Genomic DNA, 72,089 nt, shown 5'->3' with positions numbered 1-72,089 from the left:
GTCTATAAGGCAGCTGTTAACTCAAATATTATTATGCCCAATTTCTAATTGAACTGAGAATCTAAGAGGTTGTTTATGCTCAGATTAGTAGACTCCCAAATGGCAAAGGTGAGTCAGAATCCAGTCATCTAAGCTTGTTACGTACTAACAAAATGAGAAGCTTCAAAGGAAATAGGAAATTCTACTGTATGACTGGTGTTACCTAAACAGTACTTCTTAACTGAATGAAAAAGAATAGAGAGTGCCCGCTTCTGTGAGTGGTTTTAATGAAGGTCCTGTTAAAAGAAATTGGTTCATATTTTTCTGATTTCATTCATCATGACACAATTTGAAAAGTGCGCTGAATTTTTTTTTAAAGCTTCTCCTTGGTATGCAATGTATATTTTTCAATAAAAAATATTTTACAAAAGTCAGAAATTGCTTTCGATCCAGGTGTAAGCAAAACAAAACTACCAATGAGCAACTACAGAAATAACCTACAGTATTTTTAAATGAGGCTGTGTTATAGTTTGACACTTCTGTAGCAGAAAGGGCAAAGCAATTCAGGTTCAACAATTACTGTGTGTCCTTTGTTTCCTTCTCTGAGCTTTGCCATTTGAATTTGTCTGTGTTTTTATGTACCTTCAGCTCCAGACACCTGCTAAGCCATAACCTTTTGACACTATTTATTTGCCGGAGAGATGTAAATTGAAGACCTGAAATCTAATATGCAATTATTAGAAGAGAAACGTGTCAGGAGATTTAACACAAGCAGCACGTAAGGGACACCTTTTCTGAATCTGTAAAAGGCAAAGGTCACAGTGGATGCATCAACCAAACTGCAACGGAGAAAGTATTCACTGCAGATTTTGAGTCAAGCGCACCAGGACTGTGAGCAGAAGTGGAGGAGGGAGACGCCCCAACTTCAAACTCCATCTTGGGAAAGGAATAAAGGAAACTTTCTCAGGACTCACCCACAAAGGTGAGTGAAAACAGCTCTGGAAGATTTGAAAATAAAAGCTGAAATTCCCCAGAAAATGCTTCCCTGAGAGTTGCTAAAGGACATGCAAACTTAGAGGCCCGGAGCTCGACAGATGTGTTGCTTATACTGGAATTAAAACACAGGGACTTCCAAAGGAATAAGCAGACTAAAGTAGCGCTTCCCAGAGTGTGAGAAACTCCACTGGTGTAAAATTATTTTAAGTGGCATGCAGGAAGACTTTATTGCGTTTTTTTAAATTTGTTAAAAATTTGATTATGCGTTTAATGAGCTACATATTCAAATACAATAAGCACATTAAACGTTTCCATTTGGGGATTGCTAGGATAAAAGCTATAAAAATTGCAATAAGGTTTCAATGAGACTCTTTTATTTAAGAAAAATAGGAAAGAAATAATGGACAAGATGGCACGTGGATTTCAACGAAAATTCTAAAGATGGTACTTAGAGGGCCATGGTTGTGATGACGCTGGAACAGCTGGTACCACCATTCAGTGAAGCGAGCGGCCCTCCTTCCCTTTGTCTCCTTTCTCTAGAGACAGGGGTGGCGAAGGCCCTCCTTTAGCTTAACTCAGCTTTCAGAGTCATGCTATTCGCCTACTGACTGCCTCAGCTTGACTCCGGCCACATCCCCGGTTTCACGGCCTATTTTTATGTTTCACCCCTTCCTCACCTCCACGGGAATGGAAGTTCCCAGAAGGCAGATGTGGTCTCCCTGGCATTTTGTGCCTCGCACACAGCAGGCACCTCATGAACGTCGGAATGAATGAGCAACTGCTTGAGCCCCACCTGCCTCTGAACTTCAGCGTGACGCCTCGCACGTGTTTCTCCCGCACGTCACCTTCGGCTGCTTTCTGAGCACTTCAAGTGTGGGTTCCTTCAGACTTACAATCTGCTGCACAAAAGCCCCTGGGAGTAGAAACTGTCCAAAAGTCCAAATGATTTAGTTCCCTTTCTGTGGATTTATGCTTTCTGGCTTTTTCAGAGAAGTTTTCCAGATCAATGCCTTCAAATGATCCTTCAAATACCATGGAAACCCTACACCTTCCACCGGCGGAATACTTGGTAGCTGCTGGAGAACTTCTGAATAGAGTCACTCATCTAAGCCTGTAACACTTCCCTGAGACCAGAGACAGATACCGATTTACATGTGAGAAGAGAAAGGCCTGAGACACGAAATGATTTATTTCTTAGCACACACAGAGAGTCTTCGTTCAGCTGTCTAGGGAGGCCAGTTCCTACTCTGCTCTTATTTTTGGCAGCATCTCCAATTCCATTAGAGCTGAAAGGATATACTGTGGGGCAGATCTGAGACCACCTGCCCTGAGCAAATGTCGAGATGACATCTGAGAGCTGAACCTGAGCAGAGGTGGCCACTGCCACATAACTCCCCCTGGTTCACGTTCGCCTGTAACCTCAGACTCCTTGCTTTCACCTAAAATTCTCTTCTGAAAACAGTATTTGGAGCCATGGTAACAGGGGGAGGCGTCTGCCAGGACAATGAGGGGAGCTCACTCCCGTCCTTTCTCACCCTCAAATCACGACCCGGGTCAGTGTCACCTGCCATCTCCAGTCAACCAAAGGGTGAGGCCAACTCAGGAAATGCGTAAACGCTCCAACACACTGGAGTGTGATTCCTGCCAGCATGTTTTTTATTGATTTTTAGGTTGCTCTAGACTTACTTTTTCTTTTCCTTCCTTCCTCCCTCTCACCATTCCTTCCTTCCTTCCTCCCCTTTCTGTTTATTTTCTTTATTCTTTCCTTTTTTTTTCCATAATGAAGGTCACTGTTAGCGGAACAGAATTTTGAGATGTGCTAATTAACAGTTTATGAAATTACAGCTATTATATTCACTTTCAATCTCCTATTTATTTAAGACCCAGAAACATGCAAAAAAAACAAAAACAAAAAACCCACAAATGGCTTATATTAGAAGTTATTTTAGATTGAATTTTATCATAGAAAATGTAACATCAACTTACAAGCTAATTATTTACCTCATAAATTGCTACAAGCCTAAATAGAATAATCTCTCTAAATGGTATTTACATATCTCGTACAAAACTACAATATATAATCCCAATGGCAGAGAGTTTGTATTAAAAAGAGGTATTATACATGTTTCTTATTAAGTCTTTAACACATCAATTTAATGTTTGCTTCCAGTACAAATAAGTAGTTGGAGCTCTTCGGAAAGGGAAGTTAGGAAATTACTACCGAAGAATGTTCTCATTAACACTCTCAGCTCCTGCAAATTATATGGGAGTGAAAACTGAATAATGATATATACTCATGAGCATTCTTACAAAAATAGTAAACGTGCCAAAGAAGAAATAATAGCTTTGCTAGTTTTTGATTTTTTAAAAATGTATCAGAGAGATGTGTTATTCCCCCATCACCCAGCATCTGGCTGCACTCAAGGTGCTTACTGAGCAAGGTAAGTGTATGTGTTATATTAACAAAAGAACTTTGTACAAGCATGTACTGTGCAGGAGATACACAAACTACTTTCCAGGAGTGCCACGTCAGAGAGATTAATTCTGGTACAGATGTACATGTTTACATCAGTTATAACACAAGAATTACACATGTCCTTCAAAACTGCTAGTATTCGACAAAGTAAATGAATGCCATTTTAAAAAGGTAAAGTGTTTTGAGGAAATTAATAAATATCAGAAAGGATGCATATATTTATCTGATCATTTATTTTAAAACTCACCGAGTTAACATGCATTCATATATTAGGTGGTGTTGACTGTTTAACTGTTTTTATAGGTCAAAATGGGCAACTATCAGCAATTCATAAGGTTCAGCTTAATAGAATGTCTATTATCAGGCAATGCCATTCTTAATAAATTGTACAAGTAACCTAGATGACATAGGACAAGCTCAGTTATCCAAACTGCAAAGTAATAGGAGGCTTAAATTAAAATATTTAAATAGGTGAATTAAATCATATCCTCTAGTTACAAATTCCCTTACTGGCTATTTTCTGTCTCTGTTGGCTTCTTGCCCATATTGCCCTATCCAAATCAAGTTCACTTCTGGCTTAGGACACAGATAGGCATCCCTGTGATATTATGTAAACCACATTAACTCTGTTTCAGTCATGATGATACCAATTCCAGGCTGGTCATGTCTTCATTAAAACTTCTTTCTGTACATTACCTACATGGTGGTCTGAAAAAATTTTCCCTAGGGAGAATTACATTTTATGGATTTTACTTTTAATGAAATTTCCTTATTTAGTCACCTTATTTCCCTCATTTAGGGTTGTATGGAAAGAATCTCAGAAAAAAATTAAGGGTCATGCTGGAAGTGAGAGAACTAAATTATCACTGCTAGGCAATCTGGAAGAGACGGAACCACAGATATTTAAAAAGGGGGAGAGTTATAAGTTAGAAACCATCTTCATACCATATCATGGAACAAAGGGAGGTGTGCTGGGTATTATCTGAAGCTCCCTCCCCTACTCAAACTCTCTGTCCAGCAAAGTATTCTCTGCTCTTAGCTACCCTGCTCTCCCCCTTGTCCCCTGGTTTCATGTTGGGTGAGGCCAATGGCAGACATCAGCAAGAGACTGAAGGACAGGAACACGCAAGAAGATGAAAGAATTATCCCTCTGCACACCCTGTGCCCATCCCCTCAAGCCTTGCTGCATTTCAGCAGGATCTGTTTTCCTCTATGCCTCAGCTTCAGGAGAGAGGCCCCTGCTCCATGTGTACGACTCATACCAGGTTCCAGTAACACTGTCCCCTCCCTTGCCCTCCAATCCTAGGGATGATCATGGCTTCACTCTGTGGCTAGTCTCTGGGTATGTTTCTAGCAAAGCCTCTAGAGGCTATTCTGGAAGAAAATCACAAATCATTGGTGGATATTAGATGAGGAATGACATAAAAATGTGTGTTTGCAACAACTCTGGATGCTTATAGAAGAAAGTAAAAGGGGCAGGAGGTGGAGGGAGCAATAGTGGGTAAGAAGTATTATCATTATCACATGTGAAGGATGAGATTCAGTAACTAGCTCAAGGTCACATCATGAGCAAGTGGACGGTCCAACGTTCGTGCACAGGATGCCCGACTCCTGGGGTTGAGCTTTTATCGACAGCGTGAATATACATTTAACCTTTGGATTCATGTCGAAAACATCAGAAGTAAGCTTAAGAATGCAAAGCGTGCACTATTTTCCCTGGCCTAATTGTCATCTCAAGCTGTTCATGAGTTCAAGTCCAGAGGTGCCACACGTGGAATAAGTCAGAGCTGGGCACTCTGAAGACAGGTTCCGAGTCTGAGAAATCCACCTTTAAATAAACTCGACCAGTACATTTGTAAAGCAACACATAGAGGCATATAAAGAAGTTTCATGTGCCTAAAATAGAGACAAAGGCAATGAACTAGTTCAGACATCAGTCGTCATGGTTTCGACAATTTAACTTCATTAAAAACACATTTCATGTTCTCATTGTAATTAGGAAAAAGATCTTCACAACAGACGTCAACCTCAGCATCCTTTTCAGAGAAGTACTTACATTAGAAAAATAGACCATATTACAATTTTGCATAAATCACATTTCTTGGTTATTACTATTAAAAAAAAAAACAAAAAACAGTCACTATCCTATTACAAACCCAAGATTGTTTTTAAAAAACTCTTTGAACACACAGGAGGAAATTCAGGTTAGTGCTGAAGACTGCATAGTTTAAATGTAAGGACAAAGGTATTCCTCTCTGTGGAGACAGCAGAGGGTATCATATTGCTAATTAATTCCTCTCCGTTTTTTCAACCAAACACAGCATGAGTCTCATGTATATTTTAAGCAGCGTGCTTTGAATGTTCAGGCATGAGCTGGACAACTGTCTATTAGGCTGTTACATAGTGAATTTCTACATCACATAGGCGTACAGATTGATGACGACTAATAACCTTTGCAATTAGACTCTCTCCAAGTCTCTGCACTTCTAAACTGATGCAAACTTAAAATTTTCAAAATGTCATTTCCAATTCCATCCATAATTTAAACCCAGAATTAAGCTTTACTGGCATTTATGAACCAGGCTAGGGCATTCCACTGATTTCTACAGCAGCAAGTATTTCAAATGTGGAAAAAAACTTAGGAAATTTCTCAGGTGAGGAGCTGTTTTCCCCCCAGATAAAGCATAAATTTCCTTTTAAAGTAAGGCGAACCAAAAGGAGACAACATCTGTAAAAATTTTTAATCAGGCATTCATCATTACAATGTAAAAAGTGTAAAGGCAACTCAGATGAATGATTCATTGGGACAGCATCACTGAAGGCAACCTCATCTAATATTGAACGCACCTGTTGGAGGTGAACAGGGGAGGGAGGGCTTGGAAGAATTATGATAGCCCAATATTATCCAGAAATACCACAGCAAAAACAGTTGGCAACTTCTTTCTATAGAGCCCAGTTTGACTGAAGGTGGATGGTTGCTTCTATTTTATTTCTCTTTGTAGGTGGGTCTACATTGGACATACCCAAAAGGATCAACTCAATCAAATGGTATGATTCATGAAATAAAAGCAAACAAAGAGCTAAAATTGTTTTGAGGTAATCATTCAAAGATTAAACTCATCAATAAAAACGTATCTTTTTTTTTTTTTTTAATTCTTAAAGAGAATTGCGTTTACATAAGGAAAAAAGATAGGCAACCTTGAAAAATGCAACTTCTAAGATGAGCAGTGAGCCAAATCAGCAGGGGTGGGAGGCAGGGAGGGGGAGCGGAGGACCTGACTTCAACTTCCAGCTCTGGGCTGACTCTCCTTACCAACCATTTCCCATTTCTCATCCCCTGTCCCTTTTTCCAATATACGAAAATTAAAAGGAAAAACATGACAGGGTCAAAAGGAGGAAAGAGGACAGTGTTTGGAGAAAGAAGAAAGAAAAATAAACTTGGAACCTTGTCTGGAGCTGTCTCCAAACATGGGGAGTGGAGTGGCATCGTTTCCTTCAAGGAACTGGGACATTTTGTCAGCACGACGCTCTCTGTTTTTTACTGGCAGCATTTCAGCCACCACTGACCCCACTGGAAGTCCACCCAAAGCTTGCTTCCTCCCCAGAACCTGCTACGCTACCCTACGGGGCACAGCCTGGGTCACCTTCCTACCCCCTAAGGTCACCTTCGATGCAGAGGACTTGGAGTTTGAGGCAGCTGAGAGAACCGAATTCTCAGCTTTGCTCCTGATGATCGGTTAAGTCACAGTCCCCCTGCACTTTCAGATTCCTGCTGGAAGGCCCCTTCCCCTGCGTCAGATTGCTGCTGGAAGGCCACTCTCAGGGGGGTCTTCCTCGGCTGGCCATCTGAGACAGCTGCTCCCGCTGCTTCCTCCTCGGCTGTTTTCCTCTCACGCTGATCATCACTGAACATATCATGAAGTTTGTCTGTCTTATTTTACCCAGTTGTCTGTCTTATTTTACCCAGTTGCCTTACTCACCCTACACCGCCCATTTCCATTAAGCTCTGAGGCAGGCATTTTCAGCTGTCTTGTCCATTGCTGTGTTTGTGAGCCTGGCACACAGTAGGCACTCAGTATTTATTCCTTGAATTATTTGTTTCAGCCACTATATCTTGCTCATATCAGAAGTATCTTACTTCAGTTGCCTCTATTTCTTTGAGGGTGACATATAATGTAATGATCAATTCAGGGCCAATGTGTGGCAGTGAGATTATAGGGTAGATTTTGGAGGCTGGAGACCTGGTTTTGTATCATGACCTCACCCTTGTGAAATGAGAATTAAAATAATACCCTCTTTTCAGTGTCATTGTATCAAATAATTTATGTGAAAAAAAAGTATACATAGTAAAATGTTATAGAAATATTGGTTATTTCTGTTTAACAAAAATCTGGCTGATTTATCTTAAGTAGTAAAATGTAGTTTGGAGCCTGCAAACGTATTAAGATGTTTGCACTCCTTGGGTGTAATCTCTGGTACTAAATGGCTGCCCATCAGAAGGAATTTACTTATGCCCCAAGTAGTTCTGTGTTTCTCAAGTCTCTGAGTTTGGAGACTTAGTTGGTCGTTGTAGCTGAATTACATAATAACATCTATCTTTTCTACATAATGTTATGATGAACTGAAATAATTATAATTTTACTTTATAAGTAGCATGCATTTTTCATATCATATAACCTATTTTTTAGCAAATGCACTTAACTTTAAAATTTTGAGAAGGAAGTCATTCTTCGGCATGTTTATTGTCACTTGAGAAAAACTGGTGTGGTAAACTTATTGTCTGGAGAGAAAATTGTTATTTGACTCTATAAAATGACCCACTTTTCCTACCATCGGTATAGCACTTTATTTTAGAAATGTGGTACTTTAATATTGTAGGAGCATGAAAAGGAGGCGTTTTCAGTCACCATTTAAGAATCATGAGCTCAAAGGACATCTAAGAAGTCTTTAAGGAACAAAAGAGCTGGAAATGAGGGGGAATGGTTGGATTTTTTTTTTACATTTTATTTGAAGTCCTTTGGCTTCACGTCTCATTTGATTCGGTTTCACTGCACAGTATTAACTCTGAGGCTAAGCAGAAAGTTTAGGCTGCAGGAGAAGCTGCAACAAGCTTCGAAGCAGGTGGGGCTGTACATCCACACCCTTGACCCAAAGGAAAATTCCTCACACTTACACCCAAAGGGAAATCCAGTGCAGATTTTATCTGCTCATAAAACCCTATGGCACTCCAGTTTTTTTTATTCCTGATTCTTCATCCCAGTCCATGTAGGTCAGCCTGGGGATGAGCCGATCAAAGGTTTCTATCAAGCTAATCTACATGCCTGATTTAGGAGCTGTCAACTAGAACCCAACTAGAGTCAAGGAGCAGCAGTTCTGGAACTTCTGCTCTAGCAAATAGGAATAAGAAATTCTCTTTCTGCTGCAGGACTGAATTAAACCTGAAGCTTCTAGTGGCATCTTGCCACAGTGACTTAAGAGCCTCCATAACAACTAAACTAACACACAGAACAACACTGGCGAGAGATTATCTCTTTTCAGTGTTCTTTCCCCTTTGCAGGCTCACCAATTCCTTTTTCAGACTTGGGGACCTGATGGCTTTGCAATTCTATTTACTCTACAATGTAAGGCATTTCCTCTGCCATAGTTTTGAAAAGCAGGGTCGCTCTTCTCACTACTCATATTGCTCAAGAGGGAGGCTCAGTTAGGGACTCATCCCCTGCACCTTCCTATGGTGTCGCCTCCCCACTGGCTCTTACAGAGAGTGGCTGTCCTCTCCAAGCTCCCCTCCTTAGTTTTACCACTACCTCTTCAACCCCAGAAGACGGGTCTCCCTCCTCAATCAGATAAAACTAGGGAGAACTAGAAATGAATGCTCACAAATTCCTATTCCCCAAGTTGGGTATATTTATATCTAATCCACCTCTCTTCTTCCTACCTCAGTGAAAGAATCATCCCTTCTATTTCAAGTTAATTCCTCTGTATGAAATTTAGAGAGTAAACCTTCTTACTATTATTTCTAGAATCCATCTGATATTCATTACCTCTCTCTCTCCCTCCTCCCCTCCCTCTCTTGATCTCTACCTCTATTTATACATATTCACTCAGCTATCAGGTTGCCAAATTTAGCAAATAAAAATATAGGACACCCAACTAAATCTCAGATAAAGACAAACAATAAAAACATCTAACATAAGTGTGCCCCAAACATTGCATGATATATTCATACAATTTTTCTTGGTTTTAATATAAAATCCAAGTTTTACTGAACGTCCTGTACTTATTGTGGCAACTCTGCTCAGCTGCAGTGCACCAGGACCCGCAACAGCGAGGAGGGCAGAGCATTTCATTCCCGTCGTCCGCGCCAGTCATTCTGGGGGGACGGCCCCTGCCGCACTCGATATTCTCACACCCTCTGCCGACCTTCCTCACAAACGGCGACCTCTCAGGGCATCGCTCAGGTGTCATTATGTCCAAAGACTCTTTACTGCGTGGGAATGAAGACTGACAGGGAGGAACAGGAGGCCCCGGGGGCGGGAAACCTGCCCTGACGCGCACATGCAAAGGAGCGCTCCGTGCCTGTGGGCCCGCACACTCCCGCTCCCGCACACTCCCGCTCCCGCGCAATCTCACCCTCTCCGTCCCGCTCTGCCCCTCTCTTTTTCCTCTCATGGGGTTTCCTTACACACTCGGTTCTCACCCCCACGTCATCTGCCATCGTTCTCAGCACCTTAACGAGGCCGGCTGTGAAATCCAGCAGACTCGGCGAGTCTTCACACTGCTGGCTCTCGCCTCGTGCTCATGCGGGGCTCTCCTTTATTCCCGAAACACCGTCACTAACTGAACTGTGTCCCTTCAAGATACAGAAGGAAGTCCTTTTCCATGCCCGTGCCCATGATCTTATCTGAAAAAAGGGTCTTTGCACCTGTAATCAAGCCAAGAGGAGGCCATTAGGGCATGTGCCCACCCAACGCGACTGGTGTCCCCATGAGAGGGGAGATTTGGAAATACAGAGACACGCACAGAGAGGAGAGGCCACTGCAGACCCAGCTACAAAGGGCAGAGGGGCGCAGAGAGGCGGGTGGGGGCAGAGAGGGGAGTCATGCCCCGCAAGCCAAAGAGCGCCTGGGGCACAGGAGCCCGCAGGCCGGGAAGGCCGCTCGGGCGTGGGAGGGAGCGTAGAGCGTGGCTCTTCAGGCACCTCGGGTTTGCGCTTCCAGCCTCCGGCTTGGGGGAATGAACTCTCCTTCGAAGCCACCTGCTGGCCCCACGCACTTTGTTAGGGAAGCCCCGGGAGAGGGGCACACGCATCTACTTTAACGCTCGTGGCACTACATGACTTTCTGAGACCGCCTACTTCTTTACAGATGCTTTTCTCTTATTCCTTCATTTAATTTAAATGCTGCTATTCACCAAAATTTGACTTTCTGTCTTTTATACTTCCCATTTTACATGATTTATCTAAATGTCCGCCCCTACCATAAACTGCTACATACCATCTGTGTACTGCCTACCACGTGTAAACACAACCGTTTATGACAACTAATGTTAGTATTATTAGTCAGTGGAGAGTAGAAACAATGGTTCATTTTATCTCTGGGTCCTAAGCGCGGGTAACACTTACTACCTTGAAAACAGGTCACATTTAATCCACTGAACTAGCGGGGGATCCATGACCGAGGACACGCATGCGCCTGGCAAGGCTGCCCGTTTGTCTGTCCAGGAAGGGAGCCGGTCAGCTTCCCCACCTGACTTCCCCAGCAGTCACGAAAATGCTTAATTCTAAAGCAGTGTAACCATTTATCCCGACAGTTAGTGTGGGGCATAACAAGTCATGGAGTTAAAACTAGGGAAACAGACTGACTCTGAATATCTTCCCAGAAGGAAGGAGCAGCTGAACTAAGCACCGAAGCATCTGGGTCCAAACCATGATTATTTCATTACCACTGTGTGGACAATATATTTTTTAATATTCCCATTTCATTCTTTCAAAGTTTTCAGGTGATTTACAGAAAAGATATAAAATAAAATAATAAAAATTAATGACCTTATGAAATGCATTTAATCACTGATATTCTTAAGAGTGCTGTATAGCTTAAATGAGAGAACATGTGAAACTGGGATTTATATTATAAAGCAATAAAAACATGTAAGAATAAGAATTTATTTTGAGAAAAATAAATTTGCATTTTGAAAAAATAAAACCCTTTTTGACTGACATAGGGCTAAACAGGAATACTAATTCTAGTATAAATACCCAATTAGTGTGAAATTAGTATGAATTTTGCCAATGGCCTGGCCTCTCTGTTCTTGAAAGACAGAGTCAAACAAGGCAAGGTCAGCTGACTTCTGGAAAGAGCTGGAAGAGAGGGTGCAATGAGAACAAACAATAGCCAGAAAATGACTGTCTCTTAGGGAGACAGCATTTTTATATTATTGGAGTTCACGAAGATTATAGAGGCCTCCCCAATTCCTACTGGATCAACTTGTTTAGCCTTTTGAATTTTTTATAAAAATTAAGATGGCACTTATTAACCTGATTGGTATTTTTAAAATACCATCATAGTGAAGCCAATGCACATGAGTCTTCATGATAAATAAATTTTATCCCGGCACCTTCTCATACTACCAAGCACATAATTGCACTGTCTCAGGTGGAATGCACCTGTGACTTCCAGGCATTTGGCAAAGAGCTTGCCTATGAGAAGCCCACTTTCGAATGTCACGTTACCCCTGTGCTCCTTTCCTTTCAAAATGTCTCCTTTAGGAAAACAGAAAAACACACCTAGGTAAACAACAAAGCACGCTGCCACAAAGGACCTTCAGCAAAGCATGAGCCGGCCAAGATCCGTCCACATTTGATTACTGCCAGTCCCTTCATCCAGCAAACAGATGCAAATGGGAGTTGGAGGGACACAGAGCAATAAAGTTTACCATGTGCTGTGCTGCACAGCATGGCAATTACAGGCACATCTGCAGTAACTCATATTTTCCGGGATTCGTATCTTTTATTTCATTTTTCCACCTGCCCTGGAAGCCAGATATTGCTGTTTCAAACATTTCGGTATCCTGTCTTTAGGTGGCAGGGTAACTTCCTATTTTGCAGACTGCCCCCGGTCACTGCCCCACCCCTGCCACGGCCAGCAAACACCTAGATCATCAACCCCCTTTTCAGAGATTCTGAGATAATCTGCTGACTGGAGGATATTTCCTCTACGGTGGGCAAGATGAGCAGAACAAAATGGATGGAAATAATGAAATAAAGAATAAAGCAACTGGCAACCAGGAGTTTGGCCAGCAGAAAAGAATTTGCTAGTTAATAAATTTAAGGTTCAACACAAGAGTTGAAATGTAACCTTTGCAAGTAGAACCCACAATAACTCAAACTTGAAATGTTGGAAAATACAATGACAGAGCTGTCTTTGTTTAATGGTAACCTCAGTGATTTAAGGAGAATTGTAAATTCTAGTGAAAGCGAAAGAGAGAGGGAAAGAATAAAAAGAGATTCTTATCGACTGTTCTAGAATGAAGGGGATTAGGATAATATTTGTGAGAATGCTCAAAGTAATGAATCAGCTAAGATAGACATAGACATATGTCTACCTTGAATTTACTTCTATAAAATGACTTTCAAAATCTGTGCAATTCAAATATCTTTCAGAAGATCTGCCCACATTTCTAGATGAAAAAAAAATCTTACATATGAAGGCCAAGGTGTAGAGCATGACTTGGACTTATAAAAGCAACTCTTCAGCCTGCTTCTCTTAGATATGGGTTTCCTGTTGATTTTAAATTTGCAATTTTTGTAGACATTTTCCTAGCGACTTGAATAGGTTATAAGAAATAGAAGATGGGATCTTAAATAGCGGTCTTTCTACCAACGGAAAAGACTAAATTAACGTTAGCCCCGTTACTGCATTGTACCAAAATCATTGTACAACTTGGCTCAGTTCTAAAACCTGGTGTTGATATTAGAACTATGGGAAATGGAATATTTCATCAGAAAGAAACAATCTATAACCCAATACCTTCATTTCATAGAAGGGAACCTGAGGCCCAAGAGGGAGAATTGTTACACAAGATAGGAAAATTTCAAATGTGGATGCATTTAAACACAACTGTCCCATCACAGCTCCCTCAGAGGCCCTGTGCACTAATCCCGGGTGTTCGTTTTACTCACGAGCTGACAAAAATAAAGAGGTATCAGTATCTCAAAGATGGGAGGCCAATTAGAGACCAGCTTATCCCACTGATTAACAGATGGAGACACTGATAGTTTCGAACTCAAGGAACCAGTTTTTTAAGGCTATGTAGTTAACTAGTTAATAACAGGAGTTGATGACTTTTTACCCTTACTCTGTCATTCTGGATAGAGCAGGTAAAATCCAGTCTCATTCTAAGTCCAATGGACCTTGGGAAATGTGCTTAGCTTATATGGGACTTATCTACCTAAACTGAAAATCAAAATATTTTATTCTATGAATGTCAGACAATGGGCCTACTACAAATTTTGTAGATGACCAAAGAAAGGAACTTTGTGTGGTAAATCCTACACACAAGGGAGGCCTGAACTCGCTAGGAGGGCGATGGAGGCAGATGCTTCACTGAACGGGCCCCATTTCTCCTTCGTCCCGCACCCTCACCTTGCCCGTCACCAGCTTACAGCGCCTCCGTGCTGCTATCTCCCCACTAAGACTTCCTCTCGGGAAAGGAAAGGTTGCTATTATTCACATCTTAATCGACTTTGAAATCAAAGTTCAATTTTTTCCCCAAAGGAATTTGTATTTTAAGTCATATGTGTAATTGTAGAAAAAAAAGTTTGTTGTTTTTTTTTCTTTTTGTGTGTGTCCCCAAGTGAAGCCAGCAATAAGTAGGTAGGAAAGGCACTTGGGAGCGCATACAAAGTTTTTCCTGATGTCCTCAAACTAACACCACGTGGCCGGCTCCCTTTGCTGCCTTGGGTCAGCCAGAATCTGCTCCCCCACTGCCTGCTTGCTCCCCGAGGCCAAGTCACAGGGCCACACATGTGTGGAGCACCCTTCCTTGGGTGGGGTCTCAAATCTGAAGGGTAATTTGTTTCTAGTGACCCTCCCGAATATTCCCCTTGTCAACGTGTAACAGGTGACGCATTAGCACTGAAGTATCTGTAGACAGCACAATTTATTAAACTTTGTTCTTATGATATCCCCAAAGAGTCTAAGGCAAATGCTTCAAATTCCGATATAATTACTTCCCACACAATAATGTTCTGTAGTTTGTAAGTATCAGTGGAGTCCTCTACCCCCCATATGAATGGTTTATCACTGTATTAAACACTTAAAAGAGAATGTGGAAGATGCGTGTTCTGGAAATCCTGAGTGTCTCCATCCAGCCTGGCCGCTGATCTACGCATCCACGCAGCAGACCCGACTGAGCTCACGCAACGCACAACCTGTGGGGCTGACCTTCCAGTAGAGAAGACAGACAACAGGCAATAAATAAGGAAGACGTATCTTATGTTAGAAGGTTATAGGTGCTACAGAAAAATGAAGGAATAAAAATCTACATTAAGTTTACAGGAAAGGGGAAATTCCAGAGCTTGGGGCAGTTTAGAGTGAAGTTAAAACGCAATAACTAGGAAGGGAGGGGAATCGTGGAAGACATGACTTAAGAGTAAAACCTGAGCTTGAGCTACAAAGCTATTAGCTTTCTCATTTTTGAAAGGAGAACTTCTAATAAGATAAAACGAGCGCTGAAAGAGAGTAAGAATAATAACATCTATCCTCGTAAACCTCGCTATGGGAAAGGAAGGATGAAGGTTTCCAGTCTCACCGCCCTTACTTCTGACCCTGGAAATCCTTTAAAAAAAAAAAAAAAGACTGAAAAAACCACCTGCGCTTGAGGGGTCAGGTGTAAATTCACCTGAGTTCATGGCCGTGGTCAGCATTCCCGGGAAGGGCCTTCTGACGGCTGGCTCCAGGTGACCGGCAGGCTAAGGCTGCGCAGCTCGTCTACATCAAGCCCACAGGCCGCCGAGACGGTGCCCAGGCTGCCTCCACAGGCTGCAGTTGCTGCATTCAGTATTTCTACACAGTGTATTTGCTAGAAATTACTGGAAGACAGACATTTCTATTCATGCTTGTGAGAATCTAAAATATAAACAAATTTATTTTATTTCAACTCTCCCCCTCCACAAGTGACATAAAACTCTACCTACGCAGCAATAAAAGTTAGGCCTGCTACCTGCATCGGAAAATACGGAAAACCAGTAACGCAGCCCTCTGTCCAGGTAGCTGTCAGCCCCATGGTCTTAAGAACAAGTCCTAAATAAAGAGGAAAACCACGAACAGTAAGATTCACTTACCTTACTCACTCAAGTAGCCGGGTAGGGTCCTGTTTGAAGAGATAAAGCACAGGAATAGGGGTTTCCCTCTCTAAATAAATGTTTACTTGCCCCCTAATATGTGCATAGTATAAAATGTGTTGTGAGCGTATGTTACAGAGATTTACCCATAGTAAGCATTTATTTGCTTCCTGGCATTAAACCATTATTCATAGACTATAAAGAATTTTAATTTGTGAAGCCGGCAGTAACATGCTACAAAGCGTAACAACTTTTGGATGATTCCAAATCTGGAACTGCTAGATTTATAATACCTGGTTAAGGTAAAAGGAGGTCTTATTCATTCATGGGTTTATTGCACAGATATTTTTTGAGAATCTATATTTCTTAGGAAGCTTTGTAGGCACAAGAAATGCAACAGTAAGCAAAGTGGGCAAAAATTCCTGCCTTCATAAAGATTGCATTATACTAAGGGAAACAAACATCAATCAAAATGAATAAAAAATACATGTAATGTAATAAATGGCAAACAAATAAAAAATAGATATGAAATATAATAAACGGCAACAATTCTTATTGGAACAAAAAGAATAATGCAGGAAAAGAATAGGTTATGTCTGGCTTTGGGAGAGTGGAACAATTACATATTTAAATAGGTAGTCAGGGAAGAGCCCATTAGGAAAATTAGATCTAAAATAAAATGCCTAAAGGAGGTAAAAAAGTGAGCTGAGCAAATATCTGAAGGAAATAATTATTCAAGCCCAAGAATTGTAAGTGCAAAGGAAAATGCCTGGGTATCTCAAAGAACATATGGCTTCTCAATTTAGACTTTCTGGGGGAAACAGTATAGACAGAGAGTCAGGAATTATTCCTGATTATGTAAGACATCAAACAACATATAGAAAATCTTGCACCAGCATTTTTCTAAGCTCTCGTTGCCATCCAAGAGGCAACTGTTAGTGAATTTGCAGCATGAGAGCTCTGTAGGTGCTATCAGAAGTCCTCCAAGTAAGAAAGCAGATCACCTGACTTAAGGATCTCTTCTCAAGTTTTACAGAATGTTTTGTGTGTCTCACTTACCCCTGAAACATCTTCTTCTTAGCACTGTTACTGACTTAAGCACTTAATATGCGTACTATTTCATTTCCCACTGAGTAGAAAACTTCTGAGGACAAAGGATACATCTTTTACAGCAGCATGTCACCCAGGGGTGATTTTGCCCCTCAGAAAAGTCTGGAAAAAATTTTGGTTGTAAAAACTCAGGGTTACAAATTGCTGTTGGCATCTAGTGGGTAGTACCAGGAATGCTGATAAATATCCTTTAACGCACAGGGCAGCTCCCTTCACCACCAACAAAGTGGCTGGGGCATAAGATCAGTAGTGCTGAGGACTGAGAAACCCTCTTACAGTATCCTCAAAATTCATCATGTAATATTCTAGGCATCTGAACTGTGCCTATCCTTTTGTTGCTGTTGTTGTTGGACAGAGTCTGGGTCTTTATCGGATTAAGAGGGAGGGGCCTGTGGGTAGCTCGGCGCTGGGCTGTGACCAGGTGCTGCACTTGCTCACCTGAGTGTACGTGGCAGGTGCCCCTGGAGACAATGCCTGTGAGCACCTGCGGGCAGACAAGAGGGCCTCTCGAGTCACTGGAGTCATCCTGACATGAGGAGGCCCCGAGCCACCTGCACATATCATGAAGTCGGTGATATGTGAGCCCCCAAACTGCTATCATTGTCTCACAGTGGCCAGGGGCAGGGCCACCTGCTGCAGCGGTGCTGGGGTCACATTGCCTGTGCCACTGAGGCAGCCCCCGTCGGTGGTGATACACACGAGGCCTGTAGGCAGCACCTCGTTTGGAGAAGCCAGGCGAGCTGGCGAGATGTGTGTCATATACATGGCTGGGGAGGCGAGCTCGGTAGTGTCAGCTCATTGTGGCAGGTGGTGGGGACCCAGCACGGATGAGTGATGGCCTGTGGAGCCAGCAAAGGGGCATAGAGGATGGGGCGAGCATCGGCTCCCAGGGTGGATGGGTCTGTGCCAACTCTTACAACAAAGGATTTAGCTGTAAAAAGCCACCAAGGTCTCCTTTTAATACTCTGTTACTGCGACCTGTTCAGGCCGGACAGATTTCTGTATGTATGGAAGGAAATGTCAGGGCTCCCCACGAACATGGAGGCGCTCTGCGAAATTCAGTTCTCAGCCGACCGTAGATGTTCTGGAAATATTTGCTGAACAGAATTGAAACTAATTTAATGTTCAGACTAATAAAATAATGCTCGGGCCCTTGCAAATATCTCCACTAGTGGTTCAACCTTGTTGAAAGGGGCTGAACTGAATGCAAAATTATGTCGTGAAGTTCTAACGCGAGGGCTTTTAAAAACTGTTAGCTGATTGCAGATGACACATCTATTTCAGTTTCCGTGAGAACATCTGAGAGAGATAACACAGTGGTTTGAAGCAATTTCCACCAACAATTTGAGAAAATTAGAAATGATGCCAGCGAAACCATACAGCCGCGGAGGGAGATAAAATTCCCGACTTCCCTGAGGGACCGGGCCAGGGGAAGGAGGGGCAGGGGCGGCGAGGCCGCAAGTTCCACCGAAACGGTGTCTGGCCACGTGCAACCTGGCCTTTCTCAGCTTCCACTGGGCACATTCATAAGGGTGTGTGTTGTGGGAGAAGGCATTCTGTGTTACACTGTCTGGTAAGTCGCTTCGTTTGTTTGCAATTTTGTCCAATTGTGGGAAAAAAAAAAAAAGGAGGGGAGATACAAGCAGGGCTCCCTCCATTATGTTCAAGCGCTTGGCCAGACGCTCCCCTGAGATTCTGTGATAGCTCATTTATAATATGGTGCAATTGGATCATCACTATCCTTACATACCATCTGCTCACTTCTCTAATTCCGTGTTATCCGCTTGTTTCCATTTCGACCATTTTCATCTGAAGTGATACCCATTTGCTGAGAAGACTCCGAGCATATTTGGTGTAGGAGGACTTCCGGGCAAGTGGCCCTCGCAGTGCTGGGAGATGGAATTTCACTTAGCGCACGTTCGTCTATTTGATTTGGAGCTGATGTTTTGAGGCCCCGTATTTGGGAAGTTCCTGAAACTGCGCATTTCGCAGTTTTGCTGTTCTTTTCTCTCTAACGATACTATTCGGATGCAGGCACACACGCAGGGGGTTTGGAATGGAGCCAGTCTGTGCAGTGTGGTATCTGAATTTCTAATCATCGTCAATTATGAATTCTGCACCACCACACAGTCACCGCCCCCATACACATCTGCTTTCCTTGCCGAGCCCCCCGCCACAGACTAATCTTTCTCCACAACTTCCAAATACAAAGTTGAGACTAGGAAGTATGGCTACCTGGTCACACCTTCTGGGGTCAATCTTTTCCACCACCACCCTTCCCAAGAAAATCATTATTGCTGCTGCATTTGCCAGTTGCGATGAGAATTTCTTTCTATTGCACTCAGTGATGGCGAAGTTGAAAAACTCTCGTGTTAAACCCTAACTTCATTGTTATCTGACAGCTGATCAGGAGGCAAGCATGACAGCAACTGACATAAAGCATAGTATTCTACATGTTCGTTCTTAAGCACTTCGCATGTGTCCTCATAGTCATGCACGTATGAACTTAAGGAGGTAGTTTTTAGTATCTCACCTCTTTTAAAAATTACAAAAATGAAGGTTTAATGATAAAAAGGAAATTAGAAAGTTTTCACAGCCACTAAATCTTGGAGATAGGTAAAGCGAATTTTTCTAACCCCAAGACCATGATCCTAAGATGAAAAATCTAATTGGCCCATGTAAAACAAGGTTTCCTATCAGTAGCAATGAGACACTATCACCGTCTAAGGGCATCCACCCCACAAGATGAGACTGATTTGGTTTCTCTCTTTTCCATCACAAGAAGGACAAGCATGGTCACTCTCCTGAGGGTGAGAGCAAGATGGTAAAAGAGAAAATCCTTAAGTCAGTGACTGACTTGAATAAATCGGATGCTGAGTCACACACATGAGTGAAAGCACCCTGAAGTCAAAATGCTGAAATGCAGACTCCTCCTCAGGCAAACCAATAGGTCCCAAAATCGACCCTAAAATTCAATACTGCTTTTTTGAAGCTGTGAGTTAAATTATATATATAATTAAAAGTTATTGGACACAAAAATTAACATGTTTCTATATTTTTATACATTAACAATTAACAATCCAAAAGGAAATTAAGAAAACAATTCAATTTACAAGAGTACCAGAAAGAGCAAAATACTTAAGAATAGGCTTAACCAAGGGGAAATATATATATATCTATACCAAAAACTACAGAACCCTGCTGAAAGAAATGGGAGAAGACACAAATAGATGAAAAGACATTTCATGTTCATGAATCAGAAGACTTAATATTGTTAAGATATCAATTCTACCTAAAATGATCTATAGATTTAATGCAATATCTATCAAAATCCATCCTAATAGTGTGTTTTTTTGCAGAAATAGAAAAATCCATCCTAAAGCTCATATGGAAAATCAAGGGAACCTAAATAGCCGAAACAATCTTGAAAAAAAAAGCAATTTCAGAATTTATTGCAAAGCTACAGTTATCAAAATGGTACGGTTCTAGCATAAAGACAGACATATAGATCAAAGGGATAGAAAAAAGAGCCCAGAAATAAGCCCTCACATATACAGTCAAATGTTTTTTGACAAGGGTGCTGAAGCCTTTTAATGGGTAAAGGAAAGTCATTTTAACAAATGGTGTGTTGGAAAACTGGATGTTCACAAGCAAAAGAGTAAAGTTGGACCATTACCATAAACTATATACCATAATCCACTCAAAGAGCTAAATGTTAAAGCTAAAACTAGAAAACTCTTAGAAGAAAAGGTATGGTAAAAATTTCACAATATTGAACTGGATAACGACTTCTTGGTGTGATATCAAAACACGGACAACAAAAATAAAAATAGGTAAATTGAAGTACATCAAAATTTAGAACTATTGTGCATAAAAAGACACAATCAACACAATGAAAAGGTAACCTATGGAATGGGGGGGGGGGGGATTGTAAGTTAAACATCTGATAAGTAAATAATATCCAGAAGTTATAAAGAACATTTAGGAGTCAAAAATAACAAAAACAAATAACTTGATTTTTAAATGGGAAAAGGACTTGAACAGACATTTCTCCAAAAGAGATACACAAATGTCTCACAAGCGTATGTAAAAATTCTCAACATCATTCATCATTAGCAAAATGCAAATCAAAACTTCAGAGATATCATCTCAATCCCATTAATATGGCTCCTACCAAAACACAAAATAACCAAAGAACCAAGAAAACAACAACTTTGGCAAGGATGTGTAGAATTTGGGCCCCTTGTGTACTATTGATGGGAATGTAAAATGGTGTAACCACTATGAAAAACAGTATAGCAGTTCCTCAAAAATTTTTAAATAGAATTACCATATGATACAGCAATTCCATTTGTGGGCATGTATGGAAAATCACTGAAAACAAGGCCTTGAAGAAAAATTTGTACACTCCTGTTTAGGTCATCTTTGGGCATGTGTCAAAGCATCCTTGACTTTACAGGTAAGCTCTACATAAAGATAGCCACTCTGCTGTGTAAAGCCATGAAAATCAGCATGTTCAGCAGCCTTGTCACATGATTTCAGCTCACAAGAAAGTAATGCAAAAGTCGAATTTAAGCCTCATGGCTCAGAACAATCCATGCAGACCTCTGTGAGTTGGCCAATGCAGCTCATTTCCTCCACCCGGAAAACCTCTGCGACAACCCACAATACACCTGTCTCCAAGCTGTAAGGTGATGGGGTTTTATATCAGATGATCAACCACCTCTGCTATCCAGTTGTCAATCTTTGGCAACCCAAAGCAATGATGTCAAACACACTAACAACCCCCAAAACAATTTCAAGGTCAGCTAATGGTCTGCCAGCTTGCAACAGGCTTAAGGACCGTGTCACTGGGCCTTTCTCTTCTCCCCATCTCAAGAAACAGCTGCTTCCCCACTTGCCCGGCAGCTTGCCAAAGGAATAAGATGGGAGGAAACAGAGTTGTCGATAAGCCATAGTACCTGGACTTGATAATGCAATCAGGAGGGGACAGCATTCAGTCAAGGCCTTCAGAACAGGGAGAAGCTATCGGGACTGCTAATCAGGTAATTGCAGGGGAATTGCTCCGAAATAACTTGCATTGAGCTGATGGAAGAGCAAGTCCAGCTTACAACGAGGAGGGAGAATGCTCATGCTCATGTCATCCTTCCTACGACTGCTAATCTCTGTGCAGTGAGCAAATGAGACGGGAATTCAGCCTTCCATGGCCCTCGGCTCCCTAAGTGTGACACTGGTGGCTTGCGTAAGTCACAGATATTGACTAGACTGTCTCCAGAGAAAACAGACTTTCCTGAACCTTTGAAGGAAAGTATGGACACAACGGGCCATGTTCCAAGTCACCTACATATTGACCTGATTATGTCCAAATCTGTGATTATGAATACCATGAGCCTCTATTCCAACAGGGAACTTAACAGCCTGTGGATTTTTCTCAGAAATGCTGAGGAAGTGTCTGAAGTGGATTTCTCTTGAGTCACCTGATTCACAATACATCTTCAAGAAGGGTTCCAAGGAAATGTAAAAATTAGAAAGTATATAACAGTAAACATTCCTGAATTATGCTCTGTAAATTGACTCATGTGATTTGTCGAGACTGCATAATTTGTTATGACCCTTTCATCATTATGAAGATTATTTAAGGTAGCATCCAATGCTTTATAGCATATAGCAAGATAAAACTACACTCAAAATCAGCTAGAACATGAAACAAAATGAAAATATAAAATAGGCATACAGTACTAATGATTAAGGAAACTCGCCATTCCATGCATTGCTCTTTTCATTGAAAACCATTGAACACTTGCTCGGCAGTAGAAAGAGTACACACTTAATCTTCCCTGGACTTTCTGTGAATATTTTACAGTACTTGCTTTCCCTCTTCCAGTTCCCTAATTTAATGACATTCTGCCTATCTTGTTGTATATTACATTATAAATATGGAAGCAGAGACCATATAATGGAAGACTAATTCACCACTTGCTAGTTATGTGCTTTGCGACAAGTTGATTAAAGTTCTGATTATTTGTTTCTTCTTTGAAAAACTGGGTTAAGAACAAATACTGTCACAGAGTGTTGTTGTTTTAGGATGTAAAGTGCTTAGCCCACTGTGTAGAAGGTAGTAATCACTCAATAAGTGATATCTCTTCCTATCTCTTATTTGTCTTATTTCTTCCCAAGCTGTGCTTTAAAAAACTGCAACAATTTCCATAAATAAAAGATGAAAATAATTATTAATACCTTTCTTCCTCCTTTGACAGATGTTAGTCCTAACTCCACAACTTGATATGCTCTAGACAGAATGCTATTGATCTGTACAAATGTGACAGTGACAAAATCTTTTAGTATGCAAATATCCTCAGTCTTGAACTGTCTCTGCCCATCTCATCTGTCAAAGAGAGTCTTGTATTTGCCCATCACACCCCTTCCTCCCACCCCCAACCTTTACCATTGGCAGATGGGTGGATAAAATCACTGTGGTACATTTACACAAAGGAATACTACTCAGTCATAAAAAAGAAGGAACGCTTACCCTTTTCAACAGCATGCATGGATCTGAAGAGCATTATGCTCAGTGAAATAAGCCAGTCAGGGAAAGACAAGTACCATATGATCTCACTCATATGTGGAATCTAATGAACAAAATGAACTAACAAGCAAAGTTAAATAACTAACAGATTGTAAACTCTACTTCTCACCCTGACATTGCTTATAAACAGATACTTTTTTACAAACCAACACCAATCCATCCAGATCCACTTGGATTCCATAATGATATATTACTGTCCTATAACATATTTTTATAGTTAGAATTATGATGAAAACAATTTAATAGATGATCACCATGAGTGGTTACCCAGTAACTTTGTCTACTTAAAGATGTTTATCTATCTTGCCCTGGGTTCCCTGGAACAACTGACAGGCCACAGAAGTCTCAAGAAGGTGCTAAGTAGCTGTAGAGGCCTAAAATCTTTGCTGATGACAGTGTTTTCCTAAGCTTCTTAGTGCCTGTGGTTTGCGTTCAGCACGTGAAAGTCAGGGGGTTCTCAGTGATTTTCTTTCCATCTAACTTGACAGTGCAAAAACTACACCCATCTGTAGGTAGCATCTTCCTGGTCTTCTTTTTTAAAAGTCTTCTTTTATTTATTTATTTGCTATTTTTCTATTATTAAAGAGAAAAGCCAGAGTTCCTAGTGAAATTCGAAATTTTCATCTGTGTTCAGTGATCACCTGCTGGCTTTTCCTACCATGGTGCTGCATGACACAAATGTTGGCACAAATATTTGGTCAAATTGGGGAAGTATATTTAAAAAGGGGAAAAAAATTTCTCATGTTGCTCAGTTTGTTGGGTGTCATCCTGTGCACCCAGAGGTTGCCAGTTCTATTTCTGATAGGGCACATGTCCAGGATGCAGGCTTGATCCCAAGTAGGGGGCATGCAGGAGGCAGCCAATCGATGTTTCACTCTCACATCGATGGAAGTTTCTCTCTTTTCCTCTCCCTCCCTCTCTAAAAATCAATAAAAATGTTTTTAAAAAACTTCCCATGCATACTCATGAATTCACCTTGAAGCTTTATCATCAAGAGTCTATACTCTTTCACATTTTTCTACAAACTATGTGGGACCAGAATTGGGTGATGTTAAAATTGTGTTTAGGTAATTCAGAATGAATCTAAACTTCCAGAGGACATAGGTTACCTTCATGAGAATCACGGCTCAACAGCAATTGGCCGTTAACAGAATAGTCACATCTGCTCATTTCAATGTTTCTTCAATAAAGTAATTCAATCAAATTGGTTTGGAAAAAGTAATTTGTCCAGCTACCCACCTCAAAATATCCATTTATTTAACAGTTACCGAGAATCTCCTATTTTTAAGGCCCTATGTGAGTCCATGATAATATTTATAAATATGCATATTAAAAATAAACATACTCATGTATATTATAAATGCACATATACGTCCAACATAAATAGCAACAGATGATGCGGTAAATGAACTCTTAGCAATGTGAGCAACGTGCAGTGGGAGTATGGGGGAAGAAACAATTACTTCTGACTGAGACATAAAGGAGTGTTTGTTCATATTTACTCGGACATCTGCCCTGGGCCTTGTCACTGAGTAAACTTTAACAAGCGAAAAACCTAGAAAAGGCATTTCAGGGTGGGAGTGCTGTAAGCAAAGGCCAACAAAATGCCCACTCTGGTTGAATATAGGGAGTAGTAATGTACAGATAATCACACCCCCCAAATAAAGGAAAGAAAACGTGTAGGATATTGGATAGGAAGAGAGTCTAGAAAAACATTTTTAAGCACAATATAAGTCCTCCAGGTGGCAAATTTAAACCTCTTGATAAGTCTAAAGATAGGGGAGCTATTAAATCGCACACTGTTCTTACGCTGGCCTACATATCCCTCCCATACACTCAGAAATTTATATCTAATTTAAACACTGTCTCCAGTACATTGTTGCAATGTCAATATAGGCATTTCACCTTGGAAAACAGTCACCAGTCTAGAAGACAGGGAAGGATCTCAGGAGCTCCTGGCTATCAGTGAAGGACACCAGAAATACAATGGGCGTCAAATACACTCGGTGCTTGGAAAGAGGAATGCTCCCTGATCATGAGGCTTAAGACTCAATGCAGAAGTGAGAAGCTGCAGGCTCACAGCTCCTCAGAGGAGCCCCCAGAGAGGCAGGAGCATGCAGAGGGTAGGAAGGACGTGCACAGCTGTGGGACACGGAGTGTGTAATGCGAGCAGGAGCCAGTGGAGCTGCACTGAATAGCTACCAGATGTGCTCCTTTGTCAACAACTTCACCTGAAAGGGCTCTGAACTGGATGTATCAAGGCAACCTTTTTAGGGCTGAGAGGGTCATAGTTGAACCAAAAGGACCATGTGAGAGAAATTCTTTCTCATGGGAGCAGTTCTTCTCAAGACAAGGGTAGGAACCATGTCATTAGCTTCAGAGATGTGAGTATAAAGTGGAACAGGGATGGAACCCTGCTGACTGGAGACTGGGGTCCCTTGAGCACACGGGACAGAAGAAAGGTGGACACAGATCTGCAGGACAATTAATGCATTGTCCACAGATCCAAAGAGCATAGATCCCTGATGTTTTCCCTTGTGAGAATTCAGAGAGCACGACATACTTCTTCCTTTAGCACTGGAGAAGCAAAAGCCGCTGCCTAAAAAGACTTGAAGAGATGGAAATCCCATAAAACTGATTGAAAGGCTGATTGAAAGCCAGGTCCCTAATTTTCCCCCCGCTAAGTCTAGAAATCAAGGCCTACCAATATTAAACATATTATTTTCTCTTCTTCCAAAAATTAATCTACAGAATGAAGTGCCAAATTATTATATTTTGGAAAAACTGCCATTTGCAACATATGGGTAAACAATTACAAACTCAGAAACTGATGTTAACTCCATCAGCTGCAGTGCATACGTTTGGGAGGCTCAACATTGGTATATATTTATCGGAATCTTTCAGCGCCGTTGCATAAATAGAGCCTGTCAGTATGACGACACACGACACCAAATCCAACTGGTCTCCGACTACACGAACCATGAACGCACCAAGCGCTCCAAAGACATAAGGATGTTAAATCGCCCCTGGATTTTAAAGCCCAGATGGATTTAACTTCCCCTCAACCTGTCTTCCTTCCAGCCGAGCAGATTCTGTGCAAGCCAGTGGAATGTGTGCGGAAAGGGGTCAAGGACAGCGCATCGGGTGGAAAGAGCCGAAGGAGCTACGAGCTTGGGGGCCGGAGTTCACCTTTCTCACCACGTCTGGGTTAACTCAGGCAATCGCAGCTCTGGGGGTTATCGTCTTCATTTGTAAACCGAGAAAGGGTCAACTCACCCAGTGGGTTAAAGTTCTAATTGAAAGGTCTAAATCTCCAAGAAAACAGAAGTGTGGGTGTCCTAAGGAAAGCCCTGAGAAACTGAATGCTAATTGCTCTAGCAGAAGCGAGTCCGAGACTCAGAGCATCATATATGTGTTCACTGGTTTGCAAAACACTCAGGGTTAAATAATCCCGAAGGGCTTCCCCTTATCTAAACTCCTATAACCAGATGGTTATACAAACATTTCTGACTCGTGAGATCTCCTGGTATCATAGAGAATAGATCTTTACTGCAAAAAGCTTGTGACCGACATTTTTTATCTATACGTTCAATGCCTAAAATAATATCCAAAATTTCAAAGTGGTTCTTTGTAAAAGAAATTCCAAATAGGGTCTTTATTTTTTATTTTCTTTAACTTACTTAGAGAAGAAACTGCCTAGTGTGCAGATGTCATTCAGATTGTCCCTTTCAGGTGGTTTACTTATAAACCAGGAGTTCTAATTTTATTTTGGACATCTGGATGCTGTTTGATTTCTACTTAAAACCTATATAAGAGGTGCACAGAGTGCAAGACTCCCCTGTGTGTTTTTAACATTACCAAGTTGCAGATGTACCTAAATTTCTTCTTGTCAAGTCCGCGTATCTTTGTCCTGAGCCATGAGACCCTCACAATCTCCTCCTGTCCCTACTTGCCCAGGAATTCAATACCTATTTATTCATTCCTTTAACATCTATTAGTTAAGCCATACTGTGTGCCAGGCACCCAGCTTCACACCGGAGATACGATGGTCCACAAAACACATGCTTTAGGCCCTTTAAGAGCATGAATGCCAGTGAGCAAAGGCAAGAAACAGACAATGACACCAACATATGATATGTACCAGGACGGTGAAACCATGAGTGCCATGGGAACCCAGAGGAGAGTCACCTAACCGTCTCTTAGAGGCTTAAGTAGATTTTCCAAAAGAAATGATTCCTAAAATGAGAACCAAGAGACAGGTGGAAATACAATTCTCTGGTAGCGGAAGGAGCTTTTTAGGCAGCACACCCTAAGTCCCAAGACAGATAATGTGCTATATTCAGAAATATAAGTACAGGTTTGAGAGATGCATTTGAGGGGTACAGGGAGAGAGGGGTGATGATGAAATAAGCAGGGTCTGGCTAATGTAGGTGTGACATCACAGAGCCAGTTACACATTAGAAAGATTCCACACAGGCTTCCATGAGGCTGTTCATCTCATATTCAACACGTTACATATTTCCACAATAATGCTGAGTGACAAACTATCCCAAAACTGGGTAGCTTAAAACAATGACTATTTATTTGGCTCATGAGCCTTCAGGTGGCTGATTTAGGCTGGGCTAGGCTACACATTCATCTGGTCTCAGCTGGGCTCTCTGACATGTCCGGGGATCAGCAGGCCACTAATTAGCTGATGCGGGATGGCTTTGGCTAGGGCGGCTAGGGCAACTCGGCTGTTCAACTTGTCTCAGCTCTGTCCAGGCCTGCTCTTATGGGACGGGAGGGGAACAAAAGAAGCAGAAATGTGTAAGAGCTTTTTCAAGTCTCTACAAGAGTCATCTCTGCCAATGTCCTTTTGTCCAAAGCAAGACACGTGGCCGGTCAGAATGAACACGATGGAGAAACAGACTTCACCTGTTTTATGAGACACATGGCAAAAGGATAGTAACAGAGATGACTGAAGAATCATGACCCTTAACTGCCATTAATAAATCAAATATACAATCCCTGTTGGGCACTGGATTCTGTGCTTCCCAAGGTGATAACCGATCTAAAAGATGACAATGATTTCATTGGATGAGATAATTTCTCAAATGGATCACTCACACACACCCCACCACCAGCACACACACAAGTCCCATGAAGCTACATGCTTTGTCTTCAACTTTCCTGAGACTGGCCTGACTTCTCCCAAAACAGTGAAGGTAGTGGTTGCACTCTGGAGTAAAGTAGAGAAAGAGAGGAGAAAGGTAAGATATAAGGGAAAGGAAACTATGTCCATACAAATAGATTTGTTTTAACAAACTTTAGAAAACCATTTTACATAATTAAACCTAAACAAAAGTTTGTTAATTGAGAATAAGTAATGTGCCCAACACTGTGTACTAAGTACTTTTATAGAGATTTTCTCAACTATCTATCTGTCTTGTACAAACACACACACAAATCAGATAATTTTACTCTTGACAAAGCTGAGACTTAGTGAGTGTATATGACACACAACATCTGAATTTGAAACCCAGCAGTTCAATTCCAGAACAAACTTGTTTAAATAATGTATATCAAATTATCTCATCCCAAAATGATCTAAACACTACCCTTAGAGAAAAGTATGTTGAAAACACATTTCCAAAGACTATGTATTATACACTTTTAAAAGTAAATGCCAAGATCCATGAGCACTTTCTATAAATGGTGGTAAAAACCTCAAGTATGTATGACTGGTGTCACGGAAAGTCTGCTCTCCTGACAAGTGTATCTCTGATCAGTAATTCATTTACATAGATCCTGTCTGCGTGTCAGCCCTAAAGATGCGTGGCACTGCATATTTTAGAACTTGACATGTGCATTCTTTTCACAAGCTACTTCACAGCAGCCTGCGTTGTCTATGATAATGAAGAAAGCACGTCGGTAACACAGAAAGCCCAGCTTCTCTCCAAACTATGTTAGGACAGACATTCAGACAAGTCTAACAACTGCTCTAGCCCATGTGTGTCCACCAGTCGGCCATGCCGACTGTCGCTTTACCCATGGATGAAATATTCATTCATTCAAAAGCATATCTATTGAGCATCTACTCTGCCACACACTGTGCTAAGTACAAGCGATCTATTCAATGGGGAACAAGTCACACATTTACAGCCAACTGGGGAGATAGAAAAAAAACACACAAAAAAACAAGTAAAACCTAACTAAGAATAATTACTAAAATAAGACCAACAGGGATCACCCTATACTATATACCTATACCTATGGAAACCTTAACTTTAATAGGATGGCCAGGGAATCCCTTTCTGAAGTAGTACTATTGGGGCTCATTCTAAAAAGCTGAGGAAAGAAGGTATGGGTGGAAGGAGTTTTTCGTCAAAATGCTCTAATCGAAGTTAGAACCCAGGTTATTCTAATATTGTGAATATTGAGGGTTGACCAAGAAGCCACTTTTTTTTCTGCCTTTTTTGTGGAAATACAAAAGCCCTCTTTTCTTCTCCGGTTACATTTACTCAATTGAGATGAAGTGTGTTCTGACTGATCAGGAGCCCTCAATGCCCAGTATCATCATTCCCAGACTGTATGGGCTTAATAATACCGGCAGGTTCGAAAGCGCCTTCAAAGTGGCAACTCCTCCCTTCTGCCAACGCTGAACTTAAAGGCATGATAGACAGAGATGAGCAGAGGCTCATCCTGGGCCACGGTATGGAAACTGCCAGGTCCCTAACTGATACACATACTATTAACTTTTCAGATATGTGCTTCCCTTTTCTTCAACTATTTTGACATCTGTAATGACATAAAGTTAAAAAAAATATTGCCTTATAGTGTCAAGAACCTTATGTTTTCGATTCCCTTTCCTTGACATTCCCTTATTTGATTCTCAAAATAGCTCCTTGTGATCAGTAGAACAGTAATCCTTAGTCCCATCTTATCACTTACAAAACTGAGCCCTGGAGGAACTAAGTAATTGAACTCAAGTCAACATATATATCCAGGACCCCCTGAGCTCATGATTTGTTCTCCAGGGGACTCTTCCATAAACCATGCTATCAAGGAAAACTGTAAACAATTAAGCAACATATGACCACAACCACAAAATACCAACCACAGATACTGTTCACACAGAATCTAAATCAGTGGCTGCAAACTCTGGCCCATGGGCCAACCTGCCTGATGCCTGTTTTCGTAAAGAGCTTTAAGGGAGCACAGCCATGCCCATTCATTTACCTATTGTCTATGGGAGCTTTTGTTACCCTCTTGAGTAGTTAAGATAGAGACCATATGACCTATAAAGCTTAAAATATTTGCTATCTGGCCCTTTATAGAAAATATTTGGCAGTCCCTGATCTAAACAATCAGAAAGTCCAAAATTTTTTCACAGCTGCCTCAATTGTGATGCTCAAGTTAAAGAACATATATGTGTCTAAAGTCCCTCCCAAATCACATATGAAAGATTTGATCATTTAAGGCCTTATTTTTATAAAGAGAATATTAATCATAACATGCCAATCTATGATTACTCTAGAAAACAGAAGTATATCTTACCTAGTAGATTCCTTTAAAATTTTTCTTTTAAATGACGGTCTGAAAATAAATTGATTCTAAGGGGATGTTAGAAAAAGGAACATTTAATGTTTTTGCTTTTACAGCCAGAAAACATACCAGATAAAATATGGGACACTGAGCCCAAACACCAGAACTTCCTAAATTAAAAGTTGATAGCTTAAAAGTCACCCAGGGAAAACTGACCTTCATGATATTTTTCAGATAAACCACTAATACCAACTGGCTCAATTATTTTATTCTATAAAGATATTTATGAGCACTACGTAGAGAAGAACGCCATGGTTTACTGTTATGTGCAAATCAACATTATCTTTCATTCATGCTTTCTTTTAAAAAGCACTATTAAAACTTTAAAATTAGTGAAAATAAGTAACATGGTGGGAGTAGAAATCTATTTCTTATTGTGAGATTTCTGGAAGCCAAGGGTCACAGTGAAGCTCCTCTGTCCCATTCCCACCTGGAACCTCAAGGCCTCGCCTCCCCTGCCAGAGGGGAGAGTGTGTCATTCCCAACAGCCAGTTAGAATAACTCACTTCCCCAGCCACAGACATTGATTCCTGGGTAGACCTGCTACCCACGCAAAGCCAGGTCACAATCTTTTGTGGGGAATGCATATTGTCACTGACAGGATGGGAATTTTTCATCCTCTGAGTTTTGACTTTTATGGACCTTCTAAGTAAAAAATGGACACTGGTCATTTCCACCATGTGACAAAAACCTGTCTAAGAATGGAGTCAATACAAAGGCAAGCAGAATAGAGAGAGATGGAGACAGATAGCATCCTGGTGGCCTCATCTAAGTACCCGAATCAACTCCAGATGGAAACTAGCCAGTCCTTACAGTTCCCATGTGTGAAAGTCACTACTTCCCTCTTCCATGCTATTTCTGATAAACCTATAGGCACTTGTCACTTACAACTAAATGAGTCCTAATACAGAGTAACAGACACACGTGTGTGAATATAGACATTCGTTCATTGAACAGCTATGTACCCAGTGCCTACTGTGCATAAAGTCTGAAAACTAGAGCTGTCCACCAATGAGGCAAGTGCTTTGGGAAGGGCCCAGAGGGAGGAGGCCTGGCAGGCGGGTGGAGCATGCTAGTCAGGGCATACGACATGTGCTGGATGGCGCCTGGTGTCAGAGAGGCTCGCCCATGCAATTACTCAGCGAGTAGTTCTCAATACCCACTCTGTGTTCTTGGCACGAGGAGACAATGGAAGGCAATGTGGGACAGCCCTCCTTCCCTCGTGGGCCTTTCTAATAAGGAAGAGAGACATCGATCAGACAATCTCTCAGGCACAAGCACAATGCAGTTGGTAAGTCAGAAGGAGAAAGTGTGCTACGCTCCGAGGATGTGAGAGCGGGCACCTGAGCAGGCAGAGGCGGCAGGGCAGGGCTGCAGCCAGGGAGCAGGTAAAGGCGGGCGGGGAGCGCATGGGAAGAGGGGGAGAGCAGCAGGCTGGGAGGGAGGCTTTCTCCAGCACTGAGCATGGGGGGGAGCGTGAGGTAAGGCAGAAGGCCGGAGGAGCGGCCACCGGGCCACTCTCTACAGTGCCCAGCACGCTTCCCTAGGGAGCGAGCTCATGACATATGAGCACGGTAAAGACACAGGCCCGGGCTGTGAGGATGCTATTCCTGTGGGCAAGGCCTCAGGTGCCGCTGTCTCAGGCACCTGGCTGCGTTACATGCTTAATAAATCCAACATGCAATTTATTTACTTCCTTCCTTCAGCCTCAGAGTGTCCCTCTTAAGTCTGCAGGAAAATCACCTCTATAGACTTTTTTTTTTTTTTTGGCTGGGCTGTGTTTGAAGTAAATGGAAAGCACTGGGTGTCTCTGTCCCCAAGTGGAATTCCCTTTTTCAATGTCATCGGTGACCAAAATGCGCCTTGTAAGGGTCACAGCTTTCCCCCAGCACAGCGAATGAATGAATCGCTCTTCGGGTGGGTTGTGCAAGAGCAGCCTGCTGCTCCAGGGACAGTCACAGCGGGACAAGCAGCGGCGGCTGGGGGCTCTCAGCTTGGGGCTTGGACATAAAGAAGACTAAGGCACAAATGCCCAGGCTGCTCTTAGAGCCAGTTAAGCTCCTGCCGGGGAAGCCCAGCGCGTGGGAAGGGCCATGGTTTGCTGCTGCCTGGTAGGAATATGAGCTGCCTGGTAGGAATATGAGTTGGTCTCCTTGGGAGCTGGAACCCTACTTAATTTACCTGTCAAATAGCCTGATGGATTTGTCCATGGAGTCTTTAAATAGAAGATAAAGCTCTTCCCTCTGTGAGGCTTTCCCCTGCAGTGGGGAACATATCCATCACCTGCCCAGATCGATGTGGCTAATTCAGGACCCTTCAGCCCCACCCCATTGAGCGCTTTATCTCTACTGTGTAAATATAATTATTTGGAGTGGAATTTAAAGATTGCCTGTTGCATGCTCAGTTTGTTTTCCAATGAAGGTTCCAAGAAGACAAGTTGACCGTCACCTCTAGACGGTGGAATGCTGGCATGCCCAGTGGCAGGAGCCTGGCACACCATCGTCACCGAGGCCCAGGCTTAGAGGCCCAGAAGGTCAGGGACGCAGAGAGAGCTCACACCGGTGGAACGCTCAGCCACGCCATGATTTCTCACTATTTTTCAATGTTCTTTGGCCATTTTCCTAAGGATTTTGTACATTTTTATCCGCTCATTACAAAGTTATTTGGGGGCAGAGACTAAGAAATGGACAATTCTTAGAGATTCCTGGTGTCCCCTCCCCTCTTCCCTATGAAACGTAAGGAATAATAAACATTATTAATTCTAGGTGCAGAAGTCTATTAATCTGCAACACTTGGATTATGCCTTTCAAAAAAGACTGAAGAATCTAGTATAAAAGCATTAATGAATACTGGGTGTGCATGTTCAATTCAGTTTCATAGAAAAGTGTAAGTGTAAGCACTAATGTGAATTTCCATAACATCTTCTTTACTCTCCCTTCGCCAGCAATGATGTCTAATTCTATTAATCCCAGCAAGTAAACTAAATGCAAAAATTTACCCATTTTATAGAATATTTAATTTGCCTCTTTTAAAAACTGCTTTTTTTTTTTCAAAAATAAAAATAAATAAATAAATTTGGTTCCTTCTAATAAAAAAAAAAAATGTATATTGAGAACAAAGCACTTATATGATTGGTGAGTCATATTTTAAAATGTCAACATTAATACAAAATGAGGGGAATTCAAAGTACTTTTGCTTCCTCTTTAAACAATAAATAAAGAGGTTAAGGGTTTCCCTGCAAACTGTTTAAATTTTAAAATCATATTTCAGTTAAAACTAAAAAGATACCTGGTTCCAAGATGGCAATTTGAACTTAATTGCTTACATATTTAGCCCTTCCCAAACTCCACTAATAACTCCAAAAACATAAACATATGTTCTTAATACAATGTAAGTATGAACTAAGATAGAATGTTTCTTTTACTTTTAAAATATATATATATTGATTGATTTTAGAAAGAGGGAGAGGGAGGAAGGGAGACAGAGAGACAGAGAGACACGATTTATGCATTCATTGGTTGATTCTTACATGTGCCCTGCCTAGAGATAGAACCTGAAACCTTTGCATTTTAGGATGATGCTTTAACTAACTGAAATACCTGGATGGGGTTCTTTTATTTATGTATTTCAATATGACACTAATAGCAGAAGTCACAACAGAAAACACTTATTACATTAAAATTAAAAATTTTATAGCAAAAAAAATCACAGAGTCAAAAATCGAATGACACACAAGAAAAGCATTGGCCACTTATGATTTAGTGCTGATATATTTCATATACAACTAATTCTTACATATCAAAAAGAAAACAAAACCCTAGATATCATAATTTAAGAATAGCCTAGAAAGACAGAAAGGCAATTCACCACAGAAGTGCAAATGGCCAACATATTCCTGAAAATATGTTTATACTCACTGATAATAAAAAATAAAATAATCAAGTTAAATCAAGTTAGAACTGAGATTTACAATAATGTTAAAGAATGATAGTATGCAAAATTAGTACACATGTAGGGGATCAGTCATTTTATGTGTTGTTGCTACTAGTGTAAATTTGCTGTTTCTGGATAGCACTTTAGAAGACGTTAACAAGATGTTAACAGTAAAGGAAATTGGGTATGAGGTGAGCAGGAACTATCCTTGCAACTGTTCTGTATATCTGAAATTATTCCAAGATAAAACTGTCATGTTGTTTAAAAAGAGTGGTCAGGGTAGACCTCATTTAGACATTCACGTTAAGCAAAGACTTAAAAGGAGCGAGGGAGCCAGTCATATGTGGAGCGGCCTCGCCTGTCCAAGGAAGAGCGAAGACACCAGTGGGCCAGGAGTGGTCAGAGGTGAGGGCGGCTGGAGGGGTAGAGAGAAATCTAAGTTGTTTAATCTACATGTAACTTTCATGTTTTGGAAATGCAGGTGATAATACCTGGCTTTAAGGCTTGTTATAAGGCTCAGGTAATTTTGATCATTTAGCACCGTCTGGTACATGTTCAATAAATGGTGACTATTATCAGTAATACTTAATGTGAGTGCAATTTAAAACATCTTGAGATGTAAAAAAAAAAAAAAAAAAAAGACTTTCAAAACATACCGCATAGACAAAAACAATCTCCTTTTAATTATAACGCTGTTCTTAAAAAAAAAAAAAAAGAGGACTCTCCTTAATATAAACTACCTCCCCTCCCTTCCCTGTTCAGCTGTGTAAGGACCCAGGTTGGATCAGGTCATCACAGAAAGAGTAATATGGGAGACAAATGTTAGGACATTGTAACTACGGCCAGCAGCCCGGTGATTTCAGGCATCTTCTTCGCTTGTTTCCATTTACCATATTTCATGTCTGACAGCCTCTAGGGCCTTGCCTCTGACACTACATTTGCATAAACTGTCCTTACCGGCTCATAGGCTCCAATGTGCAATTGTTTGCCGTAATATTAAGTTTTATGACTGCACACCAAGTCAAGTCACTCCCGTGTCTGTATTCCACTGAGCCCCCCAATGTCTCTGCCACGCAGAACTAGGCTCCGAGGAAGAATGCCCATCGGCCCACACCTCTGAGGCACCAGGCCACAGGCAGGGCAGGGCGGGGCAGGGCGAGCAGGGACGCAGCGTGGTGCTCACCGCCGACAGCAATCAATGCAAATCTATGCCACGGTGAGAAGGTGTTTTAATTCCGGTAACAGACATCCTGTGATCGATGAATCTTTCACAGCTCCTTCTATACAGCTGCCTAACCCAAGCGCTCTGGCGGAGGTGGCTGATGCTTCAGCAAGTTGCTGGCCCCAGCGTAGTCTGCTCCCCCCAGCTGGTTGAGGGGGACCAGGGGGCGGGCAGGACACCTGAGTGTTGGTGTGAAGTCATCGCAGGATGCGATCAGACACATTCCATCAGCTAATTAAAAAACACCCATCAAGTGACAAATAGAGAAGCACTTGGTGGCTGCTTCTATGGTCGTTTCTGTCCTCCCTTTGCCATGGTCGCCCAGAAATGCTTCCCCAGTGACCACAAACCCGTGCTATGGAGAGGCCTTACCAAGAACTTCAGCTCACCTCGCCTCTCATAATATAATAACCATGTCCCTGGTTGGTTCTGCTTTCTTTTCAGTGACTACTATTTGCATGTAAATTTATTTGGGAGTTTTCCTGTGCTTCAGATGGAGAAAAAAGTTGGCACAGCCATCTTGAAAAACACATTTGAAAATGCATCTATGCCTCAAGCCTCAGAAATACCCATTCTTGCTACTTATCCCAGAGAAAATCTAGCATAAGCTCACCAAGGAACATGCACACGGTTGTTCATTAGATTATTATTTACACTGATAGCAACAAAAGTTTGGAAACAATATAAATGCCTGTCATTGGAGGAATGCAGAGATAAAATTGTGGTAGAATTAAACCATGGAATACTATGTCACAGTTAAAAGAATCACGCTGCATTTATCAACATAGATGCCAAAAACATAACGCTGAATGAAAAATGACCAAGTTTCCATGTGTACAGTCCATACCAAATAATTGTTTGTGTGAACTTTAAAATTATATATTAAACAGTATTTACATGTTGATGGACATGTGTATATTCTAGGTCCCTGGGTGAAGATGGATTCTAAGGATATGCATTAGGTACAAATGCCCAGGAAGGTGATAGAACTTGGGAAAAGGCATAAAGGGGACAGCAACAGTCCCAGAGTGATGATCTGGACAATGATAACATGCTAGTAACAGGGCATACAGCTGATTGAGTCGATCCAACTCTGCGCACCTGGGGCCAGCATGACCACTAACTGTGAATGAGAGTCTGTGAAGAGTGTGGCTTTACAGACAAAAGCAGTGCAAGGAGCTCAGGCTCTGCCTGGGTTATTCCACCCATCTTCCCTCCTACGCCTGCTGCAGCCTGACCTCCGGAAAGGGAGCTGGTGGCTCGGACCTTATACGCGGTTCAGGCCTTGGCCTCTCTGTGACATTGCCTGTGGGGACTCCAGTCTCATGAAGAGTTGGGTTATACGGTCACTCGTGTGCTACAAACACATCAAAAAGTCTACTTACTACCCAACCCGCCAACACTGAAGACAACTCAGTGACTATTACACTGGACCCAGTCACTTCCTTCTAATCCATCACGCCATCCTGCCCTGCAACGCCCTCCCCTTTTGCTAAAATAAAAATTTTAAAATGAAATAAAAAATGCTTCAACTTGCTTCAATTGACCTAATAAAAGAAATCACTTTTTCTAAAAATCACTACAGTGGTTTAGCAGCTGGCTTTACTCACCTTTTCAGCAATGCAGACCTAATGCAGCTGACATTCAAGTTGAGATAATTGGAGTGTAAATTACTTTCAAATGCTTTCTTCTTAAAATAGAGAAGGGTCTGTCCTTCACATTTGAACATGACATTAATTGTAGTTTCCATAAGACAGTGTGGTGAGATGACTTTACAGCACTCATTACAGTTTTGTTTCAATGTGTCTTTAACAGTTATGTTCTTGTAAAAAAAAAAATAAAGTGTTTAACTCTAGGCTCTTTAATGGAAATCTGTTTGACTCCAAAATCAATTTGTAAAGTAGAACAGTATTGACTGAAAATACTCATAGGGGAATCTCCACAGCAAAGACAGGGAATTCTGAAAAGGAACCTCTGGTCTGTAGCTTCTGTGTTTGCTTTTTTGGTTTTGTTTGGTTTGGAGTGACTCTGTCATTTTACTTCATGCTTCAGGTGACACTCCAGATGGGACTGCTCGACTCCATGTGGGTCTTGTGCAGAGGCGCAGAGGCACCTCCTTGTAACTGGGAGGCCATTCCTGAAAGCCTGCCTGCCTTCCGGCCACCTACTCTAGCTAACCATTCTATGACTACCAACTTAGCAGACTGTTTCCTAAAATGAAATAAATTATTTAAAGTTATTTTATTTCTAAAAAAAGTAAGTTTGTTTCTTGATGGTCTCCAATAATCTAGGTTGAGAAGAATTAAGGAAGGCAGAGTTGGAAGGTAAAGGCAAGACTGGCCTTAGAAGAGGTACATCTATGGCTTTTTGTCAGAAGACGAGTAGTCTGTTAAAAACCAGAGTAGAGTATCTTCATCAAGACGAAACGTCTATGAGATGGTGACACTAGCTCTGCTCATTCAAAGTAATTATAATAATAATGTCTATTTAATCATTAGTTTTGAGTGATAATCATTATACAGATTAATACTGATTCAAGTGTCTTTCAGAGTCATCAGATACATTTCAGCAAAAAGAATAGGAGTAAGGGCATTTTAAGATGGAAGTGTAAAAAAAGCAGGACTTGGGGTATAAAACCTCTCCCAAATTTTGCTCCCTGCAATTTTATTTAAAGGAGCTCATGGAGTCCACAATACCCTTTATTCTCCCTGAGCAACACTCAGGTAGAATAATCCCATTGATGATCATGTACAGGTATATCTGAATAACTTAAAATGTTTTTCACTCAGAATCAGGAACTCCCTGGCTATTCCCAGTTGGGCCCACAAAACTGAAAGCTTCCTGATGGGTCATAACTTGTATTTAACTAAGGCTCATTTATTTTAATCTTCTCCAAACAAATAAATGGCTATAAATCTGTCTATAGTACAGAACTTTCCCATCTGCCACATCTAAGAGAGGCATATCATTAAATAACATTAATTTTTGTTAATGCATTAATTATTAACAACATTTAATAATTTTAATAAATGTCCTTTTGAATTACTAAATGCATATAATCCCCTAATACCTTTTAAGGAGGTTGGACGATGCTAACCAAAGGTATTTTGCTGTCCACTATAAGTGCAAATTCCACATATAACAGAGGGCTAAAGATTTGGAGACATCCAGAAATATATAAGTGCAGGAGATTGCCTTTAGGAAGAGCTGGGTGCTTTATGGAAAGATGAAATGGAATAAGAGGAAACTGGCAGAAGAAAAAAAGAAAAGGCCAATCCATAAACTTTTCTAAGTTCTAAATAGTTTATGCTGTAACAGCCCCCGCTCTGTTTTTCCTAGCACATCTTCAGTAGACTCTTCACTGAGTAATGATTTTATCTTATCAGAATGGGGAGAACATGGGCAGATAGAGTCAAGAGGAAATTGAATAGACTTTTTAATATATATACATTTTAACTCTATAACTTGAATTATAAAATAATAGAAAGGGTTAGATTGCCCAAAAATGAATAAACTCCAATTGAAAATACAATTGTAAAGCAAATATTATCCTAGCCCCACACCCAATAGTGTGAGTGTTTAGATTTCCCTCTTGCAGCTTATGCTGGGGCTGCTTTAGAAAAGTGTTTCCACCTCTAACAAGCCCCAGGCCCTAACCACCAACACATCCAACTACAAGTTAAACCTAATTACTGAATATTAATGAAGTTACTATAGGAGGAGCCACTGAGTTTTCACATACTGCCTTATTCAAAGCTGCCTGGATTTCAACAGAACTCTGCCATCTGTCATGGCACCAAATATGTCTGATCATTAGATAAAGGAATGATTAAGGAACTCATCCAATTAAATCCTTCTGGGCTCCCCACACTACAAGAGTCAAGCCAAGCCAATGCTAGTTTGCCACGATCTCTGGCTTCCTATTGTTTTCACTGCCACTACATTCCTGGTAACGACGTATCCCCTTATCTTGTTAGATCTCATATTGTGTATCAGTCATGGATCCTGAACTACAATTAAAGACATTTAAGGTCATTCAGAAGTGCCTCCCATTGTGAAAACTGTAGATATGTTTGAACTGATAATTGAGGCCTGACTCCCTTCCCCCAAGCTCCCCCCCACACACACACACACATGGTTATAATTATACACTATATTAAATAAAATAAGCTGGGTCAATAAAATTTAAGCCTCTTATTCTCCTGGATGGAATTCAGGAATAAATAATACAATAAAAGATAAGCTTGGGCCACGGGAATATCTTGCCTTAAGACTTTGTATGAGGTCACCACTTCCACTGAATTACATCTGGATGTGGGGCCATGGGTCTCTTCCTAGGACACTCCTCGATTTTAGCACTAATGTTGCTGAGAACATTTTTCATGATATTGCACAAAGCTCTCTCTGTGAGAAATCATTGGAGAATCTTTTTCTCATTTTAGATTCCAACAACAGTTATTTCTTATAAGTTACTAGCTTTTTTTCTTATCTTATGAACGCTGTGAATTGTGGAACTGATCATGTTTCCCTTTGGGTATTTTGTGCTATAAAACCCAGTCCAGACAAGCCCATGATCCATATCTTCCGGGACCAGCCTTGGGACCAGGGACAAGGAGAGGTCAGTGGGTACTGAGATCACAAGGACCAAGGACTCACTCAGGATGCCTGACCTGTTGCTCTAACACTGGTCTGAGTTTTACATTAAAGCAGATGATGTGCTTCAGTGATTATTCAATAACTAACAGTTAAGAAAAAAAGATATGAAAACAACAGAAAAGATAGGAGATGTGGAAAAGGTATCGAGGGACTGTGACACGCATGCAACAGCTTCATCAGGAGAAAGACAAGAGCTCATACTCAAAATAACATAAGAACAACTTTCCTGAACTGAAGACAGATTTGAGGTTTGGACCAAAGGAGACCTTGGTTGCCAGACAAAACAAGTGGAAAAAACCTATATATTCTTATGCTATGTTTTTATTTCAAAAACAAAGGAAACAACATTCTGCAGGAAGACAGACAGAATAATAAAGAAGTTTTCTACAAGGGACAAATTATCCATTTCATATTAAAATTCCTTTCATAACACAAAATGACAGAAGGCAATGAAACAATGTCCATAGCGTTCGGAAGAAAAATGACTGTGAAACAAGGAATTTATAACGAGATGAGAGAAGAGAAACAGAAAGATATTAAACATGGGAAGTCTCAGAAGGTAGTTTAACCAAACGGATTTTCTGGAGGAAAGTGATAACCTTAAATAATAAAAGAAAACACAAATACAAAACCTTAGGCATTGTGTTAGTTTGTTAGGGTTGCCATGGACTTTCTGATTTAAACAACAGAAGTTTACTTTCACTCAACTCTGGAGGCTAGAAGTCCAAGACTGAAATGTTGGCAGAGAAGGGTTCTTCGGGGGCCTCTCTCTCCTTGTCTTACAGGTGGCCGTCTTATCTCTGTATCCTCACATGGTCTCCCCTCTGTGCATGTCTGTGTTCTACTCTCCTCCTCCCTTAAATGCACCAGTCACACTGGGTTAGAGCCCACCCTAATGACCTCACTTTAACTTAATTACCTCAGTGAAGACCTTATCTGCAAATAGAGTCACATTCTGAGTTACTGGGAATAGGGAATTAGGATTCCAACATGTGAATCTGAGACACAATTCAGCCCATAACAGGCATAAACAAGTATACACAGGAGAAAAGCTGAAGACTACATTTCAGTAATGAACAAATTTTTAAAGAAGATCTAAATTTTAACATTTGACTCAAAAACTAGAAAACTCCAGGAGGTTAATAATACTGTAAACATGTGTCAGGTTATCAAAAATATTTAAAAATGAAAAAGAGGACTTTATTGGTGCTTTTTGTTTTTAGACTTCCAAATCACAGGTAATTCTTAAAAAAGAGAAACATTCCAGATTACAGAATTAACAGGAAAGCTGCAAACTCCATTCAATGAAACGAGTATAAGCCTGGTCCCAAACCCTGTCAAGAACACACAGTGGAACAGACCATGTGGCCCTGACCCTCCCCATTGGCAGCAGGCAATTCGATTTAGGAGTCACCAGCCCCACGCCTGGCTATTCAGAGTATAGGGTCTTTATGGCCATAGTGATTGGTGAGAAAAAGTTAAATAATCCATTTAAGTCCAATCAAGCCTTCTAGGAATGACTTTTAATGTGGTTATGGGGAAAAAGGTACTCTGTCCATACACCCAAAATGTTAAGGCAGATTAAAACCTGGAAATAGCTGTCCAGTACAAGGACATAATTTGTGAAGTCCAGTGCAAAATGAAAATTATGAGGAATTGCAAGATAATGACTGTTACGGGTCCCCCAAATTCATCTATTAAAGTCCTAACCCCTAGGGTCTCGGAATGGGGTTTTATATGGAAATAGGGTCATTGCACATACAATTATTTAAGATGAGGTCATTAGGGTGGACCCTGACTCAATAAGATTAGTCTCCATATAAAAAAGGGAAACTTAGACACAGAGACACAGAGCAAGTGGACAGAAAGACGGGCATCATGGTGATGTGTCTACAAGCCAAGAAACACCAAGGATGGCCAGCAAGCCAGCAGAAGCTACAGAGGAGGCGTGGAACTGATTCTCCGACAGCCTCAGAGAGAACCAACCCTGCCAACACCTTGATCTTGGACAAGAGTTCAGTTCTAGACTCCAGAACTGTGAGAGAACAAATTGTTGTTTAAGCCTCCCAGTTTGTAACCCCAGCCCTTGCAAATTGATTCATCCAAACACTGGGCCCTTCACAGCATGGGGCCCTTGCCATCACACAGTTGGCGTGCCCATGAGGCCAGCTCTGCCTGTAGGAGCCCATGCCACCAGGTGGAGAGAGATGGTCTGAGGATGAAAGTCTTGCAGAAGGAAAGCAGACCTGAAGGAGGGGCAATGGGTGAGCGAGAGAAAGTCATGAAGGTGAACTGTTTCAGCCCCTCTGTTCTGATTTAAATAGAAAAACATATGCATTCACCAAATAAATAGCCACATTCCATGTACTTGAAGCCTTGTAAATTACTCAGCAAATGATGCCACATGCAGTATAGCAGCTGTGATCAGAGATCCTTAATTTTAGTAGTCTATAGTCATTCTTGAAGATTTATCCAGCTTCTGCAAGGACCAGACTGGTGAATTACATAAAGATATGAGGAGGAGCACCTCCCCTGAATCTCCTAGGTCTTTAACGGTGGCGGCATTAAGCTCTGCCACTACCTGGGCTCCAATATTCTTTAATTTACCCTCTTGGTGGGGGAGGGAAGGAGCAGGAATGGCCCAGCTCCAATCGTCCTGCTGTGTTCGGTGACAGAACTGAAGTTCCCCTCAGTGGATCACAGTCAGATCACCCTACACTTACCAACCTCTATACCTCCATCCATATCCAAATACGTAACATTTCATCATGTGCAAGTAGGATTTATTCCAAGAACCAAAAGAAATTTATTCACATTAGAAAACATTTTAGAAGAAGTCACCAAATTTCCAGGTTGGAGGTGGGGGGATATATAAGCAAATCAAAAGATGGCAATAGTTGTAGCGTTCTTTGGTGCTTTTCTGTACATTCAAAAATGTCAATAGGCAAATAATTTTCAAGTGCATAAAAAAGGTTTAACAGTTATTTTGAAAAAGAATTAAGAGACTTTTTTGCTGATCCTTGGCATCTAGAAATAATGCTTTCAGAATCTACTCATGATTATTATAATCTGGATTATTTTACGAGTTTTGGCCAATCAGATCTATCAAATCCCCCGGTTCTGTACTATTCTGCCACATGCACAACATGCCTGCCACCGGGCTACTTACATCTGCCTTACCTCTGTAGTATCCCATTAGTTAAGGGTAATGTGGAACATTCCCAAGGACCTTAACATGATCTCTTTCCATCTGAGCAAGAATGGAAAAAGACATCACAGAAGTAGCCACATACTTTGAATAGCCAGGAATCCTAGAATCTGGAGCGATATTGCCTTCACATAGACCATAAAAATACTTCATAGATTTGATTTAGTGTACCGGAGCTCCACAAACTAATTCCCTTAGGATAAGCTTTCTCCGAGCAAGCTACCCGGGCAATTTCATACATACAAGGGAACAGGACGTGGAATGGTCAACAGGCCAGGTACAGGCTGAGCCACAAGAGCCAACCAGGCACATTTAAAAATAACAATATGGATAAGACGAATAATGATAATCCCTCTGGTGATATAAAAGGTCACCATGTTCACCAGAACCCAATGCCAACTATGCTGCCTGGCATGATGCATCCTTGGCCCTTGGGCATTTGTAATTCCAGAGCCAAGCTGTAGGCAGGCACCAATCCCAGATTTCACTTGCTTACCTCCAATGATTGCCAATGGCTTAGGTTGCAAATTTGTTTATATTTAGAAGAACAGGTGTGTGACTCAGTTCTAAATCAAGTCAGTGCCCTGCTGGTGTCATCGGGATACATTTTATAGAGCTGGAATGAATTAATATGGAAAAAGGCAGTGCACCTACCCAGACTTACCCACAGGGTTGCCCCTAGGATGGGAGAATGTATGTCATGACTTTTGTTCACTACCCCTTCTTTTCATAAACCTACAAGTTTTTGGCCAGTTGGTGGCTTCCTCCTAAAATAGGTGTTAGAAGGCCCGGATTCTAATGCAGCCTCATTGGAAGAGCAAGTTAGCTCTTACCTGTGTGACTTGGGGATGGTTTATAATCACTGATCTTCAGTGGGCCCCACTTTAATACACCGAAATCATTGTGAAACAAACACCACCATGTAGGTGAATGTGCTTCATGAATTCTAAAGTACTCCACAAATACAAAATACCATGATGCATGTAAAAGATCTTTATGAAGCCATATGTATATTCTAGAAATGCAAATCAGTAGAATGAATGGAAGTGTGTTGTGAGCAAGGTTATAAATGTCAGATACATTTAAAAAATCCCAGCCCAGGTGTTGTTGCAGTCATCTCCTTCAACTGCTATTTCTATTAAGAACTCAGATGAAAACGTGATGTGTGAGAAGGTGGAGGCACTTGGTTACACTGTAGAGACATCCGGCTAATGATTTCAGCTCTGATGCTTATCCACTGTCATCTTCATTCAGTTCGGCATGCCATGGGGCACGGACAGACCACGGGTCATTTTGTGGCATCTCTAGATGAAGTAGGTACCAAGTAGAAGGCTTTTCAGTGGGGAAGGTAAAGGGAATTGTGTTTCAATTTCACTTCTGTCTATATTATAACAGGGAGGATTATGGGCTATTAAAACCCATGTAAACAATGATAGAATATTTTATAGAAAAAAAAAAATCCTTACTTTTCATAAAGTACTCTTATCATAAGTACTTCTTAATAAAGTTTTCTGTCTAACAAGTGACTCTTTCTCCCCATGTTATTTACACTGGATCTCACTAAGTAAGTAAATGAAATCATACAGACACACGCTTCCCCAAACCCTGGGGACAGCGTGAGGACTTAGAACTCGCTTGAAATTTCTTTTGTCATCTCCTCCTGAATCACGTCTAAGATCTCCTTAGCTGCTCTGACACAGAGTCCAGAAGCGAAAAAAGTGTCACTCCGAACACGCTGACAAGGATACTACTATCATAATAAGCCAGAGGAAAAGCCGCGAGGCCTCCGGCCCTCCTCCTCTTAGGCAGGAATTTCTCCTGCCACGTGCCTGTCACGGGTGTCATCCAGCTTCTACTTGGGCACAGTCCTGCTCAGTGGTGGGAGCCGTCTGGGCCACATAGTCCCTTGTGCATTGCCCAACTTCCTAATTTTCTGTTTGAGTGGAGTTCAAACTGTAGGTGCTAAGCTAGCGATTAGACTCTGGAGAAGTTCAAACTTCTCTCTCTCTCTCCTTCCCTCCTTCCCTCCTTCCCTCCTTCCCTCTCCCTCTCCCTCTCTCTCTCTGTCTCTCTCATTTCAGGGAAAGGAAATCACTGAGGTTTTCCCATGGTGGAAGAAAAAAAGCTTCATTCATTATAGCCCCACAAATAAAAACATCCAGCCAGGGCAATGACATGCATAAAATAACATTAGTTTGGAGGGCTTTGTTTTTAAAGAAGTAAAACCTATTTTTCTTGCCTATTTCTTTCTTTAAAGTAGAGATATAAAAAGTTTAGATTATTTTTTAAAAGTAAGGAAACATGCAATTTAAACAGATCATAGACTGAGGAGGACACTAATGAGACTGATGGAAATGGGAGCCAGATGGTAGGGAAAAATACGACGGGCAGATTGGAAATCAATAAATGCGGAAGGCAGATAACAGGGGGAGAGAGATGAAAACCAACAGAAAGAGACAGAATCACACTTCAAGAGAGGAGGGAGAAAGTGAGAGAAGAAACACGGAAGGGCAGAAGGACAGAAGGAAAGGAGGGAGGGAAGGAGGGGGGAGGGGGAGGGAGGGGGGAAAGAGTCTGATGTGAGTGTATGAAACAGAGATAAATTAGTCATTAGCGTCCAGGCTGTCTATGCCCCGAGACTGTACCCCCATAATAATAACTGTTAATAACATCAGTCAGTGAATGTTTACTATTTCCCAGTGCTTTAGGGGTGATCCTCACCACAGCCCGTGAGCTCACTTCTATTACTAGAGTCACAGTCCTCGCGCTCAGACAGGAGGGGCCTGCGCTCCACGCGCATCTCGTGGTGGAGGACGGCAGGGCCCGGGCTCGGCCCCGGTGAGCTCCACGCGCGGGCCACCCGCTCTAGCACCTGAGGCTGCCTCTCCTGGCCGCCGTGGGACCACAACCAGGGTCTCCGCTCGCTGAGGTTTCTACTAGTCTTACAGAAATTAAAAGCAATGCTTTATGCACCGAGAGAAATTACAGCTAGTACTATTAGCAAGCTGCAAGAGCCCATTTCAGATCTAAAGTTTATTTTCTTCCATGATGTTTCAAAATGTACTTTATAAGTTTACAGATGTTTGGCAGTTTTCTAGCTGCATTTCAAGCTCCTTTGACAGCTCTAAGATTTCTAATTGCCTTATTGTTTTGCTGAGAGTGATCAGAGTTGCATTATTCTTTGTTAACCAGGGGTTTTCATTAAAACTAGCATTTAATTCTGCTTATGATCAAATTTTTGTTTTATAACCTAGTTAAGGCTAAGTAAGAAATAATAGGAGAAAATTCTGTAAAAGCTAGGAATACATATGAGATGTGTATAATATAATATTGTGCCCATAATAAATGCTTAATGAATAAATGAAATTCATTAGTTATTGCTTGGTAACAACTAAAAGTACTCACCAATAAAAGAACGGTTTCTAAGTGACATCATTATGATTTTCAAAATATCATTTATTTTCTAAGAGTCTGCTGGAATTAAGCTTGGGATTCATTCAGGAAAACTGAATTATTTTAGGTAATTTCAACAGGGGTGTGCTAATATAAGAAATTAAGTGTTTAAAGAGATATTGGGCAAATATGAGATGAAGGGGGAGATGGAAAGGCAAAAAGGAAACAGGGCTGATACCCACAGAGCGGAAGCGTGCTCAGCACGGGCGGCTGAGAGGTGGAGGGGCTGTGGGGCTCCAGAGAGCAAACAGAGGGCAGGTGAGGGACTGAGTGGCCCCTGAGATCTCACCTGTACAGACAGAGCCTGAATGAGCGTGTTACTATAGCAGAAGTGCATACCACTCTTGTCAACTGACCTTGAAACCTCTTGAGGTGTCTTTGCAAGAGGCCCACACAAACCAACTCTTCTCCCAAAAAATAAAAGATATAGGAATTTGAATAAAGCCACTCCATAGTATCTAAGTATTGAAAAACAAAAATAGGAAGCATTGTGCATTGTTCATAGGAGTTTTTAAATATCTTTTTGTTCTACGGTCTCTTCTATGTTGATTTTTAACACTGTCTTTAACATTATTATTTTGCTTTAACTCGAACAACCACTTTCCAAATTTAGTGATTTACAATGTTTCCTTTGGATTATAAAGGTAGTACTATACATCTGCCCCTTAAATGGGTTGTGAAATTAATTATTGAATGAGCGGTGTCAAGTTGTTAGGAAAGAGTTCTTTAAAGAACAATGCCAATTGTAAAGTGCTGCCCAGGCTCTAAGATGACACAGTAAGTCACTTACGGGTGACGGAGATGATGTTCCCAGGTTTTATTACAGCTCTTACAGATAGCAGTTATTTCAAGGAGATCGCCTGGTTCTGATCCCTGCAGTCAATTTTCAGGTTGATGGCATTTAATTTTATGTATGCATTCAGAAAGAAATGAGGTGGCTTGACGATGGCATGCATTTCAGGATTTTTCTTTTATTTGACTGAAAAAGCAGGTACTTCGACTTGCATTACTTGTTTAAAGCAAAAAAAAAAAAAAAATTACATCAGTATTGGCCCGAGTTTTATGTTCGGAATAATAGCGACATTTTGAAAATTAACGAATGTGATCTGAAAGTTCAACTGCATTACATTAATTTCGATCAAATGCCAAATGTCATCGACAGCCAAGCTAATTCCACTGAGGCTCAAGACGATGGTGTTACATTTGGAATGGGCCAGTCAAGCGAGTCTTGCCCATCAGCACAGTGGGGAGTCTGCTGGGCTCTTGGATTTAAAACCCTCAAAACAACTTATTGCCTTAGAGATTCTCCTCAGTGCTCTGACCTCCTGACGCACAGACTCATCCTGAGATTCCTCCTCTGTCGATCCAGAAGAGGACCTTTCCTCTCCCCTCGATGGCAGTTCTCAACCTGTGTGTTCAAACACATTCAAGCCCATGGGACTACAAGGGTTCCATTAGCTCACGGAAGCCATTTAAGAGCAATAATCACCCTTGAAAAGTTAAGTTCAAGAATCACTTGCCCATGTGAGATAAACACTGGCTAGCAATCAGGAAGCGGGCAACATTAGTAAGATCAGATTTACAGCCAACCAACCTCGGCAACATACAACGGCCGGGACTTTCAGTCCTCAAACGTTCCTTGGAAGCAACATAAATCATGGTTAAAATCATGAAATCTAGAGATGGGTAGTGTGAGTTTACCGCCTGGCTTTATCATTCAGTAAGTGTAAGATTTGGGGGCAAATCACCTACCTTATAAAATAAAAATAATAATAGTGCCTATTTCATAGGGTTATGGCAAGGATTACATGAGTAAAAATTTGTAAAGAGCTTACAAGGGTGCTTGACATACACTAAGCACTACATATGTGTTTGTCAAAGAAATAACTTCCTTTCTTAAACCAGGAACGTCACTCCCAGCTCTATACACACAACACACGCAAGCTCCGATGCTGAAGCCATAAATCTTTCTGAGAGAGAAAATCACAGATTCCCAGGGCCTGATTTTTAGAATTGCTCCTGTTGCTTCCAGACGTTGCCTAATTAATCCTTTCAGAACATCCAAGAGATAATTCACTCAAACTCCTTTTACAGGAGAGAAAGCTACTGTAGTGGAAAATCAAGAGCTCTCCTTGAGAGGACCCAAGAGCTCAACCCCTGCCCGGTGATTGCCCTTCTAGACTCGCTTGCTATTAGGCACAAAGCAATACTAAACTGATAACAAATTTTAAAAAAACTTAAAAGTGTGAAATGAGAACTCACTGGAGAAATAAAACATATAAAGTTGTGCAAAGTTTATGCAACTTTAGAAACTGGATCTTTCCCTCTGGCTGCTTCAGGAAACTCACAAAGTCAGTGCTGCTGAATGGACTTAATTTCCCATTCAAATTTCCTAAATGAACAGAGAACTAAAATATGCAGCTGGCTTTAAAAAAATAAACAGTTATGCATCCAAGCTCTGTTTAAATTCATACTGATAGGATTCCTGCCAGGCCAGGAAAGAAATACTGTGATTTAGGTGAGCCTAGGAGGGTGCACAGCTGTGAGGCCCCTTACTGTGGTGGATGGACGGACCACCTGGTCAAGGTATATAGAGAAGAAATGAATGTGAGACGCTCAGGTGAGACATGGACACTTTCAGCTCCCACGCCCCGCCCCCGACGGAGCTCCTTATGTTTTAAAAACAGATTTCTCTGCAAGAGTGTCTTCATGCCAACGTGTGCTTGTGCAATTACCCTTGGACTTACCTCAGTCCAACAAAGTGTCTTACAGGAGGAGGAGAGGGAGGGAGGGAGATTTGCAGTTATTTATTTAATGAAGAAACATGTATACAGAAGAAAGTCAAACTCACTATCCAATTCTCTCATTCCACTGTATCTAAGTATCATAGGCTGCATCATTAGCCTCGATCCCACGCCCATCCCCTGACCTATGGATTCACATACATTTTTAAAAGTCAAATTAATATCAAAGCATATACTTTTTAGCCTAGTTTTACACTTTGTTCTATTATAAGTATTCCCCCATATGCATAAATATTCTTCATAGATTTTGATTACTTGACTCTACCATCTTTTTTTAAATGAAGCACATAATCTACCTACTCGGATCATTGCCCTCCAGAGAGCCTCCTTCTCTGAAGCCACCTCTGAACTCTCTGCTTGCTCTCCCAGCACCCTGCACGCTAATCCTGGAAACTCAGCCAGAAGACCTTTTGCAAGAATAAGTCTACAACTTATAAATAAGTGACTGTTGAGGAGTCTTCTGTTTAGAATTACAGTATTTCTTCATGAGAGATTTAGCAACTTGCCAATAGAAATGCAGACTTTTCTTTTAAGCAAAAAAGCAGCTGTTGTCATTTGGGCTTACAAACAAAATCCTCTGTCAATTCACACAAGGGACTGATCATAACAAAAGCCACGAACAGGGCACAGTAGTGACAGACACCCAAGTCCGTGGGTGTAACAAGAATGGCATCCCCCATTCATGGGAATGGGCTTGGAAAGCCACCTGTCCGCCTAGACAATATATCGAGGTCCATAAAGGCGATGTTCTATGTTACCCTCAAATAGCTCCACTCCACTTAGTCAGCAATCACTCTAACAGTCACTCGGCTGCTGTCAGAAGTGGGCAGCGAGAAATTACATCCGTGCCAAGAGCTTGGCTCCAGGATAAACAAGGGAGCCCTGAGAAGCCCTCTCTTAACTTTTTCTTCCCTAGTTCAGCCATGGCTCAGATCCTTGGCTTAGCTTGGAAAATCTCATTTCTCAAAACAGAGGCCTGGAACGGCAGCAAGAATAATGGACGGGGCTGCTTCCTCACGAAAGCCCTCCGTATGATCCAGGCTGCTGCAGGCAGGTGCTGTCTGCACACAGGCAGGACACGTGCCTTTATGCACTGGCTTCCACAGCAGCAGGAAAGCAGGCCCTCACAAATCTCCGCACCCCCAGGAAACAATCGGAGGGGTCTCGCCAACTTGGCAAGCCCATCTCACAGCACCGCTGTGTGTGCTGACAGATATCACCTCTCTCCGCACGATTCCCACTTTGCAGAGCAACAGTGAGAAACATTTGCAACTTTTGAGATGGTGAGAGCAACTGTCAAAGCAGACACAGAAGGATTAGGAAGACAGTTCAAGGGGCCATGTCAGAGGACACCAGAGATCTGACCTAAGCCATCAGAGCTGGGGGGAGGAGATGGGAAATATTAACACCAGACACACCGTGCGCCCCTCACCCCTTGGACAGAAGGCGGAAGACAGTGCTCTGTGCGCACTGCACCCCAGCTCACATCCCCAGGGGCCGGGCCGGCTCCGCCGTCCTCGCTGGTTATGGGTAGAGCTGCCTCTCCCTCCCTCCAACGTAGAATTCTTTTAGTTGCAAGCAACAGAAACTACAACTTAAACTTGCTCAAGCCAAAAAAAAAAAAAGAGGAGGGAGAGCAGAGGAGGAAGGGAAAGAGGGGAGGAGGGAGGGAAGGCGGGAGCTCATTCACCTGCAAAGTCCAGAATCTGCGTCTGATTTGAGACACAAAGGATATCATTTTGGTTCAGTCTTGCTCTCCTCCTTCCTTGAATCTGATTTCCTCTCAGGGCTCCGCTCTCAGCCAGGCTCTTTCCTTTGTATGGAAGTAAGACTTTCAAGAGTTATAGCCTATATTCTTAGCAACCTCCAGAGAAAAACAATATTTTTTCTCTAATATGCCCAAGGGAAAACATAGACTTGAAACTCCTTGCTTTGAACTGGCCTGCCTAGGATCTCCTATGCAAACCTCCGCAGCTCCACTCACACCACATGGATGTGGAAAGGGTTCTCCAAGGAAAGGGGAACACTCAGGTATTTATTCCCTAGTGCTGAGATTAACTAGGCAGAGGTAGGGCAAAGCTCTCAGTCATTTTTCATTCACGTAATCATATACTCATTGATTCGGTGATGATTTATTTATTGAGCATCTACTCTATGCCAAGCATTGAGAAAGACACCAAGCTGGGCAAAAAACAGACACATCTCTTAACTCAAGGGGCTTGACAGGGGGAGTCCAAAAAAATTTTTAAGCCTTACATCTTGTGCTAGTTTCTTAATGCTGTCATAATAAAGTAACATAAACTAGGTGGCTAAAAACAACAGAAATTCATTCTTTCACAGTTCTGGAGGCCAGAAATCTGAAATCAAATGCTGCTCTCAAGAACTGAAGAAAAAACCCTCACGGCAAGAGGGCAGAAACCGAGGTGAGGCTGGAGAAAGGTGTGGACAGGCAGCCTGGGCCACGTCATCCAGGACCACGTAGGCCATGGACTCGCCAAACTGGGATAGTTTAGAGAGTGAGGGGACACTGCGTTAATCACACTAGGGTAACAGCTGTAAACCAGGAGTGTCCACGCAAAGCAGGAATGACGGTCACTTCAGTCTTATGGAACTCAAGGCAGTGACTTTTCACCAAGTAAAAAGAAAAACAATAAAAAATATGTTAACACAGTAAAACCTTATGTATGCCTGTCGACCTCATACCAGCACTGTGCACTCAAAGTTAATAATGTGAATTCAGTCACTAAGCTGACACTAATTGTCACTCTAGGAAATTGTTCTCATACCTCAAATTTTCTCTACTTTGAAAGTAAGTTTATTGCTGCTTCTCCTTAATTCATTCCGTGTGAATTCCATTTAAGTGGATTTATGTACAACCATCTCTTTCCTTTTCAATGTGTAAATTGCAAAATATTTCCTGTGGCTTTCCATTGTGATGGCACTGGGGAGAAATTCGATAAGACGAATAAAAATTCCTGAATGAACAATAGTGAGAACTGTGCTGAGAGATGCTGCAGAAGGTCTGAGGTAGTCTAATCCTGGTGCGTAAAGCCCTGGCCCATGTCTTCAGTTCCTGTGCACAAAGGCCCTTCTCTGTAGGAAGTCGACCAGCTGTCGCTCAGCTCTGCTCTCGGCAGAGAGGAGAAAATCTCCACCAATTCCACGGGGCAGCATCTGTTAGCCTTCCCCATCTATCAGCATTTCCTCCATTCCTCAGGGCCCACCTCAAATCCCACGTCCCTGGGAATTCTTGGCTCATGACGCCAGCTGGTGACTCTTAATCCCTCAAGTTACAGAATTTGTCTTTTGAACACATCACATGAAAAGTATTTTATCACATAGCGCCCTGTTCAAGAAGTGCCTGTTTTTCACAATGTCACAGTTTTGTGTGACTTCTCACAACCAAATCCTAGAGTATAACAAATTGTGCTAATCAGCTTGAGCCCCTCACTTTGGGGGGCCCTCGCTGCTGCTGGGAGGGACCAGGTGGCTAAAGTTTCACATGACAGGGATGAAGGGTAAGAGTTGCCAGCTGGTTGGGGGAAAAATATGAGTCTGGTGCACCCCCAGTCAGCAGATCGTAGCCACCCTTCCACATACGCCATTAGGATATGTTGACTTTTCTTACCTTTGCCTTCAAACCTACCCTTGGAGTTCATCTCAACTTTAATATTTCTACTTCCGAAAAAGCATGCAGAAACTACTCATTGTGGTGTCCCTAGGCCTGAAAATCTTTAGGATTACCTCAAGTACTGCAGCCTCAAAGCAAGTGTTGGCAAACTTTTTCTGCAAATGGACAGATAGTAAATAGTGTAGACTTGCAGGCCCTGTGGTCTCTGTAGAAATGCCTCAACTCTGCCACTGTTGTGGGAAAGCACCCTAGATAGACAACATGTAAACCAGTGAGTGTGGCTTTCTCCAGTAAAACTTTATTGACAGAACCAGATGGCAGGCTGGATTTGGCCCATGGGCCATGGCTTGCTGGTCTAAAGACCAACTTAACATAGCACCCCGAGCATGTGAAGTACAAACTGCCTAATTCATAAAATGCTTTCATTTTATATTTTCGACCTCTCTCCCCCCTTACACACACACACATTAGGTCCCTAGTTTCTCAGTGACAGTTAACTATAAATTTTACAGGGTGGCTCATAAGTCCAGCCTCATAGTAAAAAAAAAATGTATACTTTTCTACTCATAATTCATATTTTCCTATTTCTGCAAAGCTTAATGCCTCTAATGAAGGAAAAAGTAATGCAAATAATTTTTATCCCTGGAGCCATTTGAAAATATAAACATATGTAGAGAAAATTGCAAGTTTGGGGCATTCACTGCAGCACACAGAAAGGGATGGAACCTCACTGCTGCTGACCCGACTCCCCATGTGTCGGCTGCCTGATCACGTCAGAATCTGTGTAAATGAAAGCCTTGGTTTGTTGGCTTTTTAACAGCATTTTCCTATAATGCTGGGTTTACGGGACAATCTGAATTTCTTTCCTATCAAAGTGGCTAGCATGGTTTCTATATTTCACTAAGTTCTTGTTACTAGATTATAACAGAAAAATAAATGTTGGATCTCTGCTGGACTGCCATGGAGTCAGAAAACATTCACATTTTCCCTCCCTTAGTGGGAGTCTGGGGATCAGTGTGAGTGAACTGCTGACTTTTCATCAAAGCCTCCAAGGACTTGGTCTCTTCCTCCATCAGCCTGAGTACCCCAGGTCTCAACCTCAGAGAGCTGTGTGTTTAAGGAAGCGCAGAACCCCAGCTTTCCTGTAACCCGAATGCCTTTCCTTCTCAGGATGCTATCCTGTGTACTCTACCACCCGCGTTGGTCTATACATTTTTGTTCTTTTCTTGCATGTAGTACCTTTTTCAACTCCGTTTCCCGATCTTTTTTCACCACATTACCCAATTCTTTTCAGTTCCCTATTCCGCACCCACAAGGAGTGGCCCTCCACTTTAAGGTCTCCCCTCCAAATCCTGGCTGTGCATCCACCTTTTTATCATAATTATGCATATGTTAAAATCAGTCTCTATAATGATTAACAGTCAAGGCTGGCACAGGATTTATGGGAAAGATCATGAGGTTCTGAGCTACATGCTGATGTAACAGCTGAAGAATTACACAGAGAATCCATTACTCACTAATCCATTACTCACTAATTACTCACTAAACTGGCCCTCGGTGTGGGGGCTGCTAGGTCCCAGGGTCAAAGTTGAGACATCCAAGTCACCTCTACCTTTGACACTCCATGCATAAGTTTTCCACCAGGGAGCAGGCCACGGGCAGAACCTAAAATCAACAGCAGCCCTTTCAAACGCGAAGCACGGAGGCCAAAGCCTTTGAACTCCCTGTGGGGAGAAGTGTTATGAGGTCAAATGGGTTTTCCTTTGAACCACAGAAATTATGTGTTCTTGAAAGGCATAGGAGAAGTTGTAATATGAAAAGAATTCCATAAATAAAGGTTATTAAAATGCCAGAAAATAGTCAAATGATAGTCATACAGAACAGAGACCTTGTTTGAATTTTAAAACAAGCCTCCCTCACCTTAATAGGAAAAACATGTTTGTTAAGCCCATGGGCCCAATTCTGCTTTCAGTAAAAATCCGAATTCCCTGCTTAAGCCAATGAAGCATGTGTGTGTGGGTGTATGGCGGGAGCTGTCAGGGTAATGGGGGAAGGCAGGGATGCACAAAAGACTAAGGTAATGTTTCAGGGGAGGGTCAGAACCTAAAATGAGGACCAGCCTGTGTTCAGCAAATACCCATCACACCAGTAAGACCACATCCCAGTAGTTCAAGGCCAGTACCCACTCCAACTGGCCAATGCTCATACACTCTGGCCAATGCTCATACACTACAGCCATTACATATTTTTTAATACAATGCCCAAATAAGAGCCTCCTAAAATTTCTCAGCACCCTAGAGGCTAATTCATCTACGAATTTAAATTTTCTAGAGAGAGTGTCAAAAGAGGTTCATAATTTAAAGAGGGCTCATAAATCATTTCATAGGGACTATTTTTTAAATTCTTTCTCTGAGTTATATATCCATTACCTTTCTTCCACATTGGTGCTAATTATGGATCATGAAAATGACACTGAGTGTTGGACGGTAAAATGCCAAGAACACACAAACATTTAAATGTATTGAAACTGAAGAAAGAAGACAATTTGGAGTCGAGTCAGTTGATATTTCTTTTAAGTATTATTAGTAGGAGTGTTATATCAATTCATGCAATGAAAATTTACATTTTAAGAACGGAAGTATTCTAAGGATGAGAAACATATGCTGTCGTATATTCAGAATTTCTGCTACTAAGATCCTAACTATGTAACTAAAAGGGTGTCTGATGATTGGACACAGATATTAACAAGGCCGAGGGTCCCCCACTCAGGCATGACAAGGACTCAGGTCTGGACACAGTCAGTCCCTTCTCTCTCCAAATCTCAGCTCTGCATCTCTCTGCAGTTTGGGTCCCTGCTTTCATGCTTCTCTGCTTGCTGGGGACATGGCCACTGACAGCTCTAAAGTCACATCCTTACAGCCTTTGGCCACGGATAAAGATGGCTCTCTCTTTCCAGCTTCAACTTTTAATAGCTGGGGAAAGGGTGAGGATTGGTCTGAATATTCTCTCATTTCAAGTGTCATATTTGAAGAGTACAAGGAAGACAGCTTTCTGTCTTAAGATGTGGCATTTTACCATCATATCCATTTAGCCTTTAAAAGGCCTGGATCCACTGGCAAATATCAGTGACTTACCATTAAACAACATAGTCTACTATATTCAATAAGGGTGCGACGGAATAGAAGAGCTGTCTGGAGCGGTGGAATGCCAGAAGTTCAAGTGTATGGTCCCTGAAGCCAGACTTCCTGGTCCTGAACCTGGCTTTGCTGCTCACTGGACAGGTGACGCTAGGACTGGTGCTTACTGTCCCCAAGCCTGAGAGTCTTCAGATGGCAGACAATGATGCGACGTACCCAAAACAGGGGGTTGTAAGCATTAAATTTCAAATCAGTACTTGACACTTGGTAAGACAGTCATCAAAATTTCACACTAAGTCAAACCTCCTCTTTTACTACCCAAAATAGTGGTGAATCATTGATCTAAACGAGCCAGTCAAGGGCAATAAGCATATTCCCTCCAGGATGAAATTCTGCAGTTTTTAGCAGGCACATAATGCCCATTGTATTTAGACTCCACGTCACATCCCACCAGCCACCTCACATGACCACACCGAACTACTGGCCCTTCTATGAGCCAGACCTATGTGAACTCCAAGCCCCTGGACCTTTGCACATGAGGTTCCTCTGCCAGCATCGTCCTCCCATGCTCACTTTCCCAAGAACACCTTGATGTATCTTTGAAGTCCCAGCTTCTGTGACTTCCTCTGACTTCCCCAAGGAAGTGTGCAGATTTCTTTCCCTGATTTGCCTTTTTCAATTATAACAATCACCATCTTGTATTGTAATTGTTAAGACATTTGTTTCATTCTACAGAATATAAAAGGAGGCAGTTTCTCATTTAATTTTTATTTCATTCCTAGAGCCAACAATGAGCAAAATATAATCAAGTTAGTTTAATAAATGCTGTTGAATAAAGAAGACTCATTTTCTTTCAACTCAAACTTTGCGGCACTGAAGCATGAAAAGTGATGGTATTTTTCCTGATAAGAAAAATATCACAGGACTGTTGGACCCAAATTTCTCTGAACACTAAAGTATTGTTGGGCAATAGACGTCCTCACTCAGTTACCCTCTCAAAGTCACAGGCATGTCTAGCAATTCACTTCTAAGGGCTTAGTGTATAATCCCACTAGTCCTAAAGGTAATATACTCTTTCATCTGAGAGGAATTTCCCCTTGTTTTAACAAGTGTGGTCAGCCCTCTGGAAACATTTGCAAACCCCAATCAGAAAGGGAGCCTGTTAGAGCACAAAGACAAACTGCCACATGCCTGATATCCCATGCAGTACAAAGGAAATGTTATAGGGCTGCCCGGCTCAAGCATCTCTGCGCTAATATTTCCAACAGATGTCGGGAACCTTTCCTCGTTTCATGAGATTTAGATGAATGTGCTTTCTCATTCCTTAGGATAAAAGATGTCTTAAACTTTCAAAATACACTGTATATGTATATGTCTCCCCCAAGGAAGACCTAGCTATAGGAATATGCTGTCTTGCACACAAAAATTACTAAACAATAAAATTATCTGATACGTTGACCCTCCTATAGCTCCTTGCTCTGTTTGTTTTTTGTCTGTCCGCACTCATAACCTAGGATTAAATGTGAGACCTTTAAAATAATTGCTCTGAGAATACTTTTAAGTTTTCATTTACTCTAGGCAATTTGAGAAGTTCGAATCTTTCTGAGGTAAGCTTAAGATCTTAAAACACTTGCCTAATCAATCTGAAACAGAGAGACATAAACGGCCCACTGAAATTCCAGAGTGTTTCAAAAGAACTTTTCTCTTCAACACACCCAAAGCAATTATACCTACAAATATTCCCAACCTCATTGAATGTGCATTATGTAAAAACCCTGAAGGGAAAAAGTTTTAAAAATAAAATATATCAAACAGACCTCATGTGATTTTTGTAGTAAGTGATACTAAATGATGAGCCATTCTCCCAGGCTTATTAAGGCTTTATTTCCAAAAGTAATATAATATCACTTCCATGATTAATGAACTAAAACTTTAGCTATTTTCTCACACACATGCAAAAATAATTTTTGCCAAAATGCTTTCAGATACTTGTTTCATTCATTCAACTACTTGATTTTGTACAAAAATTCTGTATGATATCCCATGACAGATATTATAGTTATGGCTAAAATATAAAGTCCACAAATATAGTCATGGTTCTCAAAAATTTTACAGTTAAAGAGAAAATATTAGGCATACCCAAGAGTAATAACAAGACAAAGGACTTTGTAAGAATATTAGCAGAGGCACAGACAATGCACATTACAGGTGGTCAGAGGAGGCTGACAGACGAACGAGGGAGACCCCGTGGTGGCCCTCGCACTGAACACTCAACAAAAGTCTAGATTTCTGATAGAATTAGACAGCAACTGAGCATTCTAAGCAAAAAAAAAGAGTACAAATAAAGGTACAAAGCTGGAGGAGCACAAGTCATGTTCGAGAGTCCACAGATACTCTGAGACAAGAAGTCTCGAGATGACGATTCGTGCACTAGATCCAGCCCACAGACACAGTCTACTTATTTTTCTTCCTGTTATCCTTGTAAAATCAGTTGATAACCTTTAAAAATTGGTAAACTTACAGAAAAATCAAAATGCCTAGGAGCCAGCAACAGTTAGCAAATATTTTCCTATGAAGACAATTGGCCGGAGCTTAGAAGTATTTAGACGCCCGCCAGTTCGCCACAGTCCCCGGCCCTCTGTCATCTCACCGTGCCCGGGGTACTCAGAGTTAAGAGAGTCAAGTGGAATCATGTTTGAAAGTTCTAAGTAGACTTCTAATATACAGTGTATATAAGCCATTCATAAATGAGATCCTTGATTATAATTAAATTATTGTTACTGTTAGTGGTATGTGCCCTAGACTTGAAGGAGGAAGTCTAGAGCAGGAAATAAGGTTTGCAGAATCCTGGATGCTCAAAGCAGCAACGATGAAAGAAAATACATAGTAGTGAGAATATAAAGAACAGTGATAACGCTGCAGAACACTGGCATTTCATTGGGAAGGAAGGAAAGGGGGGTAGAATGAGTTCTGGACCCTACACAAGCACAAAGCTTAAACAAAGAACTAAATTGCTCGTGGTGGAATTCCACAACAGAGACAGGCCTAAGACAAGCCTGCCGGGGAACATGTGGGGAAAGGATCTTCCAGCCAGGTAGTCATTTACTCCACTGAAAGACCTTTCAGATCCTGCTCTCCAGACATAAGCCACAAAGGTTCCAGATGTTTCTTTTCTTCCTTCCTATCATTTTTTGAAGTTTTCCAGCATGTTTGCTAAATTATAAAAATATGATTCTGCTTCTAAGAGAAAATTATATCTGATTAGTTTTACAGCAGCCCACAACCTCAACTGTTCAGGAAAAGCTGTCTACCTTTCATTTCAACAAGTGATGAATCTTTCATATTAAATAAGCATCAGTATTTAAAGGCTGGCTCATTTTGATGCCAATTTCACTTCTAATATAATCTTTAAACTGAAAAATATATATATATTTTTTAATTTTTTAATTTTTAATTTTTCTGACTCTTCTTAGTGGCTTATAAATATATTCATTTTTCCTAAGTAAAGGAAACCTGAACAAAAGTCTTGAAATGCTCTGCTAACACCCTTAACTTTACTTAAGAACATAACCTGGGACTCCCTTCTGTAACTGAAATACCCTTTCTGCTTGATTTCTTTAATCACACAAGTTCATAGTCTGGGTCCTTTAGCAAGTTAGCATCTGTTTTTCAAGTTATGTGATTTTTTCCATGAATAATAAAAAATTTTAAGTTAGGTATAAGTTCACATAATTCATAAACTTAATAGGCAAACTCCGATATGATTCTAGTAATATTTTCCACTCCGTGACTGCAACAGACAGTGTCTGGGTGAAGTATGACCAAAAATAATATGCAAATTAAAAGCACATTGCTGGATCTTTAGTGCAGAGTAGAAAGATATTTTAATTGATATTATTGACTGTAATATTTCCATTCCCTATAATTGGTTATGTTGCCAGTGCTTACTGTTCTGTAAATGCTATGCATTTTACTCATCTAATTCATTGTCTGTCTCCACCACCAGAATATGAGCTTCAGAAGACCAGCTATTCTATCTGTTCATACTGAATTCTTAGCATCTAGAACAGCGCTGGAAACAAAGCAGGAATTCTAATACTCGTGCCCTAGATCCCAGTGCTTCTTTCAACCCCTGAACTTGCATTCCTCTATTCCTTGCCCCACTTCTGCCCCCATTTCCCCCCCTCTTCTTGTTCAGATCAAATTCTATGGCCCATCATGATTCCCTTCTCACCACTGTGATTTCCTTAACCCTCACCCTCCATACACTGCAGAATGCACCCAAACCTTGAATTAACCCAATAATTCCTTCTCCGATGTCTGCATTCTTCAGTAGATTGCTATCATACATGTATTCAGATTGGTATCAAACAAATTCATTTTTTTTTAATGTTTCTTTATCTTTATTGTTGAGACCATGACAGATGTCCCCCTTTTAACCCCACTGATCCCCTCCACCCCACATCCATCCCACCCCCAGGCCCTCCCCACACCAATGTCCACGTCCACGGGCCATGCCCATAAACATACAAGTTCCCTGATTAATCTCCCCACCCACACCCCCCTCCCTGCATTCCCTCTGAGATCCCTCAGTTTGTTCCAAGCTTCTACGTTACTGAATCCACTTTGTTCATCAGTTTGTTTATTATATTCCACATATAAACGAGATCATTTGGTACTTGTCCTCCAACTGGCTCATTTCACTTAGCATAATACTCTCTAGTTCCCTCCATGCTGTGCCAACGGCCATAAGGTCCTTCCTCTTCACAGCCACATAGTGCTCCATGGTGTAAATGTGCAAATTCACAATGGTCGATCGCAAATGGACACTTACAAATTACACCAACTCCCTATACAAGGCGATCTCTCGCCCTCTCTAAAAAAGCTTATTTCGTATTTTTTCTCATTGCTCTATTGAGAAATATGTGTCTAGCTTTCTCACCTCCCCTCATAATATTCAACTAACAGATGTGCTTCATTCCACTGCACAGGGCTCCTTCTATCCCCCTGGCCAGGTCTGCAGTAGACTCAGTGCGTTCGTGGCCTCAATTCTTTCGGTCCCTGTATTCACACTCTTTGCTGTTTCTCTGCTGCCCTACATTCTGACTCTAACTTTGACTATGTGACTTTGCCAATGGAATATGTATTAGTAAAATTATGCACATGATGTGCTTATGTGAGAGCCCACGATGTGCCACCACTCTGAGAAGATGCCTGAGCTAGCCTGAGGGAGGACAAGAGACATGTAACCAAGTCGTCCCCACTATCTCATTCCAGGGCCAGTCCGCCACCAGACAGGTGAGCGAGCCTAGTCCAGAGCAGAAAATACGCCAGCGGAGCCCCGCGTGCACCTGCTCCCACCTGCTTCTTTCCTCCTGTCTCGGGACAGTGTGCTCTCTCAGGGCCCAGTCCCTGCACTCCCGCCTTTAGCGAGGACTTTGCCCATTGGCTACCTCTGCTTTTTCCTCTCTCCTTCTGGATCATCAGAATTATACAAACATGTTTTACTTTCTTCATTATTAAAACATGTTTTCTTGAAATATACCTATAGAGACACTTCCCTTCTCTGCTCCCTTTAATGTCTGTTTTTCTCACCTCCCGTTTCCTCTTTACCTCCTTCAAACTGATTTCATGCCTCTGAAACTGCCACTGTCCACGTCCCCATGAGTTCCCTGCTGCCCAAATGGATGAAGACCGTCCGTCCTGGTCTTACTCGGGTTCTGAGAAGCACTGGCGTGCATCCTGTCTCCTAGAGCTTTCCTTTGGGCTTTTCTCCTGCTTCCTAACTGCTGACTGACAACCCCCCTCCCCGCTCTTTCTTTCCCAATTCTGTGTACTAAACTTACTTCTTTCCTTTGTTTATTTAGTCAACAAATATCCATTAAATGCCTACCGTGGTCCAGGCCATGTGATAAGCACTTGGGATAAAACAGTGAACACGCCGGTGTCACAGGAGGTCATAGGGCAATGAAAAAGCAAAGCAGGTTGGGGGGGAGGTCAGCAGTTCCAAGGTGGGGAGGGGGAAAGTTGCACTTACATGGGGGGTTTAGGTAATCTCAGAAAGGTAGTATTTAAGCGAGACGTAAAGGTGATGGGTTAACTAGAATATCTAGGAAAGCATGCTCCAGGCAGAAGAAATTGCCAGTTTAAAAGCACTAAGATGGGAACATGGCTTTTGTGTTCAAGGGACAGAAGGCAGCCAGCATGGCAAGAGCAAAATGACAGGTGGGGAGACTCGCAGAAAATGCGCTGAGAGGCAGGAGGTCAGCAGCGGACTTTGTAGGACCTTATGGGCTCCCAGGAGGACTTGAGCTTTTATGCTTAGTTGCATGGGAAGCCACTAGAAACTTTCAGCAGAGAGCGGCATGATCAGGTTGATTTTTACAGTGCCTGTTTACTTGTTTACTTTGTCTCCTTCATTAGATGATGACGCTTTCACTTGCCACTGAGAAATCAATGACTAACGTGGTAACTGGTAAGTGAATAAATATTTTAGCAAGCAAATAAATATATGGCATTGCAATACAATGTTTGTCATATTTGGAGAGTACCAAGTATATTGGGGAGAGAGATGGGAGAAGATATGGAAAGGGAATTTAGAGAAATTTTAATGAGCACTGTAGTAAAATGAAATTACATATCAATGAAGTTAACATTATATGTATAAAGGGTGTCCCAAAAAATGTACACACACTTTAACAGCTGATAACTCACTTAATTCTCACTCCTTCTCAGGTTTAACTGATTTGAAATAATGGGTGAAGCCAGACTAAGCTTTGAACAAAGAATATTTATCCTAAAGTGCCACTAGACTTTTTTATGGGGATACATTGAAGTTTATGGTACAAAACTGACAACAGTCAACTAATTGAGGGCACACAAATACTGAATGAAATGATTCTTCTTCTTTTTAATACATTTTTATTGATTTCAGAGAGAGGAAGGGAGAAGGAGAGAGAGAGAGAAACATCAATGATGAGAGTCACTGATCGGCTGCCTCTTGCACGCCCCATGCTGGGGATTGAGCCCGCAACACGGGCATGTGCCCTGACCAGGAATCAAACCGCGATCTCCTGGATTAAAGATCGTTGCTCAACCACTGAGCCCCACAAGCTGGGCCGAAATGATTCTTGATGTTTGCAATTCCATTGCTTTGTGTTATCAGCAGTACCTAGACCAGAATGGTCATCAGTTTGAAAACAGGTATTGACAAAAAATATTACTCATTTCTATATATTCTTTTAAATTTTGAAAGAATGTTATGTTAATAAACACTGACTTTTTAATCATTCAAAGTGTCTATACATTTTTGGGACATCCTGTATATATATAACCTATATATTAGAACACACATATAAAATTATATATGTAATACATACACATATTAAAGCGTATTAAATGTTTACCAAAATGCATTAATTTGCAACCAGAAAATATTCAAAAGTACATAAACAATATAGATATATTTTTCTTGTTAACTAGATAATAGATTTGTTTGCTAAAGTACATGTTTCCTTAAGTTCGTGTGTGTGCAGGCGGGATATGTGTGTCTGTGTGTGTGCCTGTGTACTCAAACATGACCCTTTATTAAGTGCTTTTTATGTGTAAAAAGTTTTTAATCACATTATCCCATTTAAATTTCTTGAGAACCTAAGAAGTTGCCATTTTAATGCCCTTTTAAAATATTAGGAAATTGAAACTTAAATAATTTAAATAACAAATCTAAGATTATACATCTAGTAAGAGGCAGAGAACAGATTTTAATCTGATTTTATCTGACTCTAAATTCCTTTGTTCTATATTTCCAAATTTCTTTCACCCAAATCTCATTGAAATCTCCCAATAACAATGTGAAGCAGAAAAAATGATAAAATATTATTCCATCTAAGTGAGTATATAAACACACACACACATTCCCTCTCTCTCCCCCTCTCTCTGACACAAACAAACAAGAAGAGAATTCTAAGACTTAATGAGCTTAAATGCTCCAGACTTCATTTGAACCACACCTTCTTACTCCACATTTTGACTGTAGTAACTACTTAAGAAATTAGACCTTCTTTTATTAGAAAACCTATACTAAGTGAAACCAATATCCACTGTCGTAGATATTTTTTATTCCTTTAGGCCATCATGGGCCTATCATCTTTCCTATGCCCAAGATACATGCCTATCATATAGAAAGAAGAGTCTACCTCTCAATGTAGAATTGGCGAATGCCAGCCTCCCCTGAAGCTAGGGCATTAATGCCCGACCTAGTCTTCTCCAATCAGACGCACCTTCCCAGAACTTTCAATCTTGAGATGGGAATGCAAGAAAACAGAGTCCACATAGAATCGGTTATGGTGAGGGGTGGTGGTGGGAAGTAGAATTAGAACTTGCATCCAGGTGGCTGGGCACAAGTGCCCAGCAATTATGTTGATGCTACCAGCCACTTTGGCTGTGGCCTGTCATGACAGTTTGTAAATAGCTACAGGGCTCAATCAAGGTACTGTCCCTGGCTGCATTCCCTAAACCACTTCTTTGATCCTTTTGGAGACTCTATGAGCTGCCATCTATTGCCTAACAAAGTTTACTACTTACATTAGTTTAGTTCTGTTGCTTGAAATTAATTACACCCATCAATGCACCCACCACTGGTCTAAGTGACAGTTTTTCCGGGGGACATATTTGACAATTTAAACAGGTGCAGTTTCTGAAGTTAGGTATACTTCAAAGGACTGTGGGTATTTTCTCCGGCAAGAAAATGCATGTGTCCTGAGGCACTCCAGCAGAAAGAAATACGCATACCACAAAGCAACCAAGTCTTTTCATCTCACACATCTTCTGCAGATGTTTAATGGAACTTCCATTCATTCCTTTTGCAACATTTCCTGAAAAACATGTTATTTCAATGGGGAAAACTTTAGGCATGAAATGATTGGAATGACTGCAGGATTTTATGACATCTTGAAAACCTCACAGAAACTAAGAGTATTTTGAAGTTAGCAGTAACATTCAGTCACCCTCTGGGATATCTGTTTCCTTAATCTTCTACCTCCAAAAATGTGACCTTTTTATACATGGGCATGTGTTCCTTTGATATTAGTATTTAATCAGCTTCAGGGATGTACTTCAGTTGGACATCTGGAATTTTTCTCTTGTATTTTCCAGAGTGTCTAGGCCTAGAAAAACATTACAATAATCTGGCTGTAAAGTTTAAATATTTCATGAGGGACATTAACCTTTATTTTGTTAATGAATAGTAATGTATGTTCTTTTTTCCTTAATGAATGAATTAGGAGGCTTCTGGAAATGAAACTCACTGTACATGACCCTTACTGTCCTTGATACTTTAGCCCAAACAAATCTAACCTTCCAAAAAGATCTAATCTTCCAATAAGATTAGATTTGTTTGTTTCATTGGGTTTTGTTCTGTTCTGTTTTGTGTAGAAAAGGTGAAAAAAGGAATGTAGGCTGCCAATAAGAGTAGAATAAACTTTCCTTTAAAGGTGCCACCAGAGATCCTGGGCAAGTTTCTGTCCACCTTTTGGCCGGACTCCAATATCCACGAGATCTTTCTCGTTTCAACATCCTCCACACCTATAGCTTACCTACCTTTTCCTGTTCCTCCTGGGATTTCTGACTTTGTCCTACCAGCTTCCTACTTTTTCCCTTGGCAGAGCTTTTTGATCAAATGAATCTCCCAGTGCCTGCACACTCACTCTTGTCTGGGGACCCACATTTCCCTTCAATGCTTTTTCCAAGAGGGATAGCTACATATCCACTCTTTGCTCGACACATCTTCTCATCAGCCCACTACGAGCCAGGCATTGTGCTCAGTGTTCTCTCTCCAAGGGTGACCAAAACAGACATGGTCTTCATTTTTACAGATTTTACAATACAGGGAAGGAGACAACTTTCAGAAAAATAACAAAAAACAATTACATTTTTAAAATCGGTACCTTCTATGAAGGAAAAGAACAGGGAACAGAAGAAAAGTTGGAAAGGGTGGAGTAACAGGAGCTTAATTAATACTGAGAGATTAGTAGGGCCTGTGAAATGAAGTCAAATTTAAGCTAAAATCTGAACGAGGAGAAAGAGCTGGACATGTTGTTGCGAAGGTCTGTGCAGGGCCAAGAGTGTGATGCTCGGGAATAAAGTAAGGCCAGTGGCTACAGCACCCAAAGAAAGGGTAGTCTAAATGGGAGTTTTAGTGTCAAACGGGGAACACACCACTTGGGGCCTGGCAGACCAAAGTTAAGAGTATAAAATAATGCAACGTATAATAAGAGGCTACAGCAAAAGAATTTGAGCAGTGATATTATCTAATTAATATTTAGATTATTTATAATGTGGAAAATGTATCTTGAGAAAAGTTGGCTTATCCATGAACTTAAAATTTGGTGAGTATTATGCAAAACTCTACCCTCTGGGAGGATTTCTCTTCCTCCAGGTCCCCCTCAGGGCAGCCCGTGCAACAGGTTACAATGCTGGAGCCAGCATTTCATGTACAGTAATCTTACACAAAGGTCTTTTCTCTCCACGGACACTGTCTCAGATAGGTAAGGCCATTGCTATGATAAACAACTTCCAATTCTCGCTAGTTTAACGTAATAATTTTTTTTAAATTTATTGATTTTAGAGAAAGAGGCGGGGGAGGGAGAGAGAGAAACATCAATTTGTTGTTCCACTTATTTATGCATTCAGTGGTTGATTCCTGTATGTGCCCTGACTGGGGCTCAAACCCGCAACACTGGTGTATCGGGACAATGTTCTATCCAACTGAGCTATGTGGCCAAGACAATAAAGATTTATTTGTATGTCCCACTGCAATGTAGGTCATTTGGAGACAGAAGGGGAAGGAGGCTCTGCTCTAACCTCCTCCAATTTCATGATTCTTCCATGTCCTCAGAGACGTCCCCATTCAGACAGACCTTAGGGAAAGGGGTTTGAGAGGGTTAGGCCCATAAACACTATATCATTTCCATTGGTCCCACTGGGCAGAACTTAGCCCTATGGTCACACCTAGCCATAGGAAAGACTGGAAAATGCAGTCTAGCGGTGTGACCAGGAAGGAGAGAATGTGAATATTGATGAGCACTAACAGCTATTTGGAAAACAGTCGGGCCCATTAGATCCAATGGGTTATAAGAAATCGGTGACAACCTTTATGCCTGTTCTTTCTCTCAGACTACTAAGTCCTGATGAAGAGTATCCCCCAGTGGTCTTGATGATAGAGTCAACAGCAATTAATAATTTCTAAGATTATACATTAATAACCCCAGCAGTCCTTGTTTATCCTAGCCCACTCATCTTCCCCACGGTCCTCAGCAGATGCTCTGAACTTCCCTTCTTTCCTTAAAACTGCCAACCCACCACCTGAGAGCTCATTCATGGAGGCACTGAACCTAGCTAGCCAGGCAAGATTAAGATCTACCATTCACGTAGAGACATCATTCATGTCCTTACTGAGAACATGGGAACTATGAAGCCAAAAGGAAAAGCTCTACTTCTCTATTTGAAACTTCATTCATCATTTCCCTCTGTCTCTGAAGGAAAAATTAAAACTCCAGCTCTCCCTTTCTACAGGATATTTCCCATCTACTTTTAAATACAAGCCATTTTACATACAAGTAAAGTTTTACAAGTAAACACATACATGGCTTTACGATGTTTCTGGCACTCTTCTCAGTGCTGTGTATCAACCTCAGGCACTCAGCTCAGTACTGTACGCGTATCCTTCACAATAACACTAGGACAAAGCAAAATTACTGTCTCTGTTTTACAGATGAAGAAACTAAGAAAAAAGTGAGCTAACTGATAGGTTCAAAACCACTCATCTTATAGAGTTGAGAATTCCTCTTATATTTAAAAATTGTCCCCAAGTTTACATTTTCTCTTATTCCCTTCCTTCTTACTTTTAGTTGTTGTTTTTTAAAATCCTCCCCTGAGGATGTTCTTATTGATTTTGGAGAGAGAGGGAGGGAGAGGGAGAGAGAGAGAAACATCAGTGTGAGAGAGAAACATCGATCGGTTGTCTCCTGTACACACCCCAACCGGGGATCAAAGCCGCAAGCCAGCGTGTGCCCTGACCGGGAACTGAACCCCCCACTTTCTGAGGACAGGATGACACTCCAACCAACTGAGCCACACCAGCCAGGGTCCTTTCCTCTCTCCTTTACAAAAGAACAAATATTCTTAAAAGGAGGGCCCACGCTCGTGCTCTCCACTCCACCTCTCTAATTCATTAACATTCTGCCATTAGTTTTTGGCCTCCACACTCCAATGAAACTGTCCCTGCTTAGGCCACTAGCAACATCCCTACGACGTCACTTAGTAAAATCCGTCCTTTCTCTCTAGCTTTCTCTTGGGTTGCTGGCACTGCTGACTGCTTCCTTCCCCCTTAAGTCTCCCTTGCTGTGGCATCTGTGGCATCTGTCGCGCCTACTCCCACCGTTTCCTTCGCTCAGGAGCTCTTGTGAGTTCCTTTTTCCACCGGCCTTCATGTCGATGCTCCTCGGCGACCGGCTACGCGCTTCTGCCCCTCACTCAAGCTTCATAAAAGATAAAGAGCATCATTATTATTTCCACACAATAAAACACTTCTATCGCCACCTTTAAACGATTGCACACTTACTTAAAACATTAGTAAGAATGATCAGAATTGGAGCATTTTTCTAGCATCTGCAATGCTGAGCGAACCATAAGGACTGAGAGACGCGCCCAGATGGCGGCCTGAATGCCCCTGGCTCCTCCTGCGGGGTCGGGGAGACGGGAAGGCAGCTGAGCAGGGGGCGAGGGGTCGGGGGGGGGGGGGGGGAGCAAACAAGCATGTTCCGAAAGAATGCATGAGCCGCCCTCACTGCAAATGCTTCTCCCGAGCAACCGCGAGTTCCCAGGCAGTCACGGCCAAGACGCCAGCGGCAGGGAGAAGCGAGCGACGTTAAACACGACAGTCCGCCCCCAGCAGTGGGGAAACGGCAGGGTCGCACCCGCACCCGCACCCGCACCCCAGGGAGGGCCATCTTAGGAAAAGAAAGGCCACCCTGGAAGCCCCTGCAGAGCATTTGGGCCCTTTAACTGCCAGTGAGCGAACACTTTCCTCACCACAGTGACTCTAACAAATGATTCCCGTGGCGCATATTTCTCCCTGGCTCTCTGGTAAGAGTCATCTCAATTTGGTTGTTGGAGACTGAGTTGGGCAAAACAAGAAAAGCAGGTATATATATATAATTGTTAAAAGAAAATTTAATATTAGCATTCCGGAAAATGGCCTGCTACGCCTTCTCATTAACCAAATAAAGACGTGTGTGTGTGTGTGTGTGTGTGTGTGTGTGTGTGTGTGTGTTTCATCTTGATTGCTTTTTTCTGAAAAAGCCATTTCCTTTTGTTCAATATTTTCTTTCCATGTTGTCCTGCTGGCAAAATCCCCCTTATTCTTTAAAACATGGTTCAAATGTCACTGACAAAAGAGTTGTCTAAATTCCGCAGCAGAGTTAACCAAATCCTTCTTTATTCATTGTCTACACCTTTATTAGCACATTTGTCATACCACTGTAATTGTTTCCAGGCTGGCCTGCCTAGTACACCATGGACCCCTGGAAGGAATGAATGGACGACTGAGAAAATGAATGGATGAGATGTGTTTCAGAAGGGGAAATTATTGCTTTTGGTTCATTTAACTCCAAAAAAAGTAGCTTTAACACTTTGGGTTTATTTTTCTAAAAGTAAAATAAATGGCGATAACAGGTGGTTTTGGTTTAACTAACCAAAAATCCACTCTTCCGAGTCCATGCATTCGTCTTTATTTCTTGTTGGCACCCATAGCTGGCTTTGGAGCGGTGACCCTTTTCCTCTAAGAAGGGGAGGTCATTCGGGCTTCTATCAAGTCCCGGCAGTGAGCTGCTTGGCGTTCTTTGCTGTTCTGCCCTAGACTCCTGTGAGCAGCGGGAGCCCTGTTCTTCCGGGGAAAAACCTTCACAGAGCACCCCTATCCTGCTCGAAATACGAGCAACCCTTCATTTGATTTCCTGGAAAATAAGGAAAGCTGCTCAATAGGCTCATCCTCCTGAGTTCAGTTAAATATGAGAAAGGAAAGGGGTGCTTGGCACTCAAAAAGCTCTTTTTTTTTTTTTTTAAGATAAAATGTATGGAAATGTTTTTAAAGACCAAACCTTTTCCTCCATTTCATAGGCAAGTTACAGAGAAGTATGGTGGTAAAGAGAATGGAGAGAGTTTTTGCTCTTCCCTAACTAAGATTTAAAAAATAGGAGGCCTTTTATATGAGGTCATTAAACTGTATACCCACTGAAGCATAATTTTCTAAAAACATGCTCTCACTCCTATTCCTTAGGATCCTAAGGCTGGCTTTCAGCATGCCCGCTCATAAGAATATCTTTTCATAGATTTCTCTCCTACTTCTTATTCCACAGGGAAAATTTAACACACAGTGTGCACTGAACAGTGACCAAATGAAGTTCTAAAAAATGACTGATTTTTTTAAGGCTTTATTTTTGTGGAAATTCAATTTTGCTGACAGATTTCCAACTTAATAGTATAGACAATGGGAAGCCAGAAGCAAGCATTGGTCCTGCTTTTCTGGTAATGGATTAAATGAAAATAAATCTAGAAATTATATATGAATATATTAATTTCTTTATTCAAAAAATATTTATTTTATTTTTACTATGTGACAGATGCCTAGTAGACACACAGGCAACAACACAGACAAAAATGGGGGGGGGGGGGATCCTGATGTGAAACTTACAATCTGCTAGAGAGAAACAAAATGATAAATTATGTGTGTGTGTGTGTGTGTGTGTGTGTGTGTGTGTGTGTGTGTGTGTGGTGTTAGATGGTGATAAATTGATAAGTGCCAAGGAGAAAAATAACATGAGAAGGGAATAAGAAGGGAGGCCAGGTTCTTTATCTTACTTTAAATATGGTCATTAAAATAATTTCTATCATAAGAATGTGCACATAAAAATAT

At 41.4% G+C, this 72,089-nt stretch overlaps 1 pseudogene; it reads right to left on the bottom strand.

The window, feature by feature from the left end:
* Positions 1 to 17,267: 17,267 nt before the first annotated feature.
* Positions 17,268 to 46,893, bottom strand: LOC148092550 (chymotrypsin-like protease CTRL-1 pseudogene; annotated as a pseudogene).
* Between the last annotated feature and the right edge of the window lie 25,196 nt (positions 46,894 to 72,089).

This window comes from Miniopterus natalensis, chromosome 8 (assembly GCF_054644295.1).
Source record: "Miniopterus natalensis isolate mMinNat1 chromosome 8, mMinNat1.hap1, whole genome shotgun sequence".
NCBI classification, from domain to species: domain Eukaryota; kingdom Metazoa; phylum Chordata; class Mammalia; order Chiroptera; family Miniopteridae; genus Miniopterus; species Miniopterus natalensis.
Note: the sequence above shows the minus strand (reverse complement) of the source record. Positions and strands in the feature narration are given on the sequence as shown.